This window comes from Uloborus diversus, chromosome 1 (genome assembly GCF_026930045.1).
Source record: "Uloborus diversus isolate 005 chromosome 1, Udiv.v.3.1, whole genome shotgun sequence".
Lineage (NCBI taxonomy): Eukaryota > Metazoa > Arthropoda > Arachnida > Araneae > Uloboridae > Uloborus > Uloborus diversus.
This window is the reverse complement of record NC_072731.1, coordinates 214,276,111-214,337,856: the sequence shown is the minus strand read 5'-3', so window position 1 is coordinate 214,337,856 and position 61,746 is coordinate 214,276,111. Positions and strand designations below refer to the sequence as shown.

The 61,746-nt window shown below is 32.3% G+C and overlaps 1 protein-coding gene across 1 annotated transcript; it reads left to right on the top strand.

The window, feature by feature from the left end:
- The first annotated feature begins 11,108 nt into the window (after window positions 1-11,108).
- Window positions 11,109-44,891, top strand: LOC129234160 (sodium/hydrogen exchanger 8-like). The gene is made up of 17 exons (XM_054868074.1): window positions 11,109-11,484; window positions 11,828-11,988; window positions 12,095-12,175; window positions 12,264-12,322; window positions 15,712-15,795; window positions 15,915-16,016; window positions 17,227-17,405; window positions 19,078-19,216; window positions 20,537-20,642; window positions 20,733-20,849; window positions 27,814-27,896; window positions 30,473-30,584; window positions 31,253-31,395; window positions 32,342-32,422; window positions 33,337-33,480; window positions 37,292-37,398; window positions 43,472-44,891. Exons 1-17 carry the CDS (start codon window positions 11,294-11,296, stop codon window positions 43,497-43,499), a joined length of 1,917 nt encoding a protein of 638 aa, XP_054724049.1. The 5' UTR covers window positions 11,109-11,293; the 3' UTR covers window positions 43,500-44,891.
- Window positions 44,892-61,746: the final 16,855 nt, after the last annotated feature.

Genomic DNA, 61,746 nt, shown 5'->3' with positions numbered 1-61,746 from the left:
GAAAAAAAATTGTAACAACTAACCCCGGTCTCCCCTACCTCCTTTTTGCAGCAATACCTTCAATTGGCAACATGATCTTAGACGTAAAGTATACGTCCTCCGTAGCTCTGTGGTAGAAGCTTCGTCTTCTAAGCCGGAGGTTGTGGGTTCGATTCCCGTCGGTGCCCTGGATGTTATTTCCTTATCTTGTGATGTAAATCTTTCCTGTGTGTGTCCGGAGGCAAAGCGCTTTGTACGCTGTCCTCTATGTATGTGAAGCTGCATAGCTTCTGAATAATAATAAAAAGGTATCATTCCACAGAACAGGGCATGGGGGCTTTCCATCAGAAAATTATTAAAAGTGTAGCTCGAAAAACACATAGACGATCAATGCTATAGATGCAAAATATCACCAGGGCCCCTTACCGCCCACTGGATTGTTCATACTGGATTGGGTCGTGAACCCCTCAGTGCTGTGCTCCCCCCCCCCTCACACTGCGGGTGCGTAGATCCAGAGGTCTGGGGCTTTTCCATGGAAATGTTTCGAAACATTAGTGTTAAAAATAACAATTTGAGGCCATCATTGGTAACGATGGGGTTCAGAAACTTTTCCCCAGAGAAGATTTTGAAAGTGAATTTCTAAAACCGCAATTTTAGACAATCTTCAAAGGTGTTTGGTAAAAGGGAGGTTAGGGTGTTCTCCCCCGGAAAATTTGAAATCTGAGTCCTATCAATGGAATTACTCGTAGTTGGAAATGAAATCCTAAAATTATGATTTGATGACCTTAGGGGTAGAGATGGAATTCAATATTCCACTCTCGAAATTTTTAGAAATTGAAGTTTTTAAAACGTAATTTCAGAATATATTTGTTGACGTTATAGGTAGGGGGCTTTTGGTACTTTCCTCCGGGATTTGATCTTCTTTCACGTGTAATTTTATAGGTAGAGCATCAGTCACAAAAGGTAGGGTATAGCTCTCTAATACCTCCCGTAAGCTACTGCGGACATACATTGCTTGAGGCTGTGAATTAAAAACTAACGTTTGAAGTCCACCAAACGCCCCCTTATATTTGACGCACTGCAAAGCAGTCTTCTTAAATCCTGAAAAGGTAAGTCTAGGCGGACGAGAACATCTTTTAGCATATAGTAAATAGAGTCTTTGCCCTAATATTTAGAGTTTCATAAAGGCCTGCAAATTTCTAAAAAATGTCAGAATTCTCATCGACACTCGTTAAGCAAAAATAAACAAAAAGGACGCCTGAAGCAAAATAGCACTCGCCAATCTCTCTAAAAAAATGACGCAAACAAACACAAATGGGCGGCAGAGGGGGGGGGGGGGGTCTGAGCCCCCAAGCCTAATAGAGTCGGCGCTAGACTTCAAAACAACCCCCTAAAAATTTCAATGGCGCAATTTTCACCATGAGCCCCCCCCCCCACAGTGGCGGATGGGGCAGCATGAACCGGCCCTGGCATTTACAGGCCAGCCGTCCCCTGCTCCTTAAAGAGAAGAGCCGCACCCCCCCCCCCTCTCTTTAGTTTTTTCAGATGTAAAAGAGAGAACGCATACAGCTTCTAGTTTTAGGAGGGAGTCACCATTAGAATTTGAGGAATGAAATTAGGCGAGAATTGCGTTTACGAATGTGGAGAAAAAGAATTAATAATACGAGCACCTGCATAGTAAAAAGTCTCATATTCGTCCAGATGATGGAGGGTTCACGGGCTATCCCGCGGAAAATTTTCGAAATTATAACTTCAAATACGTATTGTTAGACTATTTTTAGATGACTTTGGGCGCTGTTTGCGGGAGGGAGTATTTAAAGAATTCTCACAGAACGTTTTCAAAATCTGAGCTTTAAAACGTATGTGTAAGCTATGTTTGGAAACACTACGGGGCGGGAGATGGGAAGGGGTTCGAGAATTCTTTCTAGACAAAATTTCTCAATTGAAGTTCCCAAAACGCCAATTTAGGTTACAATTGACGCTGTTAGGATGAGAGCGATGTTTTTTGAAACTAAACTTCTTCAACAAGTTTTTACCGATTAATTGCCCCCCCCCCTCTGCACTAAGTATCACAAGGTCTTATGGGCAATACTGATTGAAGAGAAGGAATTTTTCTCACAATATCGCGTGAAAACGGAATGTATAATTTTAATAAACGGCTTTACACTATCTCTGACAATGTTAATGAGAGCAAAGACCAGGTGCCCCCTCCCCCTCTGGAATTTTTGAAATTTGTTATCTTAAAAATACATTCTGGATGATCATAGGTAATGTTAGGACGAAAGGAGGTTCGAGGAGGCTCTCCAGGAATTTTTCGAAAATAAAATCTGAAGGAAGGGATTGTAGGTCTTCTTTGATAACAGAAAGGGGACCGATAATTCTTCGAAATTGAAGCTTAAAAAATGTTATTTTCTTCGACTTTCAATGACGTGGGGGGGGAGGAGTTTTCGGAAGATAGTCCAGAATTGAAGCCCCTAAAACGAAATTTAAGGCGACCTTAAGTGATGCTGGCGAGCATGTTGGGCACGCTCCAACGAAAACTTACAAAATTAGCTTTTAAAACGCAGTTTTTGACGATCATTGATAATGTTAGTGGGAAGCTGTTCGGGGATCCTCTTTCGGCAACTTTTCGAAATTTGAATTCTAAGACGCAGTTGTAGAGGATATTCGCTGATGTTATCAAGGGTTCGGGGCTCTTCCCAGAAAATTTCAGAACCATTTTTGGTGATAAATATAGGAGAAAAGGTTCAATAACTTCTGAAAACTTTCTAACTGGAAGTCCTAAAAACAAAATTTTAAATGATCTTTAAAGATAGGGGGGAGACGTTTCTGCAGGATTTCAGTGATCACTCTCCTAGAAGCATTTCGAATTTAAAGTCCTAAATACGAATTGCAGGCCATCTTTGATAACGGTAGGGGATAGGAGAAGGGACTGGGTTCCGATTTGAAAACTCTTCCCTTGCATTTATTCAAAATAAAAGTTTTAAAACGTGTTTTGTAGCTACCTTGCACTTTAAAAAAAATTCCGAACCGTTACTGATTATATCCGTGGAACGTTTCGGAATTTCAGAGGTTTTCACCTATTTCCCCAAAAAATCAAGTATCTCCGCAAAAAAGTTTCCTGAATTCCTAAAAGATGCACGAAAGCAGACCTTGCACTGGTGTGAAAAATATTTTTGCTACCAGTTTAAATATTGACTGAGCGTGTTCATTAAGTGTATCGGCTTTAAGGCCATGTCACACGTAGCGAAATTCGTTCAACCTGACGATCAACTTCGGTTCGACTCAACCGCGAGAGCGAATTCCGACCGGAAAATCCCCGTGTGCTATGCTTTCCGAGGTTGAACGTATTCCATTCAACTTTTTATCTTCTCGACAAAAAAGTTGGATCAACCTCAACTTTCAGCCAATCAGGAGGAAGCAATCCTCTGACCTGTGACGTCAAAATACAACATGGCCGCCTGTAACAACATTAACAACGCGTGCAAGGAATGGAATAAACTGCTAGAATAACTTCAGGTGAGTTATTATTACTATATTTTTGTTAAAAACAAATATAAAACGTAATATATCATAAACCTCCACCTTATTATTGTGTTAAAAGGTCGATTTCTAGTTTAAAGTCGTCGTAAGAATTCCTTGCCAAATTCGCCAATCTCGTAGTGTGTAATCTTGCCAAATCAATGAATGTTTGTAAATAATCTGAAGCAAGAGCAACGGTAATGGTCAATCCAGTAGAAATCACCCAGGCCATGTTGCTCGGCATTTTTGATTTTCCTAATTTTTTTATTAGTTAATTCTCACTATTAGGTGAATTCAAAAGTGTTAAAAGAAAATTTTTTAGGCTCGTACTTTTTTTTTTAACCCGCCATTTTAAGTTCGTTTAGTTGCCGTTTTTTGGACCAAAAACAAGTTTTACGTAAATGCATCTAACTCGGTTAATTTTACATCTATCAGGACAAAACAAAAGCCTACATCACCAGAAGGATGCCGTAGATACGATTTGCTTGCAAAATATTATTTAAATGGTGAGAAAGGTGAAGGAAAAAATTAACAATTACAAACTGAAAATTATCATTAAATACGAGTTTTAGTGCTACAAAATTAGTAAAAGGAAGAGAGACTCAGCTGTAATTTTTTTCATCGTTTAGATATAATATAGGACTACTTGTTGTAGAAATTTTAAACTTGAGAACTTCGTCCTTTTTTTTTGCAAACTTTTTCCAAAAATGGAAAAAATCGAATTTTGGCAAAGTTTAAAGTCAAGTATTTCAAAAGGGACTGAGTGAAAAATTATGAAACTGATACAGGTAACACCTTTGACATGAAAATATGATTACAATTTGATGACTAAGAATGAACTGGTACTAGAGTTATAGGGCATTAAAGTTGGTCAAATATTGCATTTTCGCAAAGTTTAAAGCGAAATATTTCAAGAGGGACCGAGTGGAAAAAAATGAAATTAATACAAGTAGCACCTTTTTATGATATGAACCTGTGATTACAATTTAGTGACTGAGATTCAACTGAGTTACAGTGTTACAGTCAGAGTTACAGTGCATCAAAGTTGATATATTGCATTGCACATACACAAAGTTAAAAATTAATTCATAGATAAGCTTCACTTTCCAAACATTTAACAGCAACAAAAGTTCCTCTTCTTTAATAAATCAAATTCATGCAATAGAAATATGCACAAAAAATAAACAAATGAATAAATGAAATAAATGTTTAGCTCCTGTGTCCGAAACATTTAAGTATATACACATCATAGATCAATTGTTATTAATAATAACACAATTTTTGTGCTACAATTCATCATCTTTCGCTTACGTTTTCTTCTACATGTAAAATACCAAACACCCGGTTATCACATCCAGAGACTGGAAGCAGATGTTATCGTTGAGATGACATCTGCCTCCAGCTCGGTTATTCGCTCTTCCGGACTGATGAGTTCTCATAAGAAAGAAACTGCAGTCTCTGGATATGATAACCGGGCTGTCTGGTAGATTACATGTGGTTCTGACTTAGCTCTGGGTTAGGGGAGGTATTTTACTGCTGATAAGTTTTCTTCTGAATTGAAATGTTTACTTGATTTTACTTGATGTTCCTAAGAACAGTAATCAGAGAAGAGACTTTTAGTTGAAATTGGTTGAATAGCTACTTATGCTTGAAACAAAACCTTTAAAAAAGCTTTTCAACTAATGTAATACATCTGCATTAATGCTTGTTCTTTAAAATGTAGCTTTTTTTTTAACTTGAAGTTATTTCTTTATATCGCAGACACAGTGTGCTGTTATTGCAGATCATCTTTAGAATATTACTTTTAATATTAATTTAGTACATACATTTGCCTCCCCTGCCCCTAGAAGAGGTAAACGCATACTGTATGCATATTTCATCAAAATGAATAAATAAAATGAAAAATTGCATTTTGACATATTGAATTCAAATTATGCTTTTCGCAAAGACGATCTGTGTTAGGACTCTACTCGTTGGGTTTCTTGCTCCTACTACTGGTTCTTGTTCCCGAAATCAACTTTATTTATATCCGACCCTCTATTTTACACAATCAACCTCTGCGATAATGTTCCTCCTCCTGGGCGGTGGCGTAAACTCACATGATCCTGGGTTGGAAAATCAAAATATCCATCAACTACGTTCAAGTGAAGCAATTGGTTGATTGTTTAAAAACAGCACACATACCATACCTATACTTTTCGGTAATACATTAATTTCATAAAAGCTAGGGGTACTTTGCTTGTCCTCCTCCCTGTATAATATTCATGTTATATATACTTGTCTAATTTGTTTTCATAATTTTAGATTATGGGAGAAAGAATTTCATGTTATTGTGTACAGATACAGTTATAGAGGTTGCAGTCAAAAACTTTGTACCAGGCCGAAGTTAATTATTGTTGAACTTTGAAATGTAATTGAAATTATATATTAATACATATGAGTGTATGTGTATGTAACTTATTGTAAATAAAGTTTATGTATAAATTTTATGTGTCAGTTTCTCTAAAGAATTAAATACTAAGAAAAATGAACTATTTTTTTTTCCTTTCTTGGTATAGATTATAAAAGATAATGTTTTTTCAGTATGCTCTGTAAAAACATCTATGAAGCATTGTTCTTCTCAGAGAACAAAAATAAAACAACTCACAATTTCTTACTTAATTGAATGTACCTGCATGACTCAATTTAATCAATAGAACCATTTTAAGTCCAATGTTTCAAACTATGAAAAGTAGTACCAACCTGCCTAAATCAGTAGAAAAGTTAGTATTCTTACGTTCTATGTAACTTATAAACTATGCAATAAGTACTTTATACTCTTCACTATTTAAAAATTTAAGTTTTGATTTTTTTTAAGTAATAAATTTCATGTGCATGTGTTGGAAAGATAAAATAGAATGGGTCATGTACAGAGGTTTCATATAAAAACAGTAGCATGTATATATAAAAGTAGAAAATTTTGTCGTTTCACTTTTTGTGCATTGCTAAAAAGATTTCTATTTTAACAACTACACTTGGTCTACATTCAATAGCAAAATAATAATACTTAGACGAGGTTGAGTTTTTGACAAAAAAAAAAAAAAAAACTGTGTTTGACATGACATTTGTTACACTGTAAAAGTAGTTATAGATATTAAAACTGTTACATCTTGTTTTCAACGTAGTTTTGTTTTAAACTTTTTAATAACTTAATTTATTTGTAACAATTAGATACAATTAATTTTATCAATCAAAAAGTCTTTCTGGGAAAGGATTTATGAAATGTCTCTTTTCTTTTGAGTAAAAGTGAAACTAAGTTGATCAGCACTCAATAGTTAAGTATATTAATTTCTAAGTATTTTGAATGGTGCTATTTACTTTTTTTTATGTTCTTAATTTTTTCTCTAATATAAATATTCTCTGTTTATAGAGGAACTAATAGTTGCTTGATACAACCAAAGACATAAGTGTTAAAAACTTAAATACCAACTTTAATAGCTTTTGTAGCGGTTATCTCTAAATTCAGGATGTCTCAGAAAAAGTATGATGGGAAAGTTTTAGACAAAACAATATACCCCTGTTCAGCATCAATAGAGAGGATATTCTCCAGTTTTTAATTGATCCATTCCAAACTTAGAAATGGACAAGGTGTGCAAAAGGGTTTGAAATTAATATTTTCACACTGTATGCATTGAGGAGAAAAGATTTAGAGTGGAAATAAATGTAAATGTTGAATAAAGATGCAAATTTTATTAAAGTTTGCAAATTAAACTAGAAAAATGTATGCATTGCCTTGCACTTTCAGCTTTAAAAACTTTAAGGAATAAATAGTCATTATTATTGTTACTATTCAATATACTGCTATTTCCAGAACTTTTTATCCTATACTAATAGTAGCTCTTTTATTCATCTCTCTCATTCTACAGACACGCAGCTTGTTGAATCAACATATAGTTTGTTATTTTTTACTAAACATATATTTTTTTTTATCTAAAACAGTCGAAAAGATTTCTTTAGTGTATGAAATCAAAGTATTTTAAACTGAGAATCATTTGTTGTAGTAATTTTATAGTAAATACAATTTCTTTAGTCAGATTTTTGGGCAGATAGGTGTTTAAAAGTAATAACTTAGAAATGTCCATTTACTTGATCTATAATTGCTGTTATTAAATTTTTGTCACATATTTTAAAGTGGTAAACAAGTTTAATGGTTTAAAAATCACAACTTTTACATTAATAGACAAGTTATTTATAAATATCGACTCTTACTCAGGTCCAGATCTGCATGCCCGCAGGTGGGGGGGGGGGGGCAACGACCCAAGAAATTGGAAAACTTTTTAAATAAACGAATACACTTAAACCTTCAACGTTGCAAACACATTTGGGACATTTCTGTAAAGTATCAGGATAATTAAAAAAAAAATTTATTTTGGAAAATCAGCAAATGTGAAATAATACGTAGAATTACCTTAACATGAGCCACGAAAATGTCCGTTTCAAATAAAATTATTCAAAAACACCTTAAAATACATTATGAAAGGCAGCAAGACTAATCAAAGTGTAAAAAACGTAATAATCACAAAGAGTTACCTACATTTGCAAAAAAAAAAAACTTGCTATTAGATATAGAAAGATGAATAAAACATATTCATCTTTCTGCATCTTCACATTTTTTCACATCTTTACATTTTTTAATGTAATTTTTTTTTAACCTATTGATTTTGTAATGAACTTATACGTAAAATGAGAAAAAGAAAAATCAGGAGTGAAGAATTTCAAACTCCCTCAAAAGCAAAATACGTCAAAAAAAGAAAAAAAACCTTTGTATGAAAATTAAAATAGCGAGGTAAAACATAAATAAATAATAATATTGAATTTTAAAAAAAGTGAAGAAAAGCTTCCATGTTTTTATTCAATTCTTATCGGAGGAGGGGAGATCAAAATTTATAGATCCAGGCCTGCCTTTACTCATAGTTATTAGGTAAAAGGGCTGCTATCGCTGCATTGAGCTAGTAAAATCAAGATGTTTATAAATCCCTTTTTTATAATTTTGAAAGATTGCAACTTTCAAAACTGTAATTTATTTACAGCTTTGAAATAAATTGAGAAAAAAAACCCATTAAATCCAAAAAACATCGCTCAGAGTACATTGTGCTAACTCGCCTAAAATGGTAGACAGAAGCCACGTTTAGGATCAACCCTTCGTTTGAGAGCCTGGCAACCCTGTTCAACTTCTCCAAGAGAAAGTTGAATGAAAGCTTGAAGTTGAACGGGTAGGTTGAGCGAATTTCGCTACGTGTGATATGGCCTTTAGATTGGTTACGACCCGTCCGGATTGACTAAGCTCCCAATGGGAGCAAATAAAAGTCACTGGATAGCTACAGCTTTGCGAGGCAGGAATTGCAGGCAAGGAATACGCGTAGCATTGGCGATGGTTGTCTAATACTTCTGGAGCTGTCTTAGTGAATCAAATAAATTACACCTATTTAATTTTTCTAGAAGGTTCACGACTGGCTTTAACAGGGGAGATTTCTTAATATTTCAGAAAGGTTACTGACTTTTTTCGGAAAGCGTTCCTGGTTTTTGTAAAATATGTTACTGGTTGAAATTGGACCCATCAGCTGCCTATTATTTTCCAGGAACGTTTCTGAATCGTTTTTACATTGTGGTGGTGTAAAAGGAAGGATGTAAGGCTCAAGGACATACCTCCCTTTTGCATTCTTGGTTAAGTCCCTATCTTCTTTTATCAAATTATGAATACAAATGTTGTAGAAAACACCCCCCCCCCCCCCCCAATATTTCTTTTCCAAGACCATTTAAGTTCTTTGGTTTTTCCATAGTGAAATTTTTAATTTCCAACCTGATGTTTGCATTTAATTGAAATTAACGCGTTTATTATTCGTTAACATGCTTCGGCGCCGGCGGTCCGTATGAAACTCACATGATTATTTATCTTTTAATTTATTGTATTAAGTTGAAACTTGTCATAGGTTTGTTCTATGTATTAAATACTTTTTTCCGTTAAAAAAAAAGTTCGAAATTTGTCGGAATGTCTCAAAAAAATTCAGTTGCCTTTAGTTAGGTAAATAATAATAAAGAACCGTGGATGTTCCGAAATAATATTCAAACGTTTAATTGTTTAGTATTCAAGGGTTGCATTTTCTTTTAAAATTTTGCTGAAAAAATTCTTTTTGTCACTTGATACTTTATTACTACTATTTTTTTTAATACTGAGAAAGTTTTCTTTTCTTTCTCTCTCTCTCTCCTTTTTGTTCACCACAAAAAAAAAAAAAAAAAAAAAAAAAAAAAAAAAAAAATGGCAGCCTCGGTTTTACGCCTTCCTTGGCGACGAACGTGTGCATTGTCCCCTAGAGCAACTTTCTTATAAGTAGTTAAGAAATTTACCGGATTATTATGATTTGTATATATATATATATATATATATATATATATATATATATATATATATATATATATATATATATATATATATATATATATATATATATATATATATTTAAGGAAGAAAAAATGGGAAGGAAAAGAAAAATCATGGGTTTTTTTTTTGTACTATTCAATTGAAAAATTCAATGCGGCCCAGACAGAGGCGGCCCACCGGGCATTTGCCCGGCTGCCCGCCGGCCCCATCCGCCACTGCCCCCCCCCCCCAGATGGGCATCCCTGATTTTGGGTTCCACAACTTGAAAGCAAAATTATGGTCGTATTCGATTAGAGTGACGGTTCATGCCACTAACCAGAGGGATACATGGGAAAGCAGGTGCTCCCCTTTCCAAAATTAAAAAAAAAAAAAAAAAAGAAAAACCAAAAGAAAACTAAATTAAATTGACGGTTGCTTCAATTTCTTGACTGTAGTAACTTTGTTACTGAGTTTGAAAGTGTATGCATTTTCTTTGAGAACCCATTGAAAAGGGAAAGTTATTGGTGTTTAGTTGGATATTCCGGGGCTGCCTACCTAGAGGGAAGGGGGTCTTAGCGCAGGCTGCGCCATTGAAATTTTTAGGGGGTGTTTTGAATGGTTTTTTTTCTCATTTCGGGGGTTTACGCGATACTGAGGGTGAGGGGGGGGGGGTCGCCCTTGCCCTAGAGAGGTGGGGTGGGCTCCCCCTGGGTATCCCGCTATCATTTTAGAACTACATTGCTTCCTAAATCTTGGAGTGAGGGAGGGCAATAGACCAGTCCCCTAATTGATCGAATGATGGATCTGCCCAGGGGTGCTCCGAACTTAAATTTTTGGGAGAGCGGAAGAACTCATTCTGCCGAATGGAATCCCAAATTTTTGCCGAATGATATGCCGAATGAATGATTTCGCTGAATCTCAGAGAAAATTTGCCAAAAAAGGAAAATTTGAGGAGATCACAGTGACTTCCCAACCGGGCTTCCCTGCAGCTGCCCGCCTTCCATGGTGATCTGGATACGTCCTTGGACAGGTTAACTCGTAATTACCGGGTAAAATTTTATGTATGAGAAAACAAACTATACTCACCACACGTCCTGAACGTCACCTAACGACTCAACCGACCAGATTAACCGGTAATACTATCCGACCATGACCTATATTGGCCGTGATCAACATCAACCCGTGTTTACGCGTATAAATACTTTAACTTCTTCTATTACTCATCATGCGCAAGTCCGCAAATTGCAATGTTTTCGTTTTGCCTAAATCATAATACGTTTCGAGTTGATGTCTAAAGAAACTGCCTAGAGTCACTTTTTTATTAATGGAAATGGGGTAGCAAACAGTAAAATAACAATAATAGTAATTTACGTGAATAAGGACGAACTCTTTGGCATGTTGTTCCGTAGATTTTCTACACTTGTGTGTGTCGTCACAGTTTTATTTTTTTCTAATTATGAAGTAATTTCTCTTGAAACTACTAAGTCCGGAACTGCAATTAAAGTTGGACATCAAGCAAAACCGACAGCTACAAATGCTGTTAGTATTTCTGTCGCAAATTCCAATTCTACCGTATCTGGAAATCAGTAAGTTGCTGATTTTGGTGAGCTGTAATATTTTCTTTTCTTTTCGCGTGGTGAGTTTTAAGATCCAACAAAAGTATAAAAATGGAAAAAATATTTCATGTATCATTTGCTTTGTGACAATGAAATAAGATTGGGTCATATTCACATGCACATGTAAGGAGCGTTTTAATGCTTAATTTCTCAATGGGGATTAAGAAACACATTTATGAATAACAGGGGTTGTAATCAGTCTTATAAAGTAAGATTTGTGTACAAAACATTCTTTTTTGAAATGAAGTATTTGAAATAATAATCAAGCGTTGTAAAAATTCTTGATTAACTGAGTTTGAGTATATGATCTTAGGTCTCATGTTGAAGTGTCTAATGACACAGATGTCTCAAATGATACGTCCTGGCTCACAACATCTACTGCTTCTTCTCTGGATGCAATCCTTCCTCACAAAGGTGCTGCAGAGGAGGAGCATCACTCAAGCATGGCCATATTTTTTGTGCTCATAGTTATGGGTAACAATTTTTCATATTTTATGTTCCATTTTTCTCATATATTTCAACTATTGTCTCATGAGAGGTCAAATTTGTGCCAAATAAACAATTTTGCATTTGTTTTCAGCTCTTTGTATATTGCTTATTCATCTATTGATACAGACAAATTTTCAGTACTTACCGGAAAGCTTATCAGTTGTTTTTCTTGGTAAGTGAAATATTACACATTTTAATAAAAAACATATTTCTTGTGGAAAATTATTTTGTCTACAATACACATTTTATGTTTTTTTCAGGTGCACTGATTGGCTTAATATTGAAACTTTTCTCCAACAATAACTTAGGAAATTGGCAGGTAATATGTTGGACCTGAAGTTTACAATATTTTGAAGTATGTTTTAGATTTGTGTAATAAGTGGATTCTCATGATTATGTTGTTATTTCGTTTCATGGAAAATTATAATTTTGCAGTGCTAGGTAAAATTTGCTCATGCATTTATGTAGGGAGGCATCAACTTCACAAAGATGACTGGACTAAAGATATTTATTTACAATGATATAGCTCTATTTACAGTTGCACCTTTACAAATTTTGTCATTTTTGGATGTTGCAGCATCCATGTTTATACTGGTCAATTGATAGAGTACCGCAGTACCTTAGAGTTCAGTAGCCTGGCGTGACGCATTTTCATCCGCAGCTCTGTTGTATCTCCCCATTTCCTTTATTATAAAACTTTCTCTCTAACACATAGGAAGGGGGGGGGGGGAATCTTTTGAGGAGATTAGAAAAAAAAAAGGAAAATTTAGTAGTTAGCTTTTAGAAGGTGAAGGATATACATACATTGTGTACATGCAGGCGCATACATATTATACATGTATGGATATGCATGTTTGTGCAATTGAGTTCTGACATTTTTACAAAAAGTTGGCAATTGGACTAAAATTTTCAATTATTTTCTCTACTTGAGCAGTTTCAGCTATCCAGGCTTTGCTATACGTAGGGTTGCTGCGGATATCCAATATCCAATCCGGTTACTTTACTTCAGATCCAACATCTGACAGCTCAAATTATATTTTATAAAATTTTCACTTAAAAAATCTATTGTTTTAGTAAATTTTTTGGATGATGTAATAAGACTTTTCATGTTTCCTTCATCAATTTCTGCTTCTCAAGTGCAAAAGTTACAGATTATATGGCGTCCTCGTTGACTTCATTACTGGATTTAAAGTAGCCGAAATTAGCGTTAAAAAAATTATTCACAGAAACAGATGAATGAAGTTGTGATTAAGAGAGGACAATGTGAAAAGTATATTAAAAAATGGAATTCTTATGCAGTATCCAAAGCTAAACGGTTAAAAACATATGAAGAGTTTACTTTCCAAACAGATTATATCCACTTTTTAAAAAAACTATTTCTTTCGTTTTCAAAATCTAATACAGTGGATCCCCGATTTAACGAACCTCTATTTAACAAATTTCATGATTTAGCAAATTTTTATTTTTTCTGCTACTGAAATGAAAGCAAAACTCCCTTTTTTTACAAATAATAAGCCCCAAATTAACAAATCATTATTTCAACAGCCAAAAGAAGTTATTTTTGCCAATTTGAGTTAGGATATATTGGATTGTTTTCCAAATGACAGATCCATATTGTGCGAAGCAGAAAAACTCTTTTATTAGAATCTGCAATTTTTGACTGGAGAAGGGGCAGCTAATGAATAGTGATGCTGATGCAGAAAGCAATAATGAAACTCCCATTAAAACTTACTTTTTCAAATGCTTTACATGACCTGGAAACTAAAAACATATCTCATGCAGCAGTCCGTAAATGACACAGTATTTCCTTCTCTCCATAAAGTCGAAAGAGAATTATTTCCAGTCAAGTATCAAAGAAGTTGTCAAAATCTATCACTCAGTACTTTAAAGTTTCAAATTGACTAGTGTGTAATAATTCCTAGAATGCTGAACAAAAATACATTTTCTTCTTTTGGATATTTATGCGAAATTGCTTATTAGGGCTCATCAAGTAAGTGCAATTTTTTGTTCACACCCCGATTTTACAAATAACCCTGATTTAACGTATAAAGGTTTTGGTCCCGATGAATTCATATCCAGGTTTAACTGTATCTCTAATATAAGCCCTATAAATCCATGACTTTCTTTCTTCTCGAAGTGAATTATATCTACTGTTAAAAAATGCGTAAACATTGGTTTTACCACCTAATCAGTGTTTTTCATATCCATCCCCTTATTTCTCGCCAAATCTTTTACAGCAAAGTGGAACTTATCCCTTATTTGCCGGTTCCCACTCATTCACTTTTGTATCAAATGGGTACATATCCAAATTTGAATTTGCCACTTCTAACTCAAAAGTAGTTCACGAATGAAATAGTGGAGCGAAGCGCTGGTTGAGCATTTCCAATCAAGCGTGATACCCGTCTGTATTAAGAGATCGAAGCACCACGTGCAAGTCTGTTATCAGTTAAGCAAGCGCGACCTCAAATTGTGATTACTAAATTAATATTTAATAATTAACATTACTGTTAAATTGTGATTAATTGAAAAATTGTGATCTATTAATACCTACAATGTTGTTAATTGAATCCCTATGGTGGTTTTATTGTTCATACTGTCACAAATTCTGTAAATAGTAATTATTTTTTGTTATTAATTTGTCGTAATCAAGCTAAATTTGGTGTTTATTAAATTATCTTCATCTAGAATTATTGTAGTAACTTAAACTGTAAATAGTTTCTTGTAATGAATATACAGCCCCCGTACATTCGACTGAAGTATATGGTTCCCTATTTTTCATTGATAAGATTCGTGAATGAATAAAAAACAGAAAATCAAGAAGCATTTCGAATTTTGTGGAAACTTCTCTTTCAATGGCTATAAATAGCCGTGCCACATGATAAAAAGTCAGTCTCGACATAGCGCGGTTTCGCTGAGAGTGTGTATTAGCTCTGTTTATTGTGAGGCATTTTGCGTTGTGTTTTTGCGTATTTAGATGTAAATACATGTAACCGTTGAGTTTACGGTGTTATTTGATATTTGCTTAATTGCTGATGATTGATTTAGCAGTTGTAACTACATTTCCTGCACATAGCTGTAAATAAATCTCCTGTGTTTTTCTCAAGAACTGTGTCGTCATTTAAAGAAAGTTTGAAGTTGTATCACAAACTCTTAACAATACTTTATTGGACCGAAGGTCCTCTTTTCCTTCTTCTTTTGAAATGTTCAATGAAAAGAAAAAGTAAGTAGAAAAGAATAAAGTTGAGTAAAAAAAAAATGCATTAAAAAATGTTGAATATTTTGTTTCAATCTAATGAAGTTTATCTCTGAAGACAATGCACATTTTTTTTTGCGAAAGGGATTATATCCATCGTTTTACACCAAAAAGGTGAGATCGTTATATCCAAAATACTGTTGGCAGTTTAAGTCTGATAAAATTGAGGAAAAACTACTAGACGTATGCCAATAGTCACTTGTTATTCTACCAAAACCTTGTGTGAAATTCGAAATTCTAACAGTTAGTGTTTGTGCTTACAACGTTTTTTTTCATTTTGCTAAAAAAAGTATAAAACTGGATACAATCCGTTTTGAAAGTAAACTTCTCATATGATTTTGAAAATTGAAAATAAAAGTTTTCATTTGTTTTTAACTTATAAAATCATATGTTTCTATGTGTGTTTGTATGTTTTTTTAATTTAAAAACTGTTTTTGAACTTATTTTTTTTTCAGAAAGAAGAAGCATTTAATCCAACTACATTCTTTCTCGTTCTTTTACCACCAATAATGTATGAATCTGGTTATAATTTACATAAGGTAATTTACATGCATGCATATATATTTATGATTTTTAATGAATAAATAGCTATTTTGAGTTTTTTAAATATTGAATCAAATTCCTTTTGTTTATAATTGTTATTTTTAAATATTTGTAGGGAAACTTTTTCCAAAATATTGGCTCTATTTTAGTTTTTGCAATATTTGGCACAGCAATATCAGCTTTCGTAATTGGAGGTGGTGTTTACCTTCTTGGGTTGGTAAGTAATTTTTGCTTTAACAAATTGCAAATCAATAAAGTCATAGTTATTCCATTTTTGAGACAATAAACAACGTACAGTATAGGACCCCAAATCTGGAATGCTCGGAGTTTTACAATTTGCCGAATTTCGGATTCTAATTCAAAAACTAATGAAAACGCTCCTGTCATATGTATTTATCACATTTTTCATGGTTTCTCTAATGTTCACATTAATTTTTTATTATTATTATTATTTTTTTAAATTAATCTGAATGAAAGTTTGCTGTATTAAGCTAAAGCACGAAAGTCAAAAGATATTTTGCAGCAGCATATAGGCCGTCGATCAGGGGTTCTCACCTAGGGGGGGTCATGGCGCAGACTGCTTCATTGAAATTTTTAGAGAGGGCTGTTTTGAGGTGTATTTTTCCCTTTTTTTCGGGGGAGGTTGCAATATTTAAGGGGGTGCGACCATGCTCATAGGGGGTGAAGGGGGCACCCAAGCGGCGGGTGTTGCTATTGCAATAAGCTGATAGATTCAATAAATAAATCACACTGCTAGATTTAAAGTAGCTGAAATTTGCATTCAGAAATCATCCTCAGAAACTGATGATTAAGATCGTGATTAAAGAGAAGATGATATGAAGAATCGGTTGAAAAGGAAATCTCATGTAATATCCAAAAAAAAAAAAATTAAAAAGCAAACTTTGATGGTTGTTGTTTTGTGAAATTTTTCTGTAAATGTAGTGATTATTAACCTCCTTAGTGACAGGACCACACATAGCTAATGTTAAACTTCGTAGGAAAATTGATATTTTTTGCAGTATGATTTTAAGAATGAAAGCAAATTTTAATGACAGTAGCAAAACTTAAACGTACATCATACTTCACTATAATATAGGTGAGGCATCATATCAATATATCTGACTATTTTCCAAGCAATTGTTTTTGGTGCTGTGTTTCTTCCCAGAATTACAGTTCTCTAATCAGCTTTACCTTATCTGTGACACATGCATGTTTCTTATAGTGCTAATTATATTTAACTAACTTTTAACTGACATAATTTTAATATTATTATTGAGAATTAGCTTTTGTTTAGCTTTTTGATATAAACTTATTCTGTTGGAATATTGTCATATTTTTATGTACTGTTTTTTATCTTCAAATAATAGTAAGTAAAAGGTCTTATAATTTATGCATTATTAATGTCAATAATTTCATGTTTTTTTTAGGCTGATGTTGCATACAAATTAAATTTCACAGAAAGTTTTGCTTTTGGTTCACTTGTATCTGCTGTTGATCCTGTTGCCACCATTGCTATTTTTCATGCTTTAGATGTAGAACCAGTGTTAAACATGTTGGTTCTTGGTGAGAGCATTTTAAACGATGCAGTAGCTATTGTATTGGCAACGTAAGAGTTTTCTATGTTCATATGTAATTTTATCTGATTTGATTACTCTATTCCCTGAATTTTTAAATTGAATTTTATTTTATACAAGTGCTTTTTCTTCTTTTCTAATGATCATCACAGTTTTTTTACTTTGATTTTTCCTGACCAGAATTATTCTTGCAAACAAATGCTGAATTTGAGGGTGCTGTTTTCTAATGTTAATTTCAAATGAAAAAATTCCATATAAAAATATTTTAGGTTCTATTTCTATAAAGTCTTTACTCTGTTTGGTGGAGGTGAAATCGCTTTCAAGTTATACTGTATCAACATTGTCAAGATTTAGCATTGTGAAATTTGTTTGATTAAAATGTACCTTCATATATGATCAGTATAAGATGTAAAAACTATTTAAAATAGTGAGCATTACATTTTGCTTGTTGTTACTTTGAAAACTGAAAATTATTTACCACCCCACAATTTTGTTTTGAAAACAATTACATTTTGTTTGAAACCAAAGTTTTCATGCTTTATTTCTTTAAAAAAAAAAAAAAATGCACAGTTAGGCATTTACGATTGATGAAGACTTTTTGAAATTTTATTTTCTGAAAATAAATTTCCGAAATTTTATCTAGTTAAATAACATTTAATCTAACAGTTTTTCAAAATTAAATTGCATGCATTTTTGTCTAAATGAAACTTATTAACATTTAAAAAAACATATGAGTTGAGTATTGCCAAGATATATCCATAGTTACTGAAGTCTTTTTTCGTTTATTCTTGATCCAATGAAAGGCCATGAAAATGGATGTGATACAGATTGGTCACAGTTAGTAGGTGGTTTTCTGTTGTAAATACAGTCAAAATCCTCCTAACGGACGCCACTCAAATGTAGACACCCCTCTCATGGGAACAGTTGTTAATTCCTCCGACAAAATACATTAAACCTAATGTATTGGAAACCTTCCTCACATGAACAACCTCAAATTTGGACATAGGCACTATTTTGAGTCAGTTACTTTGATATGTCTTTTTTTATGGAAAAATTATTCTAGAATAAAATAATTAAATATTGAAAAGTTTCTTTGATGCAAATTCTACTATCAAGTTGTGGAAATTAATCTAAACGTTAGTTAATAATTACATTCTTCATTTCATGTACAACATCATTTTTAATCTTGACAATGAAATGGATTTTTCTTGATAATAAAATAATGGATCATCAAAAATACGTAAATCAATCAATAAAAGTAAAAAGGGAAAATGATTGTATTGCAATGTGCTCTTTATATTGGAAGCCAGATTATTTCAGCTCCTGGCTATGTCAGTAGTCGAAACACAAGTATTGTCCACTGAAAATCAATCATGAAAAGCCTTTGCTTTTCACAAAAATTCTTTGTCATGGGAAAAAGCCATCTTGACCCCACTACAAGCAAAAAGCTGCTGAAAGTCTCATTAGCATGACAAATGAAAATAAAAATGATGTTTTTTTTTTCAAAAAATGTAAAATTACAAACTACTTAAATAATTTTAATTAAAAATTAGTACAACTTTAAAAATAAAATATTGCATAACTTTTGAATCTTCCAGTAGGGCTTCCATTTTAATAAGCTCATATGAATTTTTCAATGTTTATTTTCTTCCAAAATACATTTTAAATTTCATTCAACCTCAAAATGTAATTTTCAAATTACAGGACTATTTTACAAGCATCTTCTCCTGAGATGGCAAGCATGTCAACAGGAGTGGCTATTTTACATGGTGTTGGACGCTTTTTTGTTATGTTCTTTGCATCAGCAGCTATAGGAGTAGTTTTTGCCTTAACTGCAGCTTTAATATCCTTTGAACTTTTAAAACATTTAATTTTTTTTAATCTTAAGAAGTATTTATGATTTTTTTTCTGTATTTGAATACAAATATTTTATTACCTATTTGTGATTTACTAATTTTACAAGATGGGTAATGGTTTTTTATTTAAAATTAGAACTGATGGTTTATAGTGCAGCAATTATCGCCCAATTAATTAATTTTTATACTTGTCTATCATTTGGGGAGCAGATTCAAGAGAGAGCAATCCTCACCCTTCCGGCTTTGAGAAATTGAAATGTTTCCATATGTGGGGGACATTTTTTTTTGTTGCTTTTCAATATAATATGCATTGATTATATACCCATTGACCCCCTGGAAAAAATTTCCAGGCCTGACTTTACATGTCAGTACTTTTATAAATATATGCAACAGACTGACTTATGTTGGTTTAGTTTATTGGAAAATGCTACTGTTTACAGGATTATGTTATGAAGTTTTATTGTTACTTACTGTTATTGTGACTTTTACTCTTTACTTATTGTTTGCAGATTTATTATTTGTTACACATTACAATGCAATGTGAAGTTGAGTGTTTTAAAGCACATTTAGGTTAATATCAGATTTGTCCTACAGAATCTTTTTTTTTTTTTTACAATAGAAACAGCATAATACCAGAGCTAAAGCATAAACTTTCTCATTGTTATTGTTCCCTTCAGTGTTTCTATAGAGTTCCATATATGCTGTATACTCTCAAACATTTTTTAGACTTATAGCATATACCCTCAAACTTCAAAAATTTCTATATTATGACATATTATTTATATGTTCCCATACATATATTGCGCATAATAGATTACTGGAAGTACACCCTCAAAAAAATTGATAAAAACATCACTGTTTGTTACAATTTTCAACTCTGGTTGTATATTAATTATTGTATTCAGCAACTAGGCACATTATAAACTTAAAAATTGTGTAAATGCACAATTTTGGTAGTTATTTAAAGTCTGCAAAATGGAACTTAGTCATGGCTCAGAATTTTACTGAGGAATAACTCTGAAACAAAGATATAAGGTTTATACAGGCCATGATTTGTCACCTCCCTTACAAGCTGTTCTCTCACTCACTGTAAAATACATGGGAAAATTTCAATTCTGTCTTGAGTGTAGTAATCTAAAATCTTCTGTTTTGCTTTTGAAAATGTCTTTAAAATATTGATATGTGCTTGAAAAATCTAATGTAAAAAATACTGAAGATATTTTATAATAAATCCTGTCCCTAGAATTATTTTGACTTATTTTGTGAAGTTTTCCTTCTGATTTTATTGTCCTTAACTATTTTTTTACCTTTTTAAATATGTTGATCTTAGAAAAAATCCATCCTTAGAGTTTGCTATGATTCTTGTTTTTACGTATGCACCTTATGGTTTGGCAGAAGGATTGCACTTATCTGGTATGGTGCTCAACTAAGTTTTTAATATTATTAAAAGTATGTAGAAATTTTATTAAAAATATAATCTTTGCATTTTCCCCTTTTCTGTAGGCATAATGTCCATTCTTTTCAATGGAGTTGTCATGTCACATTATACTCATTTCAACTTATCTCCTGTAACACAGATAACTATGCAACAAACTCTAAGGACATTGGCCTTTTTTGCTGGTAAGTTTTGTGTATCTTATAATGGGTGTGTAGATTTGAACCTTAGGTAGTAATGATTGTTGCTGTATTAAAAGATTGATTTTTGTAAAATCTGCAATTTAGTCTGGGTAAAATTATAAGCTGTAACATATTATGTAATATCTTTATCTAATACAAAATACTATCAGTTGGAAGTTAACCAATTACTGTTACTAAATATTTTTAAATGTGAAGTTCTCAAAGAAGAAGTAGAGTAGTAAGTACTTAAAATACTTTTAAAATGCTTTAAAAGTCAAATATGGATTATGCTGGAGGGGTAAACCTTAAGTGAGATTTTTCACCATGACTAAAGTGAACAGCTGTCCCTATTTTTTGTCTAACAGTTCCACTGGCCAAATGTCCTGCTAAAATGTAGTTCTTTCCCCTTACCCGTTCGCACCCAGCGTCACGCGGACTCTACGCAAGAATTCCTCTCTTATCAGCCCAGCGTCACTTCCCTGCTACATGCTCTGATGGACGCTGACGTCCCAGCGTAACATATATGCTTTCTCGAAATGGGACGATTGAATTGAATATTTAAACGATAATAGATGGCGCTAAATGGCTATAACTTTGATCATATTCGAGTCACATGGTATTTGACCTACATGTACACGCTTTAGTTTCTTATTTGGGCCTCTCAATGGGATAGATTTTTTTTAATGTAAACAACAGTGAATCACTGCTCTGCGCATATGATTTACGAGATCTCAATTGCTCTTGTTTATATCTTTGCTTCTCTTTTTTTTATGAGTAATTGAAAGAGATATACATCTAGCTGAATAAATTATGGGGAGGGAAGGAAGATTAAAATATTTTTGCGCATGTGTTCCAGACTTTTGGGATTCCCCGTTCAATGCGAGTACAGAAATGATTTCAAGAGGCACTGAAGTTTATGATTATTTTTGAATCCTTTCTGATATTGTTCTTCTTTATTTCTTCTTTTTCATTTGGAGAATGGAAAACTGCAATAAAAATGGTTAGCGAAGTGAGTGAAAGGGAATGCTTTCGAGTGAATTATGAAGCAGTTTTTAGACTTGTCGCGTGGGAAATATAACTAGTTTAAATTCATTGACCTAAGTTGTTTTAATCAAAATTGCATAAGGAACATATTTTTTTGCTACATTTCTTTTTCTTTGATTCCACACTCACGATGTCAAACTCTAACTTTGTTTTTGTGCACATATCATTTAATTTTGTGCACATGGTTAAAGTTTTAGTATTCTACTTATTTCACTTCCTTATAATAATGTAATAGTTTTTATATTAATTATTAGTAATCAGTCATACATTGTTTAAGCAAAATTAAAATTTGAAGCCATTATTTTGAGATGCTGATTTTATATGAATATTTTTGTTCAGTTCGGCTTAACTGCTGTCGATGCTCGGGCCGATGGCGGCGTTCCATTTCAGAACGTTCGGTCCCGTAACTGCGCTTCGTTTTCCGAGCGCTGGTCCTCAAGGGGTTAAAGTTCCGCATTTCTGTTAAAGATCCACCAAATGAGGAAAGTATAAATAAATTATATTTTCCAGCATTTTTGGGGGCACTAATTGTTAACAGTATCTTCTTTTAACCAAGATGAACTTTTAGAATTATTCAAGTAATTTTTAGATTTTTGAGAGACAATGAAAATTTACTAATGCAAATTGCTTATAACAGTACATATGACTGAATCCTTTGTAGATATTTGCTGTAAGCTTCATTTACTGATAGCATATTGAGTTACTTTTTAATTTAAATTCTTTATAGGTACATCTGAATTTCTTCTCATTTATTAATTATGCTCTTATTTCTAAAAGTAAGAACAACAGCACTGATTTCGTAAAATATGTATATTGCACTGTTGGGGGGGGGGGGGCTTAATTAAAAATTAGTATTTTTCATGTGAGATCTAAAAACTTTCAATTCAGTGATACCGTGAGCCTCTGAAAAAAAGAAAAAAAGAAATTGCATCCTTTCTTCTCAGTCAGTGATATAATCCTGATTTTAGTTAGAAACTTCTGGTCACATTAACCATGACCAAAATGTTTAGTGGGAGTTATAATGTTAGTGATTTTTTTGTTGAGTGAGATTTTGGAAAATTCTGTGGGAGTGAGCAATCCTGTTTCCTTGTCAAAATTGTGGCATTAATAAAATTAGTAAATTATCTTTTTTAGTTAGGTATGGAAACCTGGCTGAAATACTTTGTTTTCTGTACTTTTCTACATAATAGGTTTAGGTTGACTTGATCTAGTGTTATAACATTAAGCAGTTGTCATTGTACTAGAGTTTAGTTCAGTGGTTGAAAAACTACATTTTTTTTGTAGCAAACTACAACTACTTTGTTACAAATGTAGAAATGCAATCTTTATGACGTCACAAATGATGTACTTTGACGCATCTCCACTGGTGCAATGAAAGCTTACGCTTGCTGTTTACCACATTTCCGGGTTATGATAATTCAGAAGCGAATTAAATATTGCAATCAATCTACTCTTGCTATCAGCCATATTGTTACCATTACATGTGAGTAAAGATGCGAATTAAATATTGGCTATCAATCTATATAAGCTAATGGCATCAATGAATCACATTTCATCATTTGTGATGTTACGTGCAGAAGCGTAAACAATGAAATTTCACTGTTTAAAATAATTGTTAAAAAATATTAAACTTTGTCAAATTATTTAAAAAATGGTTAAATCCTATGTTTTTAAGTATGCTCTTTCAGAAAAAAATCTATATATATAATTCTCTTACGTGCCGGCAAATGAAGGGGTGAATTTCTAAACCTCTGTTGGCAACACTTCGCCGATAAATCATGTAAACAAACTTCTACGTTGTTTTGAAATCTTGAATCACAGAATACTCAACGAACTTTTTTTTTTTTTGAGATGAGTTTGAGTCGGGCTGTGGCCCATTTCAACCTTAATCAGCAAAGAAAAGCTCAAAGAAGGCAGGAAACCGTTCTTGAATCCAATTTAAGACGAGCCATTTCCAGAGTTGTATTCTCTGATTCGCTGCCGATAATTTTTAGCGGCTGGGGAATTTTCAGTCAGCAGTTCCTTCAACAGATCAGGTGCGTCACACAATGCCGGTAACCGCACCTTTCCGTCATGGCAACATTTAGTATATTTATTTGCAGTATTACGCTCTTTCTGCCAATAAAGAGCACCACAAAATTCGCATTCTTCACACATTGCTCCACAATCATGTTCATCGGCAATGTTGTTTTGAACGCGTAGGCGCTTTGAGCGTCGTCTATTCTCTGCTTCAGTACGACAGTTCAGTTCAAAATGAATAACCGAGAAAGAATTTACTTTATTCCTTTTATTCTCAGCTGAAAGGTTTCGCCAAATTTGTTTAGGGTTATAGTAGTTTTAGTATTGTGCAAGCAAAGTAGCCTTGGCGAGTTTTCGCGTTTTTAGTTAAACCATTTTTTGTTCGTGACGTGGCAAGGATTCAGAATAACAACAAGAAGGACAAACGTTTGAGAAAATATGTTTGGTGCTCTCTGAGCCTGTTTTTAGTCATGGCCAGCTCTATGTGGCATTATCAAGAACAAGATCTTTTGAAGCAGTGTCAGTTGTGGCTCCCAAACGGGACATTTTTAATTGTGTATATGAGGAAGTTTTCTCAGATTAGAATATATAAGAGTGTAAATATGTAAATATATAAGAGTGTAAATAATGTAAATACATCCCTCGGGGGAGCCTGTAACCCCTAGAGGGCGCGTCCCCAGGTGGCGGATAGGGGAATGCCTTCATTGGTTTTCCAATGGGTGGTAGAAGGGAAATAAAATACCTTCCGCGGACCAACAGGTAGAAGTGCAATCTCTCCAAAGCAATGACAGACACTTTTGTATCTATAATGGTAAAGTTGTGCACATTGCCAAGGCAGTCATCTTACATACAGCAAAGTTAAACTGTCGAAAATCTGGCTAAAGCAGACAAATTAACATTATGAACGTAATTTTCATATTGGTTAAATGGATGGTGACCTAAATGCAATTACCAACTTTAATTTTTACGGAAAATTTTAGCTAGGCTAATGTATTGGCATACAGCGAGCGAGCGAAGCGAGCATGGATCGCGAAGCGATCCACAGGGAACTGCGTAAGCAGTTCCGGGGGTTGGCGAGCGATAGCGAGCAGGGGGCGATAGCCCCCTAGTACTTTTAAAATTTCTGAAACAACATCATTGTGTTGACGCAAAAGGAAACATATAAGAGGGTGGGCATCTTGAAAATCAACTTTCGATTTTTTGGGACACCTTAATACACACACACACACACCGTAATAGGATTGAACGAAAAAAGGTTTAGATAGCTAAATTAGCTCATCTGAGCGTGGAATATTAATAAGAATTATCTATTACTTTCTTCTTTCTTTTTTCCCCAACAATTTCTGATATCATACTCTTGTATAATTCTGTATTGCTTGTGTTTATTGCAAGCTGGCCAGGGCAGTTCATCCTCTTCTATAACATTTACAGTAATTTATTTATTTGGTGAATATGGTAAAAGTGCTTATTTTCAAGAGACTTAATTTTCGCGATTTTTGCGTTCCCGTCGTAGTCACGACAATTTTTGCCTCACGAAATATTTTTGTTTTTCAACTTTTAGTCTGAAATCACCAATATCTTCATTTTCGCAAAAATAAGTGCTTTTACAGTATTGGAACCTAATCTCTTTGAAGTCTAAAACGTTCATCCATGGGACAGAAAGAACAAAGCAGCTACTACACTGGCGGTTATCGCTAATTCATATACTTTTCATTTTAATTCAAGCTCTATTCAATTGGCGAAAAATGAAAATTACAATTGCAAACAGAGTACTGGTGTCAAACAGATAGAATGTATGGTGTCAAAATGATGTGCCTGAGGCCAGCTCGTGTTTCTCATTGCATCCGCTGATGTACTTGTGTAAAATTTGCGCCAGTCAAATTCGTTTGAACCTTGATTTTTTTTTTTTTTTAAAGTTTATTTAATTGTAGTTTCCAGAAATCGCTACAAACTATTTTTTTTATATTGAACTACTCACTACACTACTTTTTTTAAAAAGTAGTGCAGCATGCTACAAACTACTAAAAAATGTAGCTACTACAGTAGCGTCACTATTTGTAATGCGCTACTTCCAACCACTGGTTTAATTGTATTATTGTAACTTTAAAAAAAAAAAAAAAAATAGAGTAGTTGAACTTTTTAAATATTTCATTGGTCTTGAAAACACCAGTACCTTTAATCATTGTGATTTTAACAATTCTATTGGGCTTGGCATTCCGGTAATAGGTTGTTAATAGGATGTATGGATTAAGTTTCAACTGTTAATACAGCTTTCTGGTTAATGATGATTGAATTTTTTCACTATGTTTGAAAGTCTTATGATGATGACGACTTACTGCTTAGTTGTCAAATAATTAAAGTATATATACTTAAATTTCTATTTGTTAACTAATTAATGAAAAGTGTAAGATGAAGTTCTTAAAAGAAAAGTTTGATCTATATTCTAGATATTAAATACAGGAATATATTTTATTTGAATTTACATTGAAAACTGCATGCAAAATAGATAGAAATTCTCCACTTAGGGACTCCACACTTGATAAAGGCTCAGACTACGTCAAACCTGCACTAAAAAACTATACAATCCAAAAGTTGTTTTTATCTTAAATATTTTAGAAATTATAAACTGTGAAAATGTTTTAATAGAAGAAAACAGCGACCAAATTTAAAACATACTATTAATTACTATTTTCCTTTCATTTATCCTGTCATCAATATAATAACAGAAGAGAGTCAACTTGAAAATATGGTGTGGATTTTTACAATGTTGGAAAAACATAATGAACTAGTTTTTTGTCAAACTTATTTAGCAAGCACAATTATTAAGCCGTTTTATATGAAGAAAATAAAATGTATGTTGATATATTATACAAAACATGCAAAATCAAAATAAGATGAATTATTTTAATAGTTTATGTATTTCAAATCAGAAAGGTAAGCTTTAGTTCTCCAAGACTAGAAACAACAAGATTACAAAAGAGATGTACGTGTAAAGAAATGTATCTATGTTTTTTAATGCTGCTAAATTATTTGTACTCTGTAAACCTGAACTAGCCATGAACTTGTCAAGAAGTAATTTTTTTTTCTTCTTAGCTTTTTTAACTAGTACAATAGGCCTCTGCTCGCAGTGCTTGGTTTGTTGAGCCCCTTCTTAGTGCTTTCATAGTTCTTTGATGAATGATATTTAGAATATTTAAACAACAGTTTAGCAATTCAAAACATTCAAAAGTAAATTTTTTTTTTCGATTTTTCTTATAATATCAAGGATATTTTTCCTAAATTTTTCTAGTTACACTAAATTATTTTTGAAAACTCCGTTTGTTTTATTCTTTAAATTTATGGAATTGACCCTAGTTTTTGAACTTCTTCTCTTTGTAAAGTGTTAACTAAAATTAATAAATAAAATAAATGAAGCAGTTATTGAGTCAAAATTGAGGTTTTATCAAAATGTTTAAGGTGGAAAATGCTATGCAATGTTTATTAAAAAGTTTGAAGAAAATATTTTTTTTTGGACCGGGTTTGTTAACTATTTCTGATCGAATCGAATTTGTTCATAATCAATGTTTCAGTGTTCAATGTGGATCTACGATCTCTCCAAGCCAGGACAAATCCTTTACCCATATTTTTTCAAGCTTTTTAATAGTTTCCAACCCCCCCCCCCCCCCCCACAAAAATAGGATTAATTTTCTACTTCTAGAACTTGCTACCTGGGACAAGGGTACCGCTTTGCTTGTCTTAGATCTTGCACTGCAATATTTAAAATGATGTAAAAGGTTCCTGTCTTAACAAAAATTCTTAGCTTTTGATTTATTTATTCACAGTATCTTTTTTGCAATTTTTTCTTAATTTCAGTAAAAAGAATCTTTTATGTGGATTAATTCTTTTTCTTTCTATTTTCTTTCAGAGACTTGTGTTTTTGCATACTTGGGTCTGGCAATTTTTAGTTTTCGTTTAATTATCAAACCTTCGTTAGTTGTATGGAGTATAGTAAGTTTTATATGAGATATTTATTATTTTAAAATTAACTTTTTAATTACCTTAAATATATCATTACCCATCAAGCAAAAGTCACATAGTCCAAAACTCCACTTCTGAGACATAGTAAATAAAAAATTTTGCATCCTTACGTAAAATAATACAAAATGTTTTGCAGATTCTTCTCTCTTTTTGTCGGTTTACTGATACAGCTTTCAATTATATAACTTACTAATACTATGAAATAACTAATTGGAAATTTGAACTGATTGCAATAGTCTGCCAGATCTTCTGTTTGGACTTGTTATCTTTGCTTGAGTGATGATGATATATACTTGCCATATTCAAATGGATTCTAAATGCAAGCATACTAGAGTATTTGGAATTTTTTGTGATTGTATTACACAATATTTCAAGTTTTCTACATGATATTAGAGGCAAGTGTAATGTATAAGAAATAGAGAAATACCTTTTTTTTCAGATAAAAGAAAGAAAATACTACAATGTTAAATTGCACACATTTCTAGGGAACTGCAGACTAATGTTTTGGGGTTACAAGGAACCCGACCCCTTATGGAGCTTATGGATAAAAAGGCATATGCTTTTGTCAGAGGTCCTTGTGTAAAGTTTTAAAATTATCTTTTAAATTTAAGGAATGAATGTTGATTCTTTATTTTAAATCAATCTGGATTCTGGAACAGTGTCTCCGAAACTGGTATGGCATTTTCTATACGTGGTAAATGATACTTTTAATGTCAATAATTTTCACAAAATCTGCCATAATTGTCATAATATTTTCTTGCAGTATCAAGTCTAAACAAGTTCCAGTGGGTTTGTTTTAAAACATACTGTACGATACTTTTCTGAGTTGATTATAATGCTTTTCTGAGTCACTTTTTTGGAGTTAAACTTTAGACCCATGATTTTCCAGACTTGTAATTCTTTGCTTCTCTTACTAGTGTCGTAATGCCTACAGCATTTTCTTCCCGGTAATCTTATTTTGTACATAAATAAATTAGTAAACTCCCTTTTAACTTTTAGAAACATAGAGTAACCAACTTAGGGAACATGAATTTGGTGGAATCTTTAGAAAGTGTCAAATTTCAACAAATTTTCCCCAGCAGCTTCATTGGTGTTGGGTTTAAAGAGCATAAACTGCTCTTTAAAGCGTTTGTCCCTGCAGTTTTCCCTTCTCCTAGTATTTACCTCTCTAGATATAGCAGATTGCAAAAAATGAGAGGCATCTTCATACTTTGATGCTTTCTATCTTAAACATTTCCGTAGAAGAAGAAGGGAAATTCTCATTTTGTCATTCTCATCAGCTTGTGCGATGTAAATTACACCAAATCGGTAAAGCAAATATGTGTTGAAAATTGCTTTAGATATTTTAAGTGTCACACATTATTTGTAATGAAAATAATTAATTGTATCCAAATTTGAAACTATTATTTCTAAAGAGTCATAAACTTGATTTGTAATTTAACGCATTGTGGTCCTGTCACAAGAATTCTTGTGATTTATTTCTCTTGCCGATTTCCCTAGTCACGGGAATCACTGGGTTGCATGCATAGATTTAAAGATGCAATTTAGATGTCAGGGAATAGGTATATGTGAGGGTTATTTTAACCAGTTTACAATTAGTTAAAAACAAAAAAGGAACGAAGAAAAGACTGGTGTGGACCCTACACTACTTTCTTGTTTAACTATTGAATGATAAGCATTTTTTCATAACTAGAAAAAGCAGACATAAATGAGTTGGAAGCAGTACTTCCTAAATGCCTAATTTTTTAGACACTTTCTTACATCTATAAAAGTATGGTAACATAGAGAATTGTTCTTTCAAATTTTAAGAAGAAACTGGTTTTCCTGTTAGGGGTCTGAGATCTAAATTGCTCAAAAACTATGCAGAATATTTATGTGCCAATTATAAAATTATTTAGTCTCCAGTGAAATCAACAACAATTTGTCCCAAAAAATGTTTGCGCCCTTTTTAGAGCATCCAAATGCAACCAAAAAGGGAGAGTGCCCACTAGCCCCACTCAGAGTGTACATACAAAATTTCAACCTTCTACAGTTTACCGTTTTTAGTTATACAAAATACACACATAGGCCCATCATTTAGGGGTGTAATTTGCTCTCGGACTTTGAAAAATTTATGTATTTGCATGTAAGTGGACGTGGGTTTTTCTGTTTTTGTGGTATAATTTTCATTGAGCACATTTTTTACCGTTTGCGCCCTGGAAAAATTAAAAATAACGGACCTGTACATATGCACATACAGACATGCAAGAAAACTCATGATCATTAATTTGGAGATGATCGAAATGGATACTTTGGTTTTCCATTCATTCATAGGTACAGTGAACGTTCGAATGTGCTGAAAAAACAGCTAAACATTCATTCCAGTGTGAGTGAAATTAACATTTTTGCTGATTTTTTTTTTGTGAATACATTACTTCCTGCACTTTCTACAGAGAAGTTAAAAAGAAGGTTTCATGAAAAGTTTTGAATCTTTATATGAGCCCTGAAATAAAAACTGTTAATATTCTGTCCAACTTGAAAATCTTCTTACAAGATTTTTTTTTCAGGTATTGTGTTTATTTGGAAGAGCTTTGAATATTTATCCTTTGAGTTATATTGTAAATCATTTTCGAGAGCATAAAATAAACAAAAAGATGATGTTCATTATGTGGTTTAGTGGTAAGTAAGATTTATATAGTTTTTCGTAAGTACTTAGTGACACTTCTTTTAGTTTGTTTTGTTTATGCTATTATCTGGTTTAAACAAAATGGCCTTTGAAGTAAAAGATAACAAAAGTAAAAGGTTAACTGTAGTATTATTTTTAATCTTGGTTATTGTTGTGATTGTAAAACAAGAATAAAAGCTAAAGTTACTCCCACATTTATTTACTGAACTCTTAATGAAAGTTATATTTACTGTTTCATTTGATGCTTGTGCGTATCTTTTCAATAGATCAAAATTCCAAAATGCTCTTTTAATATGTTCTGCTTTCTAAAAGGAAATATTTAGGTATATAATGCTCAATTTATGTTTGGTGATTGTAAAATTTATAATATGGTTTTTTCGTTAAATGTGCAATTTGAGTTATCCTTAAATTCTTTTGAACTTCGAAGTTTTTTGTTCCAGAGCTGTATGTCAATTGTCATTTTCTACGTTCAAGAACAATATAGAATGGCAACGTGCATCAATATATAAAATTTGTTCTTTAACCTCATTTTCTTAAAACTTTTGCTTTTACTTGGGCATTTGATAAATTGTAATACTTAATCAAAATTCTACACACAAACCTAGTATATACACTTCTAATTTTTTCTACAGAGATATTTATTTGCATTGTATTCATTCAGGTCTGAGAGGTGCTATATCATATGCTCTGGCCCTGCATTTAGAGTTTGAAGATGAGAAAAGACATGTTCTTGTTACTACAACTTTAATTATTGTTTTATTTACAACATTGATATTGGGTGGATCAACCATGCCATTAATGAAGGTAATTTGTTACATCACATTCCTTGATTTAATTTTTCAGTAAATCTTGGTTTAAAGAATGTATATCATTGTGTGATTTTAACTTATGAAAACCTTTCGAAGGATATGTGTAAGTTTCATCACTACCGTTGGAGTTCATAGTGTTTACTTTAAATTTTATCAACATTTATCATGTGAAAAATACATTTGCATGAAATATTTTTAAAAACCACAATAATAATTCAATTTTCAGATATTATAATATTATCAAGTGAAACCATGCTTTACGTTCATTGTGGCTACATCCAAAATTGTGTATAATGAGTAGATTAGATCTTAGCGTGCTACTTATCATTTATCTGTGTCCTGAAACTTTCGAGAAAATTTGTCGGCATTTCTGTCTTAGAAAGTTTGTTTCAGCCTGGTGTAAATGCAGTAGACTTTGTTTATAACATCTAAGGATCTGTGGTATTGAGGATATTGAAGCCAAGATATTGTAAACATGGTTGCTTTTAGATGTTGTCTTTCTTGTTTGTATCTTAACAAATAGGGGTCTCAAAGTAACCAAAGGATTCTAAATCTATTACTAATTATGAAACAATAAATATAATGCAGCATGAGTAATAGCATATGAAATTTGAATTTAACCAAAGGGTTCTAAATCTGTTACTAATTATGAAATGATAAATTTATTGCAGCATGACGAATAGCACATGAAATTATAATGCAGCGTGACTAATAGCACATGAATTTTGAAAGTGGGAGGGAGAGTAGCTTTTCCTAATTGAAACCAACATTAAAAGTAAAGGTTTTGGCTATAGCACAGTAATGTTGCTCTTGTGAAGATTTCATGCATTAAATTCAAAGTCTTTGGCACAGCAAATTTTATTCTATTATCAATTTTGTATCAAAAAATGATATTAAAATTTTGTTTTATACCATGTATGAAAGTTTTATTGCTATTTCAGTTCCTGAAAGCTGGCAAAAAGCCCAGGCGGAAAAGAAAGGGGCAAGATACAGAAATTTCTCTGAGTAAAACAAAAGAAATGGTATGGATTTTAATAAAAATTTAGATTTTTTTAACCAATTTCCACTATAACTTTATTTACTTAGTATTTCTTACTTATTAAGAGTTAAATTTTAAGCGCATTTTTTCTAATTTCTTCCTATTATACTTATGTTATCAATTTTAAGTGAAATATATTTTCAACATGCTAATTTTCATTTGAAATAATTTTTGTTATGAAATGTATGGAGAAAATCCTAATTTCATCTGGTTATTTAACAAAATAAAGTTGTCAGTTTATAAAAATTTAGTATTTAAATGCTGTTATGGGGTAAGAGAATGTTCTGTCTGTATCTTATTTTCATATTTTTAATAGAAAATTCCTTTAAAATATGAAAAAAGTACTACCAAGTCTTTAAATTTTACTGGAGCATAATATGTCATTTTCCAACATACCAGCATGCATGTTTGCAGCCTGCCCGTTACAAGTTTCAGGGTTATTACTCCACCTTGTTTCTTTTTTTCAAGCAAATATTTATTTATTTTCCATTGTTCCTAACACTCTGTAACTCTACTTAGCTTTAAAAAAAAAAAAAAAAAAAAAGGTTTTGATCAGTAAGTGTTTGACATCAAGTTTCCATAATGGGTTTTCTTTCTGCTATTTTCTTTCTGTTTGGAGAAAAAATGCATGAAAGGTTTTATTACATGGTATGAAAGAATTTTCATATTTCCTGAAATATTTTTGGGCAACACAGAAGTGAGTACTCCCGAATTTGATTTATAGATGATGTTGATAGTCCATTTATATAGATTGTAGATGATGTTGATAGTCCATTTATCTAAAATGTATATTTTGTAATTTTGTATTTTTTATTTATTTTGTAATTTTTAACATATTTTATTATTTTTATGCAAAAAATAATTTTTTTAGAAACTAATGATTTTTCAATTTTTCAGGGTAAAACAATTGATGCTGAACATCTGTCAGAATTAACTGAAGAAGAATATGAAGTTAATTTTATGAAAAGTAATCTCAAAGGTTTTGTTAAATTAGATGTCAAATACCTCATTCCCTTCTTTACTAGAAGATTCACTCATCAGGTGATTTATTACTTTTAGTTTATTGAAAAATATTTTAAGAATATTTGTAGTTTTGTATGAATTTTTAGCTATTAGGTCTTTGCTATTTTTGAATACGGTTATTTTGTTTTGAAGTAGTGAAAGTCAGATGTTTGCAAGCAGCAATTACTATATTTTCTCTTTTTCTGCATATATAATAAATGATTATATATTTTCGCTAAAGTTTACTGATGCATGACTTGTAGACTTTACAATATTTTTTTAAAATTTTGCCACTAAGTAATAATAATAATGTATTTAAATATGCGATTTTTTTTTTTGAGTTTTGCGTTCCAACTACCTGGACTAAAAAACATGTTTGTATTGTTTAGGTTTTTTAAAAAAAAGTAACCTTATTAATCCACAATCCAAAAAAAGAAAAAAAAACACTGCTTAAAGTGAAAATAGGTCATAATCTCAAAAGGATGTACAAAACATGTCATCTGACACTTGAGGATGTAATTTTGCCAATTATTAAAATTGAGAGTTATAGTAGCGTCAAGATTTGAGAGAGGTACAAGTCTCCAGAGAGATCAAATATATCCCAACTCTCTCCTTATATTAATCTCTAAAATTAAAAAAAAAGCTCAGTGTGTGTGTTTATCTCTGCTCTGATATCAATGTCGGCCCTCCGTGGCCAACAGTTGCCTCAACGGGGAACTAAAAAGTATTAAATGTATCATTCTATTTTAAAGAAAGCTCTTTTATATACATATTTGAGGAGGCCCCTGAAGTTGCCATGGTTTGTGACACAAAATCAGAATTTTTTTCAAGAAGTATTCTAGGATTTTCAAGCATAAAATGAGCTTTTGCAAGAAATAGATAGGACTATTTGAAAGCCTAAACTTTTTTACAAAAACCAAATAAAAAGTTTTTGATTTGGTTCCAACTTATGTAAAATGTCAGCATTAATGTGCAATGCTTCAAAATCATCTTTAGTTGTGGGATCAGATTGACTACTTCTGACTCAAAATAACAATAAATGCATAATACAGTAAAATCCCTCTAATGCGGACACTAACGGGACAAATTTTTTTGTCCGCAATAGAGAGGTGTCCGCAGGACAGGGGTTTAATAATGTTAATTGCATTGGAACTGGGGAATTAAAAATTGTCCACATAAGAAGGGTGTCCGTTAGGAGGAGTTTTACTGTATTAACAAAATTAAAGATAATATAATATAAAAAAAAATAATTGAAAAAAAAAGTGTAATTCTAAATTTATTTAAAAAATTTGCTGTGATTGCTTTATTAAGAAATATATGATGAAATATTTTCATAATTTTTGCTCACTTTATGTGAGCCATGATTTTTGAGTCTTTCATACACACACAAATTGGGCATCTATTAATATATAGTTTTTAGTCCAGTGAAATTTTAGAGTGCCAATATTTGTAGCTGCAGATTCAGAAATAATGGCTTTGATTGCTGTGATCAAATTGTTTAGTGCATTGTACAATAACATAATCAAATTTAAAAAAAATAAACTACTCAAGTAAAAATTCAAGTAAGCAGTTTTAAGTTTGCATTTGTTAAAATAGCTTCAAACTTCTTAAATAATTTAAAAACTTACAAGATGCAAAAGGATTGAAATCTCAAAACACTGCATGCAATTTTTGACAAAACAGAAGATTGATTGATGTCGACAAATTTCCAAAATAGGCTTTTTATTAAGTGAGTTATTAATTGCAAAAATTTAGTTAAGTGTAAGATTTAGATAAGACGATTCATTCAATGCACAAATGGATGATTTTTTTAAAAAAAATTCTCATAACAATTTGATTTTTCTGAAAATAATAATTAAAAATAAATCAGATTTTCAGAGTATACAAATAAAAGAAGTGAAACTCCAGAAAAAGTGGATTTTTATCAAGGTGCCTTTTTAAAAATAAGTCTTAAAATTAAAGGTATGAAGATACATTTTAACATTTTTCAAGGTTTTCCAGAACTTTAAAATGAGACTTTTATTTCAAGCCATTTTCAAGTTTTTTTTTAAACTGCACAAACCATTGTTGTTAGAGCTTTCTTTGAAATTAAACTCCTGAAGATTGGCTACTTTTCATTGATAGAAAAATCAGGCGATGATCCAGGGGTAGCTGCTCTTGATTATTGGTTTTATTAGTAGAAGGGAATAATATTTAACTTTTCCTGTTTATTTTTTTATTCAAAACACCTTATTAAAATAATTTTGTGAGGGGGAGGAGAGGAGGGGGGATAGGTTCAGATTATATGTAGGAGTAAAACATTTAAGTTCACTTACCTGTTTCTTCAATTAGTTGTAAAAATAAATTGTGTGCTACTTTTCCTTCTTCTCTAACGACTTAAAAGAAAGTTTTCTATGTGTTTTGAGTTTCACTTTAATCTTCATATTTCAAGCATTTTTGATTGACATAAATTTGCAGAAAATGAAATACTTATAGCACGGACAAAACTGCAGTCTCTAGATGTTAAAACCTCTCATTTCAGTACATGCTTGTAATCTTTAAAAACTTCCCTATATCTTAAGAAACGAAAAAAAAAAAAAAAGCAGTAGAACCATCTCTCTATATTACCACCTCCCAAAGTTAACTGAATTTTAATAGATTGCGTGGTCATAATTCCTTTTTAAATGGAGAGTAATCTTTCTACATTGACCACTGCTGTAAGTTGTATGTTGACCATTGAGAAATGTGCCAACTGTTGCTCACCATGTTAATTTACTCTCTAACTTACTCATGGTTTTATATTTTGCTACTTTATATTTTAATTTTTTTTATAAATGCACTCACGTAGTCAATGGGGTTGTTTCCTTCAGTCAAAAGTACTACTTTTAGTCACTGAAATTGATAGAATGATTAAAAAAAAATAACATGGACCCAGAAAATACTTTCATTTTCCCCAACAGTTATTTTTTAATTAATTTTTAAAATGATTGATTTCGAAAACAATGTGTGGTTCTTATGACGTCACAAATGATGCAATTTGATGCATCTTTCTACAGCGTTTCCAGGTTATGATAATCAAGAAGCGAATTAAAAATTGCACTCTATGCTTGCTATCAATCATATTGTTGCCAATACACGTGCGTAAAGATGCAAATTAAATATTTTGCTCTGTGAATGGCAACATTGATTGGCATTTCATCGTTTGTGATGTCACACGACAGAAGCGTAAACAATAAAAGCGCACCGATTTAAGTATTTTTTTTAAAATATTAAACTTAAATAAATTATTTAAAAAATTGTCAGATCCTATGTTTTTAAGCATGCTCTTTCAGAAAAAAATACTTTTAAAATTTTGGAAATGACCCCATATCCTCACATACTATTTTCTATTTTACTGCGTTTTTATTCTTTAAAAAAAATCTTGTCTCTTGGTCAGCTTCTTGAAACTTTATCTGCTTACACTACCTTTTCTTCCTTCATCTCAATGGTCTATATCTCATTATCCATTTTGGAGGTGCAATAAGGGACTTAGTGTCATTCATTTGCTACTGATGTTGTCAAGAAAAGGGTGTCTATTTAGGTGCAGTCATCTGTTAAGTAAAACAAAAATTCCGGAAAGGAGTGACTCTTTTTTAAGAACAATTGTAAATTAACTGCAAAAAGGTTTTTAGGTTTTATAGTAAAGGTATTACCTCAACTTTTGTTGTGTTTATTAATTCTGTATGTTGACCACTTGATTAGTCTTTTGGATGTTTAACATATTGAGGTGCTTATAATTGTCTTGAGTACTTACAATTGTTTGAAATAAAACTATGCTTCAAAGCCTTTTTTTTTGGCTATTGAATTCTTTTTTTTTCTCTTTTATTTTCAGGAGGTTAAAGATTGCAAAAGTCAAATGACTGATCTTACAAATCAGTGGTATCAAGCTATACGTGGTCCTTCTGAAACTGATGAAGGTTCTGATGAAGAAGTAGAAATGTGATTTTATTTCAAATATTTTCATTTTATTGTTAATATCATTACTTTTAAAATGTAAATGGTAAACAAAATGCTTCTGATTAAAAATGCTGCATTATCTTGTTTTGAAATGCTTTTATGTAACTAAAATTTGTATTGTATGAGTATTTTTTTTCTCTCTAAGTTTGTAATACTTCTGATTTGAACTTACGGTTCAATTCTCATCATAAATTTACTGTTATTTGAATACCTTTTTTAAATGCTTGTACATCTACATATGTATGGCATTAATCTGAAGGCTAGTGTTTTCAAATTTAGGGTGACATATTTTAGATAGTTGTTGAAAATAATACTTTGTTATAAAAATAAATGAAGGAGCATTGTTAGCTATTGAAAAATTAAAACAGCATAATTGTGTGCACTTTTTTAAAAGCTTGAATCTCATATCATGATTTGCTATATGTTCCATTTTTAAAAGAAAGATCTTTTTATTCATATTATGTTATCTGGAACTAGTGGAACAAATCAATTTATTGAAATAAAAAATAATGATTATGCCTTGTATGAAATTAAATGCATTTCTGACCCATCATTTCAAATTTTTTGTGGGGAAAGGGGCAGGGATGCAAAGGGTTATTCAATATGTATCATAAGAAAACAACAAAATACATACTTAAATGGAAATGTATGCAACGTTTCTAAAATCCTGGGGGGGGGGGAGCAGTTGACTGCTTCTGATTGCCCAAATGACAGGCTTGTCTGCAATATTGAAAGACACTTGTTTACATGTGCTATGTATTTACTTCTTAGCTGGCACCAAAAAAAAGTTATCTTTTATTGTTATTAATATTAATGCTAAAAGATTTTAACTTAAATATTGTGCAAAATTATATTTAAAATGTTAAAAGTGACTTGGAATTTGAAATGCAGCCAATTAATTTATGAACTAACTTAACACTAAGTAAAATAAGAAAAAACAACGTCAAAGAGCTAATTGCAATATTACTGCAGACACGTGATTTGCCGAATCAAGGAACACATTTTTCAATGCAAAAGAATTGAGCTTATGGATGAAAAGACATCCGACAAAAGCCAAGAGCCAGATAAGCAAGCAGGTTAAAAACTAAAAATTAGCGGAAAAATTAAGCACCAATGACAAAATTAAAAACCAATAAGGAACCAATAGGAATGCAAACAATGAGCTAGAGCTTTCTCGCAAGTACACTAGAAGAGAAAGATAGAATTCAATTGGATGAAGATTACACCACAAAGCTAAAACAAAAAAAAAAAAAATGTCAAGATGCCGAAAATGAATGAAAACCCTAAACCGCAAGAAAAGAAAAAGCTGCATGGAAGAAAAAAAACACTAAAAAATGAAACAAATCAAAAAACAAAAATTTCGGAAACATAAAAATAAAGGTAAATAGAAGAAAAGGAGGGTGTGGGGGGGGGGGTGTCAATCGCATTACAAAAGCAAAAACAAGTTAAAAATAAACCAAGCAAGATCAGTAAAAATGACTTGAAAAAATAATATTCAAAATAGATAAAAATGGATGGGGAAAAGACAAATTTATAAATATGTAAGCCAGACATTAGAAAAGTATGGAACAGCTTTAGGGTCAATAAGTAAGTTAGAACCAGGGTTGGTGCGGTTTTGGACTCTACTGAAAAAACCCTGGTTTTTACCACCACGGTAAAACTAGGTACTCCGGTAACCCCACAATTTAAACCACGGTAAAGGCCCTGGTTTATTTTACTGTCTTGTACAAAACCCTTGTGTCCAAAACTGTCTGAAAGTCTCCAAAACTGTATTTTTAGAGAAATTGTATTTTGTGAGAAAACATCAAAAACAGAATAAAATGTATCGAAGTAATGTTTTACATTTATATTGAACATTTATTCAATGTGAACATTCAACTTATTTATGCAGCTGATTTTAATCTAGTTCAATAGAAGTTAAATTCTTGGATAAAATTTCAATTTGTATGCATGAGTTTTTTTTTGATAATAGTAATCAAATTTCCCTATGTTTATGCAAATGAAAACAGAGTTGGCAAGGTTTTTACCGTCCTGTTCAAAACCCTTGTGTCCAGAACTGTCCGAAAGTATCAAAAACTATTTTTTGAGAAACTATATTTTGTGGGAAAATATCAAAAAAAAGAACAAAATGTGTCAATATTATGTTTTTTTTTTGACTATTTAATATATTTCTTCAATGTGAACATTCAAGTATGAATATACATTGGACTCTCTCTATTCTGAACACTCATGGTACCGAACAAAAGAGTTCAGATTATGGGGGGTTTTCATTATATAGGGAGACTGGAAATGCATGCATATGTATTCTATTGCGTTAATGGACCATGTTCAGCACTTTGCCAAGCAAGCTATACCAGTTTTTAAGACAGAGGTGCTGAATTTTGGATTTGTGGCTAGTACAATGTCTGATTAAACCCAGTAGAATGTAAACTTGCATTTCTTTCTTTGTTTTTTAACTGAAAATTTCTTTTTCAACATAACATTCAACTATAAAACATTACAATAGAGTTATATTGGTACAATACCTGTGAAAAAAAAAAAGAGTAATTTTAATTTGCTTTTGCATTGTGTATTCTTGTGTAGGGTACGTGTTGTCATCTAATTGTTAAGCGAAAAGGTTTCCAGCCGCTTATTTGCTTGTAGGTCATCGTAGTTTACAGGTCTTGAATATTACTTGATACAGTGATTTATTTCTTGAAATACACAGTTCAGTGGTAGAAACTTCATGCTCGATTTTATGTAATGCAGCAATATTCGCAAAAATGATTTTTCTTCTTCTCTTCATCTTCTTAATGCTCTTCAATCATTGTGATAAATGTGTGAAGGTATTTCAGATTTTCCAATTTGGTTCATAGGTATCCCCAAGTACCAATTGTGAACATATTCAGTATATAGAGAGGTAATTATTGAAGGGGGTTAAAAATAGTGTTCATAATACTGGGGTGTTCACATTATAGGTTGTTCAGAGTACAGAGAGGTCAGCTGGGACCATCAAAATGTGTTCAGAATATCAGGATGTTCGCATTAGGGTTTGTTCAGATAGAGTTCACTGAATATTTAACTTATTTATACAGCTGATTTTAATCTAGTTACGTAGGAATTAAATTCTTCATTAAAAATTTCAATTTATATGCATGAATTTTTTTTTTTTTTGAATAAACCAAATTTTTCGACATTTATGCATGCATGCAAAAGAAAGTGTTCAAAATATAGTGCAATGATTGACTTAAATGCAATTAATTACAATTTTTTGTAGTTACAGAATGTATTATGTTAAAAATATGAACTAAAAAAGAATAGCACCAGTTCTAAAATATAAATGTTTCATCATCAGTTTCTTGTTCTTTTGTCTATGATTTAAAGAACAATTTTTGTTAAAACATCATGGTGAACTTATTTGCAAAAATCATTTAAAATTATTATTTTTTTGCCCCTAAATATTGCACATTTAATAACACTATTTTGAGTTATAAATGGAACTGAAATTAGTTGTCATGGTAGTGTTGTGAATTTCCTTTCATAACTCTACCAACTGTTACATAAGGAAGTTTTTATGTAATAGAGTTATTTGCAATTTTTTTAAAGTAAAATATTTTAAAATGAACATCTTGGAGAAAAATATTATCAAATACTCATTAATTAACCCTCATTAATATCTATATTTATGCATTCAGTAAATACAAATTGATTAGATTTCACCCATTGAGCTTTAGTATACTTTTGGACAGTTTAAGACACATTTGGACAGTTTTAGAGTTTTGGATGGTAAAAACCACCTGTCCTGTCTTAAACCAGTTTTGGACAGTCCAAAACTCAACCCTCTTTAAAACTATTCCTCAAAATATGAAAAGATTCCCAAAAGTCAAGATCTGATAAATTGAGGCATTTTTTGATTATTTAAGGGTCCTACTCAACTGGTAAACTACATTTGTGGTAGGTACGGGGGACCCTAGGGTGTAATGTAATACAGACTTATTTTTGTTTTCACATAATTTTGATGCTCTTTCAAGCGAAACTTTAAAGTACGCCGAGTCTGTCCAACATAGGCAAGATTGCAACTGCAATCTTGCAAAAAAAAAAAAAAAAAAAAAAAAACTACAATTAAATAAGTCTAGTATTGCCCAACATTGTTGGGATTCGAACCACACTTTTCATTTCAACTCTTATTAAATTGTTCAAAAATGTCCCAATTCATCCACTCTTGACTTTTGGGAATTTTTCCATATTTAGAGGAGTAGTTCTAACTTAGTGATCCTGATGTTCCATAATGTCTGTTGTCTGGCTTCCATATTTATAAATTTGTCCTTTCCACCATCCATTTTTATCTATTTCACATATTTTTATTTTTTTCAATTCATTTTTATCTATCTTGCCTGGTTTATTTTTAACTTGTTTTCACTTTTGTAATGCAGTTGACTCTCCCTCCCCCTTTACTTCTATTTATCTTTATTACTATTTTTCCAAAATTTTTGTTTTTGATTTGTTTCATTTCCTGGTGTTTTTTTTCTTTCATTCAGCTTTTTTGTTTCGTGTGGTTCATGGTTATTGACATCTTGACATTGTCTTTATGATTTAGCTTTGTGGTGTTAGGTTTTAGCTGTATTAATCTTCGTCCAATCAAATTCTTTCTCTTCTGGTGTGAGAAAGCTCTTGCTTATAGTTTGCATTCCCGTATGCTCTTTATTGGTTTATACTTTTCGCATTGTTGTTTGGTTAATCTGCTATTTTTAGTTTTTAAGGTGCCTGCTTATCTGGCTTTTGGCTTTTGTTGGATGTCTTTTCATGCATAAGCTCATTTCTTTTTCATTGAAAAAGACATTTCTTCTCAGGTCGAAAGACATACCTGCAGTAATCTGCAATTTGTGCTATTTGACATTGTTATTTCTTATTTTACAATTTCGTGCACAAAAGTGTTTATTCAAGCAACTGAACACTGTTTATACTGTTGTGTATCACAAATGATTTCAGTTATTCTCTAATGAATATTTTAAAAGGAGAGGAGGTGATGTTCTAAAAGAGTTTAACCACAAAAAATCAAAGTGACATGTTGAAGGTGGATTACTTTTTAGCCAGAAACCACAGTATAAAATAGCAAGCATCTGCAGTTCTTTGATTAATTTCTTTTTGATGTACATGTTTAAATATTTTTTAAATTGCCAAAGTATATTCGGACACTTTTTCGTGATTTTTTCTGTTATTTGACTTCAATTGAATTTTATATTGTTTTTAAAATGTTTCATGTTTAACTTGCTATGTAGTTTTTCTGCAAGAAAACTTTTTGTATTGTAAATTTATAAGTGGATTTAATTATTCTCAATTTTTAAATTAAAAGAGCAAAATCTCACTAATGAAATAAACTCTAGTCCTTTGCTCAAATTGTCCTTCCTGCACCTCTGGTTGAAGGTGATAGGTTAAATGTTTCGTGATATGGTGTAGGATACATATTAAGCAAAATATGCTAGCATAAACTATTTTAATTACCAAAGAATTTTTATGCATTGCAAAAATCAAGGCACTGATTGAAATGAATTTTAATTTTAACTATTAATATAAACTTCGATAAAAGTTAATGCAATATCACTTTTTTAACTTGGTCTATTTTTATATGAAATTATTATTTGAATTTTTAAATTTCAATCCTTCCTTTTCTTCTGTATAATGTGAACTAATATTAAAAGTAAGCTTTTAAAATAACTGCTTTTACTCTGAACAAAATTGCCAGAAAAAATGCCGAGCTGTCTAGAGCCTCATTAATTTCATTTTTTATCATTGTATTTTACTTAGATATGGAATCAAATATGGGACAGTAGCTCACATTATATTGCACTCGTTTTTTTTTTTTCAAATAACTAAAGTGTCAGGTACTTAAATATTACTGTTTACATATATTTGAAAAAAGTAAATACATAAGTAAAAAACATGGATGAAAAATAATCGGATGGCATTTGGCAAACTTTCTTCCTTTGTAATATGTTATTTTCTTGAAATCAGTTCACTAAATATTTTACATGCACTGGGATTTTGTGTGACAAATACTTTCAACTTTTTTTTTCAGAAGAAATGTGATAACTCCAAGTGAATGACAAAATGAGGGTTTACTGTATTGCAGAAGATTTTTGAAGCATGTCCTTGTTTGCTAGCTTGAGAAAATTTGTTCAGTACCAAAGTTTTTTTTGGATTGTTTTTTATTTTATGCATTCCTGTAGTTTAATAACTCAAAGTTAAGTAACAACAGCAGTAATACACCTTTTGTTTAATTATATGATTTTAAATTACTTAAGATTTTTTTTAAGTTCAGGAAATGTTTTCCCCAGAAGCATTAAAAAATAAATAAACTAAGAGATAGATAAATGAATAAATGTAATTTTTGACAGTTGAATATAGTTCAATATACTATTAATTTCAATTCAAGATTTCATTTCAGTTATTATTATTTATTATTATTATTTTGTAATCTGTGGTTTACTTTGGAAAAATAGTCTTATCTCTGCTGTTGCATATTTCAGTATGAGTGTACCCTAATATTTTTTTCGGAACACTATTTTAGAATTCAAGTGTGTACTTTTTGCCATGAAGAATCCCCCCCCCCAAATATTTTTTATTTTGAAATTCGTCCTTTTTATTGTATTATATAATTTGTTTCCAGAGTAATGGAAAAATGGATCTGAATGAGTCTTTGGACATTTATAGGGCAGAATGACATGCTATAAGTTTTGATTTAATTTTTATTTGTATGGTTACTATATTTCAGCATGTTATGTTAATTACCTGAAACATAAAATAATATCTAATTTGTTCTTTTCTTAATACTAGTTTCCTATCATTAAATACATAGGTTATAAATATTACTAGTCATTTTATTTTTGTAATTCAAACATATATGCTTATGAATTTTCTTTGATGCATTTTGTTCATTTTTATGGTTGTGAAAGACTCCAAGTAATTTGAGTTTGCTAAATTTTTTTTGTTCTAGTTTCTTGTTTTAAAGTGTGATACTTTGAGGATATTACATTTAATTCTTAATGTAGTGATATTTGTTTTTGAGATTTTGATTTGATGCATTGTTTAAATTTAACGTCAATGGAGATGTATATAAATCATGCAATTGAATGTTACCGTGATAAAATTGTTTCAGATATTTTATTTTCACGGAACTTGTATTGCAGTTCATTCAGACAAATACGAAGATATGTTACATGATTCAGCTATTTAAAAAAAATAAATAAAATATCTTATATTTCATTAAGCTTATATTTGTACTTATTTTCAAAATGAACTCTTTAAAGGATATATTGAGAAATTTATAAAATTTGTTTTATCAAACTTATGTGCATTACTATATCTGATATTTATATTCAAAACTATTCTAACTATAATTCTTTTGAAGAAACTGATAATTTCTTTGTAATTATGAACAGTACTGTAAAAGAAGAAAAATATTATTTATAATAAAGGTTTATATCAAATCTCAGAAAGTTGAAGATTTTTAGTGTTATTCCTTGTTTATAATTTAAAGTTATTTTTAAAAATTTCAAAATGAATTTGTGCAAGAATGTATCTTTCTTCATGTTTCAGGTTATTTAGGAAATGGTTAAACCTTAAGGGGAAAAAGAATTTTCAAAATTTTAAAACTATAATAAGAAAAGTGTCTTGAAGCTGACCCCCAAAAAAGTTCCTAAAGCCAACATTTTAAAATAAAAGTACTGTTTGTTATGTGTCGTTCATGAAGAGTATCTCCCACTGGAGAACCCGTCGTTTGTTGTGCAACCGAATGCAGCATTTTTGGACACATAAGAAATGAAGGCATGTTTTTTTCACCAATAAGTCTAGACTTGCACAATAATATGATTCCTGATCATTAATTAGGAGCCAAAATGAAGCTCCCTATCCCCTAACACAGCGGTTCCCAAACTTTTTCCATTTGCGAACCTCCTCCAAAATCTGAAAGAAGTTGGCGAACCCCTTGCGCAGTAAGAAATAAGTAACAGACAAAAAAAAAAAAAAAAAAGCCACACACACATTAAAATTTTTTATATTGTTTTTATATAAAAATTAAATGAAAATATAATTGCAAAACATAGAAGGACAAACATTCTTACCTACTAAAAGAGTAACTATAGAAAATGAATACAAGGTAAATTCAATAAAAATAAAAGTAGTGTGTTTAATTTGATTGAGTATCAGTCAGCTTTGAAAAAACTCTTAAGATGGGATTTTTGATATTTGTGGAATAAAGAAGCTAATAGTTGAGTTCAAATATTTACAGTTTTAGTCATACATTAGATTCAGCATTCAATTTGGGTTTTGTATGTTGAAAATTCTTCTTCACCTAGAAACGTTATTCAAAAAGGTTACAATAAATTTTAAAATGTCTTTTTCTGCCATGACAGTATACCTTGCAGTACCAGATTTACCATGTTGCATTTCTCGCAATCGCAAGGAGCTCCCAAAAAGGAACATAAAAATGTTATGTTGTTCATCTCTAAGGGGCCCTAAAACTAATTATCGACGTCCCCAAAACCTGTAAATCCGTCTTTCTACATTAATCATTAAAGCAAAATTATACAATGCGTCAATTAAAGAATAATCTAAAAAAAAAAAAAAAACCACTTTCAGAAAACTCCCAGGTTTACTAAATGTTATTTTTTCTTCTAGTAAAATTAGAAAGGTCTCTAAATTTATGTTGTCTTGAAAATGACTACTAGTCCAGTTGTTTGATAAAGGTTATACTGCATACATTGAATGTTTGAAGTACTGAAGAATTTTTTTGTTGGTATACTAAAAGTGCGGGATGAAATACGTGTATTGAAAAACAATAGAAACGTTTCTAATTAACTCTAGTTATTATACCAAAGTAATTATTGCCAACAAAATATTTTTTATGCTCACTTCTTGCAGATGAAACTTTTTGCACAAATTCCATGAATCCGTTTTTTACATTCAGCACAAATTAAGTTGCTTGGTTTGATTCCGTTAATTTTTTTTCTGCTCTGCCGTGTTAAACACAAAAGTCGTATCTGCACTTTTTATCGAAATTGAGTTACGGTCATCCAGGTGTATCTTTGTCACATATTTCACCTTAGTGCAATGTTTTATAGTCATTAGTCAATTTGAAATAATATTTTAAAAAATTCTAAAAAAGTTACATCTGTATCAAAAACATGGAGGCGCAAAACTTTAAACGGCAAATTTCTCATTTCGAACCCAGCTACAGATACGACTTTTTCGCTTAGCGCGGCAGTGCGTATCTCACACCGCCGCTCCAAAGCATTCATATTCTTTCATCAGAGTACATTGTATTCAAACGTGCCTTTCATCAGAATACATTGTATTCAATTTTCGGCATGGCTCCAATTGCCGAAGAAAGCGGTAAGACTCTATGGTTAAAATTAGTCTTAATTCTTTAAAATGTGTGAGTAAAAATAGGCTAACATTTTCATGCAAAGAGCATCGAATGTGCTTGAGACAAATGAACAAATAATTAATAAAAAAATCTCTTGAACTTAAGATTTCATCTCAAACAAGGATGTTAAAATTCCGCCATTACAAAATAATTTTCGCGAACCCCTTTTGTACCTCACGCGAACCACCGGTTGGAAACCTCTGCTCTAACGCGTATTCAAGTCAACCATTTTGATTAGAAGAACATGCTGCTGTTACTGACCTCGGCATCTTTTAGGAAAAGTATCCAATGCCACATATACCTCACATTGTTGTTTTCTTGAAGAAGTGAACATTGAGCTTATAGACTAGCTAAAGAAGTATGCAGATTTCCAACCTATTGAGCATCTTTAAGATGGTCTGGGGAATCACTATTTCTTGACATCACTCCCTCCGAATATTCACCTCCAGGAGGGGTTCAAAAGCAGGTAATGTTATGTTCTAGCCATTTAAGCTGTTTTACTGTACCTTTTCCAAGTCTGGATAAATATTTGTGAGAAATTTAATCTTTTGTGTAAGTTTAATTACTTATTGGTGCCCATTATTATTCATGAGGGGAAAAAATGTTAGAAACAATGAGAGACCAATAATAGTGCTTCTGATGCTCTGACTACTTTTAAGTAAAATTACTATTTAACTAAATCAAGTAAAATATTAAAAAAAAAAAAAAAAAAAAAACAGCTCTTGGCATTTGGAATTTATTCGAATTTTGACGTCTTGAATTCAAATTATGTTTTTCGCAATCACGAAATGCAGTAGGACCTTACTCGTTGGGTTTCTTGTTTCTGCAAATGTCTCCTATCGTAATCATACTTGCAAAAAACGTAATTTGCATTCAAGACGTCAGAATTTAAATGAATGCCAAGGAATGGATGCTGGATGCTGTTTTTGTCTGAAAGGATCATGTAAAGTCGAGAAAGTCGGGTATAAATAAAGTCGATTCCGGGGGACATGGACGCTACGCCCAGGAGGAGGGACATGCTCGTGGAGGCCCGTGGACTAGAGGAGTTTGCATTATAAGCATAGAGAAATAAAATTGAACATCAACTATGGTCAAGTGGGAGCAATAAGCAATTCGTGATTGCTCAATAATAAGGTTGAAATTAAAAAATAAAAGGCGAAAGAGGGTGTGGACATATAAGCTCGAGCACAAATGTTTGAGAGATGGATTAGAGCTTTTTCGCTGCCGCAATAGGAGCAAAATATTTCGAAATAACTTCTCTAAATGTCGATATTTCTATCTTGGCTTCTTCAAGATTTCATGTGGTTGTAACGAATCAGACGCCAAAAGGATTTAAAATATAGGAAAGAAAACTGTTCAAGTACGTTTTTAAACAAAGGTATGAATTTATCAAATTTAAAGTAACTTTTGTTGTTTTCAGCGATGACATAGGATTTATTTTTTCAAGGAACGGGAGGCATGCAAATCTAATGTGTTAAGCAGCTATATAATTTCCACAATAAATCGTTCAACACTTGTATTTCTATTTACCAGTTCTCATTTTGAATGTCTTTTGTTGTTTTGGTATGCAACGTCAGAAGTGTCGATTGGAGAAACTGCGCCGAGGCCCTACAAAAAGAGGAAATAACCCTAATAACAGATCTTAAAACTTTCATTGTTGCAAACACTTATAAACGAGATTTGAAGTCACAAATACTTGTTTTCACATTTAGATAAGCCCTGTAATTTGTTTTCATTTGAGTTATAAAAAAAAGTATTTTAACTTCCTGAAATTCTTAGTGATGAATCATGGTTTATGTCAGTCATGTTTTGGCGACTTATTTTTAATGACAAGCAAGCAGCATGGAAAAACTAGTATTTCTGTTTTGGTGTATTGCGTTGTTTGTAACTGTTCTAAGTTTTAGCGAAGGGGATGAAATACGGCAAAACACCGATGTTTATGATTTACTGAATGACTTGAGCGAAACAAGTATTTTATCAACTCTCTCTTCCTTGCTGGATTCATACTTTCAACTTGAAAACGAAAATTTTACGTCTTACAATGATGACTTGACACAACAAAATTCATCAGAGAAGTACAATGATTTTCAATTCCGAATACCTTCCAGAGTGGGTGGGGGAATTATGGTAACATCGGGCGCTCCAAACTGGGGAAATAGTTTCCCATCTCTGCTGTTGCAACTTTTTGAAACTCTGCTGTTAACTAAATATTTTACTGGAGTAGCTATTGAGTTTAAATGAGCTAATCTATTTAACCTCATTTATTGGCGGATTATTTTTCTGTTTAAATGGCATGACTTCATCTTTTGGCAGATTAATTTTTATTTCAATGAGTAACGTTTAGTCTTGTTTAATGGCTTACTTTGTGGAAAAATTAAACATATAGTTTTAAATTACAGCAACATTGCTTTTGGCGATGTTTGATAAGCCAATAAGCACTTTGCTTTGAATAGTTTATCTAAAAACTCTGAAAATCGCGCCAAGTGTTCCACGTTGTAATAATTACCCCGAATGCTTTACACCTTTTCGTATTTTCATGGGACAGTGAGAAGTTTTAGGGAAATTGTTCTTGTTCATAAAGGAACTTTTTGGTGCGGTTTTTCCAATCCTGATACTTTCTTTTACTGTTCATGCTATTACAGAATTTTTCTTCATTCTGAATGTCGTGTTTGGAGCTATTTTCCCTAACAGGTACAGATTTTTATAGCGACGGTTGACGTTAATGAAAAACTGTTACCCTTATTATACCAGGGGTTTGTTGAGCTGCTGTTACCGATTTCCTTATTCCAACAGGGACTTTCAGAAAAGTTTATTTTTCTAACGGAAAGTTTTGGGGACTATTGTCCTCATTCTAATTGGATTTTTTAGGAACTGTTGTCGTTTCTGACGAAGGTTTTTAATGGAACCGTTGATTTTATTTATGAGTCATTAGCCTCAATCTAATTGTGCTTTAAAGGGATTCGTTGTTCTCACGCTAATGAGGTTTTTTTTTCCAGACTAAAATGTCGATTAAGTAATGAGAATTTTTAGGAGTACTCTTTATTGGTAACTGTAGTCCTTCTTCACAGGTTCTGTTGTCGATATTTCACTACTTTTGTCTTTGTCACAATTTTGACTATATTTCTCATTTTTTATTCAGGAGAAAATTTAAGGCATGCTTCAAAAGGAGGTTGGGATTTTAAAGATAGCGCTGACTAATTTGACGAGCAATTTTTCGGAACGTTAATGTCCTTATTACAATCAGTTTTTTTGAAACTGTTGTCATTATTGTGAAGGGAAATTTTACCCTAAATTTTATTCACGACTGAGGGTTGAACATTAGGGTGGAATGAAAAAAAACGAAATTGAGAAATATGAAAAGTCTACATGCGGAAAAGCAATATAATATTAAATCTAAATTATCTCGTCGGATTGGAAGTGAATACTTTTACAATTTACGGTACAGTAAAATAACGTAGTCATGCCAAGAAAACATTCTATTTTCAATGCTGACCAACAATATAAAACGTGCGAGAGAGCTGGGCCTTCAAAAGCTTTAAAAATGAAAAGAAAAAAAAAATGACTAAACTCGATAAATAACTATGTTTAAGAATTCAAGATTCCTACAATAAATTTCAATATAGGTAAATATTTTACTTTAATTGACTGGAATTCAGTTGCACTTATAAAAATTGACGCTGATCTCATTTACGATGCTAAAGAAAAACCTTGCATTATAATTGTGTTTTTCTTTTTCTCCTTTTATTTGTTTATATGCACAAACAGCGTTTTCATTTACTTTTGAAACAATAATTCAAACTAAATGAACTTTTTCAAAAAAGAGAGAAAACCAACTGGAATAAAGAACGCAGTTGAACCAGTGAACGCAAAGAAAGGGCGCTTGTAGAGCATGTGCGATTAGCGCGCTTAATGCACGTTTGAAAGGAATTTTGCAGTCACATAGGTCATTCAACTAACTGTATATTAAGCATTGAGTTATCTAGAGTTTCATTTCAAACATTCGAAGTTTCAAATGAGAGGTAATTATAGTTTATTATTCTATTTCTCCAGTTGGGTGAAAAATCAGGCTAATTACTTAAAATTCAAAGTCAAATGTGCAGCTAAAGATATTATTTGATTTAGCTGAAATCTTGAATGATAAATAGGCTTGGTAAGAGGCAACTTCTCCGTATATAGGCGTTACATACTTCCCAATTTCGTTTTTTTCACTCCACCCTTTTGAACATGTATCACTAGACATCGCATTTATTTCCCTGGCAGGCCACGCAGTACCAGGCGACAACGCAGATAGTAGTTTATAAAATCATTTCAATAAAATTAGTGAAAAATGTAAAACTTGTCATTTTCGTGGAAGTGTCCGTCACCGAAATTAAAGTCTCAGTGAAAATTCGTTTTTCTTGAATAAAGAGTTACGGGGGAGGGGGGGGGGTCATTTGTTGTAACTATATCAAATGTTTCATTTAAATTCTTTTTCTTTTAGGAGAATCCCGGTTTTTTTTTTCATTTTGTTCTAATTGTAAAAATGTTTCAATTAAATACTTTATTCTTTGCGTATAGGAATTTTCACTCGATTCTGTTCCTACGTTGATTGACCAATGAAATCCATTTACTTGAATTCAATATTAGTGTCGGCGTTTTTTTTTCATGCATAAATGTAGTTTTTATTTTGATTCTTTTTTTTTTAAATCTTAATATTCAAAGATGACAAATCTAAACTCGGCGATTTTTTTTTTTTTTTTTGCTTTTTTTATTTCGAATTCCTTTTGGATTAAACAATGATGATTTTAAAGAGCACTTAAATAAGATGCTTTTTCTTTGATTGAGGGAGTTTTGACGGCAGTTGACGTCATTATAAAATTGTTTTTTATTATTTAGGTAAAACTATGTGTTCACATATTAATCAACTCCCGAAACATATAATTGTTTTCCATTTCAGAGTGGGAAACAACATTTACATACGCTTCAAGAGCCTTTTTTTTAACCTTATAGAATGAAACAGCCGTACGGGTACAGCTAGTATTTATGAAAATCAATAATGGTGTTGCTGCAGCCAATGAAATCGTTGAAACGTTATGACGTAGTTGTGCTGAATTTCATAATCAACTGTAAAAATGTTTTAAGCAAACGCTGAAATCAAATGATATAGACACTTTCGACGGTAACGGCAGGGGGCAGTAGCCCCCTAGTTGGCAATGCTTTCACCGAATATAATACTTCATTTCATGCTTTTTTTTTCACCTCCTTAAAATTTTATGAAGAAATTAACTAAATAATGAATCGGAAAAAATGTAATAGTTACGTAATTATTTTCTAGTTTGCAAGCGAAAAATAGGAACAAAAGTTATTTTCACTATTTCAGCAAATTTTAACTAATTTTATCATAAATTAACGTATTAATTGTGCTCAAAAGAACATGTTAAAAATATTAACCCGAAAAATGAATTGCCTTTTCCGCTTTGATAAGCATAAAATAATTTAGTCACGTATTACTTCTCATTGATAATCATATCTTGCTACGGTATGATGTGCCATTATTTCCAAACATACACTCTCTGGCCAATGAATTGGAAACCCAAGATCAATATTATATTGGACCAGCTTTTGCATGGATAACTGCTCTGATTCGTTTGGGCATCGAGTCTACAAGCTTTTGGAGTGCATTTATATCCAGAGAATACCATGCATTGGCTATGCAGCTGTTTTGATATTGTAAACTAAATAGAAGAGGAGAGTGCTGTCGGATGCGTCTTTTTATCATATCCCAAACATTTCTTTGGGGTTAAGATCCGGCTATGCGGTGGCCAATGAAGTTGTTTGAAGTCAGACTGATGCTCGGCGAACCAATTTTGAACACTTCTTGAGCGATGTATAGTTGCATTATCGTCCATGAAGTATCCGTCGATATCAGGATAAAAATGCAACATAGCTGGTGCACTTGTTCAGCCAGTATATCTTGGTATCGCATGGATGTTTATTTGCCCTCGAGGAACACTAGGGCACCACTTCCATGCCAGCAGAACTTCCTCCATATCATGATATTCCCTCCAGACCCTGTGCAAGGGTCAGACCCTCGCACAGAGCAAGTAAGGAAAGAAGTTTCTCTCAAAGGTTTCTAATTCATTGGCCAGTGAGGGTCAGACCTTCTCATATCAAATCTGTAACGAAAAAGTAACATTTTTTGAAAAAGTAGTTTTAGAATTTTTGAAGTAATTTAAATTTTTCGTTTTTGTACATTGAAAAGTTTTTTTCTCTAAAGCCACCAAACCGATGAGACAACAGACAATGTGACTGCATTCTCTTCGACCGAGTGTTCTGATGCAATGATCTTACCTGCTAAAGGCACTGTGGAAGAAGTGAACAACAGTTTGAAGATACTCTTGATGATCTTTGTCATCGGTGAGGAAAGCATTTGCCTTATTAAAAAAAAGTCATATTGTTCCAATACAAATTCTTATTTTTCTTTATTCAAAAATTATGAACAATGACTTCAGAAATAATGTAATAACATTACTGATCAATATGCAAAAGTGCGGATAAACTACCGTCCAATGGCCAGTTAGTACAGCAGGATATACAGGGTGTTCCGTTTTAACCTGCAAGACCTCTATTTTCGCAACCGTTAGTCCTGGATGCATACTTCCAATTGTAAAAATGTTCAAAATCAGAAAAATTTACGAAATTTAACTTTTTATGCGGACCAAGAAATAAACTCCATTAAAAACTATTAATGACACAAAAAACTTAATGTTTGTGCGATCAAAACTCAAGGAGATACTCCAGTTCAAAGTTTTAAGGGACCATACAGAAGATGAGATTGGAATTATTTGCCATTTCATAAGAATGACAGGTTATCAAAATAAATAAAACTAGGTATTTATATTTTTCACTGGTATTCAAAAATAAGTGCAAATGTTATGCCATGATATGCAAAAATACACTGCAAAACCTCGAACAATTTGAAAAACCACACTTTATGCACACATATAATTTTAAACATTTGTTAACAGTTATATTTTCCCCCAAAATGTGTTATTGACGGCGAGTGTAAAGTGGTCACAAAACTCTACGTTTCATATCTCGGTGAATATTGGTCGCACAAATTTCAGATTTTTTGCGTTGGGATTATTTTTCAATGGAGATTATTTCCGTAAACATAAGTTAGGGGACCTGGAGCCCGTATAAAAAGTTAAATTTTGTATTTTTGATTCATTTTTATTTTTTCTTCAAACTTTCAATATCTTAACTCTACATCTGATTTTGAACATTTTTTCAATTGCAAGTGTGCATCTAGGGCTAACGGTTGCGAAAATGGAGGTCTTGCAGGTTAAAACGGAACACCCTGTATATCAGTAAAATGCCTACTACTAAAAATGCTTAAAAAGAGTTTAGTACTTAATATTCGAAAATACCTATCGTCGGTAGAGTGACTACATAAGTAATATAAATAATGGTCGAAATAACGGTGCAAAAAAGCTCAATATTTGTTTCACCAAGTAAGTTGTTATAATAAATGCCAACATGCAGAAGCAGCCCATTTCTCAGCGATTATTTTTGCACAGGTTCTTCGATAGTATGAGGGGAATCTAGCTGAGTCTACGATTTACTCTTTCGTTAGAAACAAGTATAAAGAACAATTTTGAGGATTCAAAGTTAAAATTCCAGTTTTAAGCAGTAAGTTACCTCCTTCTCAGTTCAATGAGATGGCATCTGCTTCCAGCTCGATTACTTTCTATTCCAGACTGATACGTCCGTTACAAAGACGAAACTGCAGGCTCTGGATGGGCTGACCAGACTGTCAGTATGGGTCAGTATGACAGTCAGTTAGGGTTTCAATGTCAACTATCAAAATATCACCAAACAATTGCTGCGTTCAAATGTAGAAGAAGAGAAGAAATTTTCACCCGTCGTACCTTACGGGTGACTTTTTAGTTTGAGAAATAAATGCATAAGTCAATAAACGAGTAAATAGATGAATAAATAAATAATATATATTATATATATTGTGCGTATACAAATTGAACCAAAAATTACATACTTCTCATCGCTATCTGAGTCATCACTTATAGCAAGTGTTTGTTCATAAAACTTTGTCTTTATATTGTCGTTGTTTTTTTCTTTCATTCATTTCGCTTTTCAATGTTAAATGTTTTCCTTTTCTGCTTTTTTTCCCATTATTTCTCCTTTCAGTCCACTTTTCCCTTTGCTTTTTGTTTTTTCATTTTCTTCCGACTTAAACTTCCAATTTATACAACGCGGATGTTAAAAGTGCAATTTCCCCCGCTTTTTTGCCCCCCTTTCCTTTTTTTCGAGTCGTTCAACTTCCTGTGATGGAGGCACCAACACTTTAGGCGAAATTTGAAATGCTGAACGTTGTTCTGAGTCCTAGAGCTTTTGCTTTGATGCTTCTCAAGACCGGAAACACTCAATTTTGCCGTTAATATTAAATTCTGAATCAGTAGCAAATCTCATTTCTGCAAAACAATAGGAAGGGTTGTATGCTTATACTTACATGTAACTTAACACAGTTGCATTGAATACATAGTACTGTTATACGTAGAAGTATAAAAAAATTAGTTTATTAGTACTACAAATAAATTTTAACCTCTTGACGCCGATTTGAAGTGTCCTCAACCTTTCCCTTGTCAGATTAAAAAACAAACGGCTATGAAGGTTTTTGACTGTGGTTTGTGCTATTACTCACGCTATTACGATTATGCAATATTTTGTCGCGACGTAAAAAGAGATTAAGTTGTGCAGATCATTATGGGAAGGGATTTTGGTGTGATTTCAAAGGTCTCCAAAAGCGCAAGTATATTTTTCTGGTGGTATATTCCAGTCATGGGATCAAGACTAGCTCCCCCCTCCCGACTCTGAGAAATAAAAAGTGTGTGTGTGAGTGTGTGTATTTTATAGAACTGTGATATTACTCTTGGAAAAAAATTAAATGACTAATATGATCTTAACGAGTACAAACGTTCTGTGCTGTAACCATTCTGTTTTGCTAAGCACGTAGGTCATATCTGCAGTTGAATTCAAAATAAAGAACAGTAAACTCCGATTATCCGCGGATTAGAGTGGCACGGTAACCGCGTATAATCCGAATTATAGGTAAAAAACGATACTGGTGTATACAATAGCTAAAAAATAGGAATAAAACCCGCACATACAGAAAAGTTATAGCTAAAATCAATAACATTGATTGTAAAAAATAATGAAAAAGCTAAAAACAAACAATAAAATAATCATAAGTCAAAGGAAAGAAATTGTTAAAAGACCCGCGGATAATCCGACCGCCGATAATCAGGAGTTTACTGTATTGATTTTTTAAGTTTTATTCGCCCATATACTTGATTGCCATACATTAAGATTAAAAAAAAAATCCCATTCAAAAATGGCCATAAAACTCAGCATTTAGGTAAATTATGTTTCAAAGAACCACCTGGTGACACAAGCTCAACTTTGAATGTGTAAGTACGTCTTCTGTGCTTTGCCAGGCAGCATTAGCCTGGTGCAAAATCGCTTTTGCAGATATTAGTCGCCTTGGCGATTTATAGAGTTTATGATTGCATTTAAATTACGATTTGAAGCTTTGACTGCAGTTAATAATATGCTTCGTGTATTTAGGTAAGTTTCTTGTCTACTCCACATATTAACATGATTTTTAGCACAACAAAGGTACACATTGTTTTTTGAGGTACAAAATAAAACATGACTAAAACAAAATATTTGTTTTCATTTTTGCAGCAGTTTGTTTCTTGGAGATCTACTTTTTGTTGAGAACCAATTTCCACTATTTGCCAGAGAGCTCGGTAGTTGTATTTACAGGTATGTGTAATATAAATATTTCATTCTTAAAAGTAATAAATGAATTTAGAGTATATCAAAAGAGTATAAATGAATTAATATCGAATCATAAATATCTGCGCTATGTTTGGAAGTATTTTTAGCGTCATGTCATCGTTAGTAGAAATAAGGTAATAATTTAACAAATGAATTGTCTAATGACTGTTGGATAGTTTAATTGCTATTTGACTTGTTACCATGGTTGTTGCCCACACGATGGACCATCTTTAACACTTATAACTTACATTTAACTGATAGACTGAGCACAAATGGATCTCTGGAGACTTGAAACCTAAGTCTAAATTACTAAGTCATGATCGAAGGAAGGGGTGCGTGTTATATCGATCAATAATAATACGCCTTACTGAAGATTAAATCGGATCCTTTGATGTTGAAGTCTTGGATTTAGCGACTATGCTACTAGGTGACTGAGGAAACCTGATTCCTCTTTTTCCTTTTTCAACTTCAAAAAAGCCTGTGCATTGTTTTAGGGGAAAATGTTATGACCAAAAACTACTTGGTGGTGTTTAATGGAGTATAAATAAATAAATAATGACCAAAAGCTAGTTTATCTTCAAATACTGTATCGTAGCAATAAAACCTCATAAAGGGCAAAAATCCTTTAGATCTAGTTTTAAAATAACAATTGACTCTGAATTACGCAGGTGCATTTCGAGAAAGGGATTTTGTTAAAAATATTTGTTTGAAATATAAGTTTGTTTGAAACACCAATTGTGAATTGTATGTCACTCTTTTTATAGTTCTAATCGTCTAGCACGAATTGCTAGACAATTAGAGTTATTAAACGAAGACTATTACACGCTGGTGTATGGTACCAGTAACGCATGAGAAGTCAGGAAAATCGGCAGAAACACTGCTCAAAAAAATTAGGGGCACACAAGGTTTTAACAAAATTGAGAAAAATATTATTACAGAAACTAATTTACAATAAAGCCCCCATGTTTTCACGAAACATGAGAATGAAACGTAAACTTCTGAAGCAAATCAACGTTTCTGTCGTCGAAAGGCAGAAAAAGGATACAAGTGCAGAAATCGTGATTTAACAGAAGCTCATATTTTCATTGTCTGAGCGGTAAAATTCAACCGTTCACTGTGTTTTTGATTGGAAAATGCCACGAAACCGTAATTTACCGGATTCCATGGCTTGACGTTTTATCGGGGGACTATAATCCGGGAAAGAACTGCAGCAGACGATGTTGGCGAGGCATAATTTCATGTTCTTTTCACTATTCTAGAGGAGTAAAGTTCCCAGTCAAATGTTTTCTGCTCATTTTTTGCATCTTAATACACGTGTATGCTCCATTTTGTGACTTTTGCAGGACTCCCTCACAACGGTTTCTTCACTTTTCTTATGATTGCTCCATTGGTCCCATAATTGTTTTGAGCAGTGTAGAAAGATACAGCCGCGAACAATAAGTGTTTTTTGTAACATTACCGTAAAATGGGCCAACTATGGGCCATTTTTCGATGTTTTCAATGAAAATTCTGTGTACATCTTTGAATTAGAAATTTGAGGTCTTTTGCAATGGTAGCTATACATCTCGTCTTTCAAATGAAATGTAAAAAAAAAAAAAAAAAAAAAAAAAAAAAGGATAAAAGAGGAAGGAAAATGCTTTTCCCGTGGCTCATAGTTGTACTTCTACGAGGTACAACTATGGGGCACCTCAGTTTAAACTTAAAAACACATTGAAAACTTGATCTGGGTTATTGTTGCCCGAGGCTACAAGTTGCCCTTTGCTTGAAACTCTATAAAGAATTTTTTAGTTCATCATTTACCTTTTTTTTTTCAATTTTTCAATGTTTAATCATCACTTGTCGTCTCGAGTTATTAACTTGAGCATCAGATATAGGCAGATAATAAGGAACGTTAAATGTCTGTAACGTTCTTTATTATCTGCCTAGGTTTTGACATAGAAACATTTAAAAACTTGAAAAATCACACAAACTGAAGGCTAGGTACCTAGATTTAGGTCCCAGAAAATACGTAGTGTGACAAGTTTTAAACGAGTTCAACAAAAACTGAAACGTGAAATCACATTTCACATTCCAAATCTCATCAAAATAAAATATTTTTAAAAATTATCTCAGTTTATATTTGGTCCGGATTTCAGTCAGCACCTTCTGCAAAAAATAATATGAATTCGGGCGATAGAGCGACCCCCAAGCTTTTTTCTGTCTTTTCTTGCCATTATTTGCAATAAATAACACAAAATATGACGAAAGCATCCCTACAGATAATAAAATGAAGCTCCAAGTCACTAAAAACCGTGAAAAATAGGTGGTCCATTGTTGTACCCCAACATTCCCATTTTCGATAAATGTTGAGAGCTAGTGAAAACCACGAAACATTTTAAGTCAAAAAGTGGCGTAATTCATAACTGACAAAATGGTAAAGCAAATTTGAACTTACCAGATCTTAGAAAACAGTATAAGTGGTCTGCCCAAAGGAGACTTTTGGCTCTTCCGCGAGTGTGTCGAATCTCACACTAAGAACGACTAAGTTATCTGAGGTATATAACAACAATGGCAATCTCTGATCGTTTTTAGTTATCTAAATGGTTATACTACCTGGTGAATTTTTTTTGGAGCTCGTAAGTTTGAAAAAGAGGCCACTAAAGGGGAAAATCATCACCATGGCAACAATGGCCCATTGTTGCCCCCTTGGCACAAAGTTGTACCGTTTTGCGGTACATATACACCTGTACACTGAGTAGCGGCACTACGGGATCAGAAAGTTGAAGACTTCAGCTGTGGCTCTAGGATTAATAATAATAAAAAAAAAAAGGCTCCAAAATGGCGGTTCAGCTTTGTGAAACGAATAGTCCTGTTAAGCATGGTTCCCCTCATTCAGGGGCGTAGCTAAGGGGGGGGTTTTTGGGGACAAACCCCCCCCGAAAAGTTAGTCTTAAAAAAAAAAAGAGAAAAAGAAGAGAGAAGAGAAAGAAAAAAAAAGAAAAGGAAAAAATTCCAAGCGATTATATATATATATATATATATATATATATATATATATATATATATATATATATATATATGTATATATATAAATATAAATAAAAGAAGTAACCCCCCCCCCCCGAAAGTCGGGTCTAGCTACGCCACTGCCCTCGTTAGAGGCCATTTTGAAGCCCACTCCTTTTTTTCTTTTTGATGTATCCTACATCCTCATGGTTTGTGTCTTGGAACCTGAAAATTTGCATAGGTTAGTTTCAAAGGCATGTCTGTACCTCTCTATAACGTCCTATAAATCGGAGATGGTTGAATTGGAACCACCAAGTCACGAGATATGGAATGAATCTTTGATGTTTAGTTTTTGCAGGAATTTTATAAACCTTTGCTACTTGTTTCCTGCCAAAGCCATCACAACTCAAGCTCAACTAATAACGAACCTTTCTTACCTGCTGTAATGTCTTTCCTCACGCAGAAAAAGTTTGGTCCTTTATACTATGAATTAAGGTCTGGCACTCATGGGCTCTTGGACTACTACACACTGGTCTTCGTTGACAATTTCAGTACTATTGAAAAGGGAAAAAAAAGGAAAAATGATTATATCAGGCTGAACGAAGTAACGCAACTGTTTTACATGTTCTCTGAATTTTTCTCTTTACGTCAAACATTACATGTGCTGGTCAATTGAATATTTAGCATAATTTACCTCGATAATCTTCGTCTATCTTGCGATTTCGTATTCTTCAGTTTGCCCTTCATTAGTCTATAGTCTAGTAGTTACACTCATACGAGGTGCGTATTGTTTTTGTTAGGTGCTGCATTTGGAGGATTTTTCCATCTGATTTCCGGTCACCTTCCAGGCGATTTTGTGGTAAGTAAAACTTACAGGAAAATTCAGAGGTGAAAAAAGTCTTTGTTTGAAATATTTTCAAATGAAGAATGCTTAAATTATTTGCATTTACAAGATGTATATTTTCTCACCGTTGTGGCGTAGTCGTAATGTTTGCGTTACACGTACTTTGCCAAGTAACAACACAGGTTTCATGGACTATAAGTTTATTCATGCAGTCTGGGCTAATTGCATATATTTACACTATTAACAGTCTTTTATTCACCAAAATGAACATACGTGGTTTTTCAATGACTTTGCCTCAAATGGAGGACTTTGTAAGAAATTGCGTACAGTTCGTACAATGTTAATGATGAAGCGGCACGACAACAGTTGTGCTTCTTGAACACAGTTCCGAACGTTGTCTATCTTGCTCCATACCCCAGGTACGCGAGACAGCAAGTATATTTTACTTCCTTTTACAAAGAAGGAAGTATTGGATCCGCAAAAAAATTTTCACTCAAAAATTGACCTTAATTTCCATTTTACTCACCCCCGAATGAATAGTGAGTTTTTTTTCAACTCGACCACACGTGGCTAAGTGCCTAAGAACCTATAGACACGCGAAATATCCATAATGATGATTCCCGAGTTAATTACAGCGAATTTTCTCGTGACGTCCGTATGTACGTATGTATGTGCGTATGTGTGTATGTATGTCGCATAACTCAAAAACGGTATGTCCTAGAAAGTTGAAATTTGATACGTAGACTCCTAGTGCGGTCTAGCTGTGGTCCTTATCTTTTGGTTGCATTCGGATGTTCCTAAGGGGGTCTTTTGCCCCTTTTTGGGGGGAAATCGTTGTTCATTTCGATGTAAACTCAAGTGGTAATATAATTTGCCGGACACTTGGCAATATATCGCCAGTCTTTTGGTCGCCAAGTTTTGTCGCCAACTTGGCGACAAATTTGGCGATTTTTTAAAAAAAATCTGATTTCAATTTGGCCACTGTTGGTGTTATTTAGAGAGTAAACTATTGAATCACATTAAAATTGCCAGTAACGGGGAAATGACATTAAATTGAAGTAAAAGGAAGTCACGTGATGCACACATCAGCTCGTTTTGACTATACACCACGAAGTCCGGACGTCGTCACCAAGATCAAAAACATTTCTTTTCACAGATCAAATGCAACCATGGTATTGGCCTGCAAAAGGTGCGACACCGTCAAAGGACCTAATGGTGTCCCAGCTTATCCACTGCTCAGACTGGACGACGCTGTATA

Coding starts and splice junctions, on each gene's coding strand:
- LOC129234160 (XM_054868074.1), top strand. CDS start 11,294: ATGTTGTTCCGTAGATTTTCTACACTTGTGTGTGTCGTCACAGTTTTA. Junction 11,485..11,827: donor TCTACCGTATCTGGAAATCA/GTAAGTTGCTGA, acceptor ATATGATCTTAG/GTCTCATGTTGAAGTGTCTA. Junction 30,585..31,252: donor GTTCATTATGTGGTTTAGTG/GTAAGTAAGATT, acceptor GTATTCATTCAG/GTCTGAGAGGTGCTATATCA.